Genomic DNA, 57,497 nt, shown 5'->3' with positions numbered 1-57,497 from the left:
CAGGTCATTCATAATAGCAAGTTATGCATTTTATGGGACATTAATCAGGCAATCAGCTGTTGCAGGATATTAAAAAGGGCCTTGCTACAGAAGAAGAGTGAGTGGAAGATTTCTTAGGCAAACTCAATTATAGATACAGCAGTTCATTTGCTTCAGTTCCGATTTTTATCATACTCTTTTGTTGTGTGCCATACTTTATGTTTGTGCACATATATAGTCAAATGCCAAATCTGATTCCCTAAAATACAAGTCAATTATATATTTAAGTAACCATTTTCCTCCGAATTTAATTTGCAAATGGTTTTCAAGAAAATTAAAGTGATCTGTAGTTTGTTAGTGGTGTCCTTGTTCCCATGGTGAAGGCTAACAATATAGCCTATTGGATTTAAAATTCATTTTGATTCAAGCTAGTCTCTTATTTAACTTTTGACTTATTAAAACTCTGTACATTCCTTAGCTTTTTGTTGTACCTTTAATACCTTTACTCCTTTATTTCATAACAATATGATTTTTCTCATGTTTCATAGCTGTTCACAGCTGTCCAATGTTTATTACAGTTAGGGTGGATATACTGCTAGCATCTAGGCAACGATTGAGGAGAGGAGATGTATGTCACCGTAGGCTGGCCCTTAGTAAGAAAGATGTGTCATCCTTCTCTTTTTCTCCTTTATTAAAAGCTGGAATGTTGGCTTAGTGGCTAGGTATCCTCATCTAAACAGGTAATCCATCCTAGGGATAGTACAGCTAGACACGGGGGAAACCGGGGTCTTCAACACCTCAACATTTTGATGTTTGCCTTTAAAAAAAACTATTTAGATTATTACAGAAGGAAAACATGAAGTCTGATTTTGGAGTTCCTTGCTAAAGTCACCTATTATTTATTATATCCAAGAGAAATATTGGTACAAACATGTGTTAACATACTACAAAAACAAAACCAAAAAACAATAAACAATCCAAAATCTAAATGACATCCCCACTAGTAGATTAAAGATTAGGTAGGAAAAAGGACTTGGATACTACTCAGATCCTTGTTAAGTTATGGTAAGAATGTTCCTTGGGATATATATATATATATATATATATATATATATATATATATATATATATATTTTTTTTTTTTTTTTTTTTTTTTTTTTTTTTGAGACGGAGTTTCGCTCTGTCGCCCAGGCAGGTGTGCAGTGGCGCGATCTCGGCTCACTGTAAGCTCCACCTCCCGGGTTCACGCCATTCTCCTGCCTCAGCCTCCCTAGTAGCTGGGACTACAGGCGCCCGCTACCACACTCGGCTAATTTTTTTGTGTGTTTTTAGTAGATACAGGGTTTCACCATGTTAGCCAGGATGGTCTCGATCTTCTGACCTCGTGATCCGCCCACCTCGGCCTCCCAAAGTGCTGCCCTGGGATATTTTGAAAGACAAAGCATGTGCAAATTGAGCTTGAAAATTTACTAGAACTGGATGGAAAAAGCAGCAACACGAGAAAAAATATTGTGTGATTGTGTTTATTGCTTCTGTAATCAAAGTTCTACCATAGATGAACTAACACCAGTTGTAAAAATGACCCTGCTCTATAGAGGACTTGGAGACAAAGCTGGCTCTCTAATCCTTTCCACAACACCTTGTATGAAGATTTCTGGGTCAGGTGTGGGAGCTAACCAATAGCAAATATTAAGTCATGCAAATTATTTTCTTCTCAGCCTAGTACTTCAGATGACCTCAAGGTGGCATGATGCGACTAAGTTTGGGCCAATGAAATATAAGCAGAATATTTGCAGAATAATTTACTTCAAAGAATATGAGGAGTTTTCCCTCTCTTTCCTTTTTTTTTTTTTTTTTTTTTTTATTTTAACCTGATGGCTGGATGTCACCAAGCAATAGCATGTGGGAATGTGGGAATGGCAAAACTCAAAAATGGATGGAGACTTCGTTTCTGACACCATCAAGCCCACCAGATCAGCCATATTGTTAAGTGAGAGATAAAACTAGATTAAAATATTGTGTTTGGGGAGTCTCTTTTATAGCTGCTTCACCCATACCCAATTATGTATTTTACCAGATTAACAAATACTAAACTATCGGGCAATGAATCTAAAACCTTGTAAATAAGAAGTACATTTTATTAATTATGGTTTTCCTACATTCGTCTAATAAATTCTTTTCTTTTTTTTTTTTTTTTTGAGACAGAGTCATACTCTGTGACCCAGGTTGCAGTGCAGTGGCATGATCCTGGCTCACTGCAACTTCCGCCTCCTGGGTTCAAGCGATTCTCCTGCCTCAGCCTCCCGAGTAGCTGGGACTACAGGCACATGCCACCACATCTGGCTATTTTTTTTTTTATTTTTAGTAGAGACAAGGGTTTTACCATGTTAGCCAAGATGGTCGCGGTCTCCTGACCTCACGATCTGCCCACCTTAGCCTCCCAAAGTGCTGGGATTACAAGTGTGAGCCACCGAGCCTGGCATCTGTTAATGATTTCTATACTCCAATTTACCTTTTATTATTCTGTCTACATATCTATCATAACCATGCTTACATAAATATATTTATAGTGGTCACTGAATCACCATATTTGTGTCTTTTGTATGTGAGTTAAAAGTTTTGCATGCCTTATGTGTCTGTAAATAATTTTACATAGAGCATGTTTTATGATCTAGATATATATATTGTTTTTATTACTATTCCAAACCCAACTATATGAGAAAAATAGAATATATGGAAAAAAATAGAAATTGGCTCTCTGCAGTGATGTGGTTTGGCTGTGTCCCCAACCCAAATCCCATCTTGAATTGTAGCTCCTATAATTCCCACGTGTCATGTAGGGACCCCATGGGAGGTAACTGAATCATGGTGATGGGTCTTTCCTGTGCTGTTCTCGTGATAGTGAATAAGCCTTACGAAATCTGATGGTTTCATAAAGGAGAGTTCCCCTCCACAAGCTCTCTTGCCTGCCACCATGTAAGACGTGACTTTGCTCCTCAATCACCTTCTGTCTTAATTGTAAGGCCTCCCCAGCTTTGTGGAACTGTTAGTCAATTAAACCTTTTTCCTTTGTAAATTACTCAGTGTCAGGATATGTCTTTATTAAGAGCATGAGAACAAACTAATACATGCAGAAACAAATTACACAAAAGAAGACAATTTCTCTCCTCTTGAAATTCAAAGTTCTGATGTAGTGCTAATAGGTCTCTGTGTATTAAATAATAAAATCCATGTTTTCTGCTTTTCCAGTACTTGTGTCTCCCACTAAGTTTGGGGTTTGATTTTGGTTTTATGCTCCTTTTAACAGCTTTTGCAAAGATGTACTTATTATGTAGCACTTAACTATCTCAGTTTAGGGGATGTGATGCTTAGCAGAGATAAACAGTGTATGTGGGGTGAATGGTCTAAATATCCAGGTTGACAGTGTTATACATAACGGTCATTAAATGAATATTTTGTAAGATTGTAAAACCTTAAGTACTTGTCTCTTATCATCTAGCTCCCTCCTATAATAATATCAGATGGCTTTATAGAAATCATGTATTTCATTTAATACAATGCAAATGTATTAGGGAGTTGAAAGAAAACAAATAGTAAATATACGCTGTGCTTGTTTTGTTTTGTCCTTTTTTTAACTTTTCTCTTAAATAGTAAAACAAAATATGTGTTTAAAAATATATTATGAAAATCCTACTTTAAATTATTTATTAATATATTGTAGAGCAAAAAAGACACTAAAACGGTGTTGCAACTAAAACTATAAAATATTAATTGTAAAATATTAAATGTAATAAAATTAATTCTCATGTTTATGCAATTGATATGTTCTGAACAGGCTTGCAAAATTTTAATGTTGCATTGTCAAAATAGTATTTTGCTATCACTGTAGATTTTAGAAGTGCATAGTAAAAAATTACATATTACCACTGAAACTATTTTACAGCTGGATTAGTCTAACTGAACTCTTAAATATTTACTAGGACCACAAATTTACAAATTGGTGTTGAAGGTAAATTGGTGAACAAAACAAAATTATTTCCTCTTGGAACTTGTATTCTAGCTGTAGGTTGCAATTGTTAAATATATATGTCATCTTGGATGGGTGCTTTAAAGCAGGAAACAGAGCTGCTGGGGTGAGAATGTACTTTAAGCAGAGTAATCAAGGAAAGATTATCTGATGCGGTGACATTTGAACAGTGGCCATAAGGAAATAAGAGAGCATATGGTACAGGATCTAAGGGGAGAATGTTGGAGCCAGACAGATGAGGAGGTGGAAGCACCTAAAACTAATGACCCTTATTGTGGAAAAACCATAAGGATGAGGCCAGCATGGGAGGTGTGGAGAGAGCAGGGGGTGGCAGTGATGGGAAATGAAGTCAGAAAGGGAACCAGGGGGTAATTTTGCTCTGAGTTACGTATAACATTTTTGGAACAACAACACAAGAAAAAATATTCTGTGATTTTGTTTATTGCTTCTCTAATCAAAATTCTACCATAGATTAACTAACACTGGTTGTAAAAATGACCCTGCTCTATAGAGGACTTGGAGACAAGGCTGGCTCTCTAATCCTTTCCCCAACACCTTGTATGAAGATTTCTGGGTCAGAAATCTTAGACTGGCCACATGATGTAGTTTGACAATAACCCGTCTTGCTGGCAGGGACTAAGAGAGGGTGTTCTCACTTGGTCACAAAAGCCAAGCTCTCAAGTCATACAAAAGGACAAAGGAGAACTTCATCCACTATTGTTTCTCAGGGACTCACAGCACAGTTTGTCTAAACCAACACCTATGTGATGTGAATCCAAAACTCAACAGTCTCTGGGCCCAGCTTGAGCAACGTGCTTCTAAGGGTTTTAAGTCTGTGTTTTATAGTTCCCTTCTTTATGACAAATAAGATAGACAGAGACAAAGAAAAACAGAGACCATTTTCAGGAGGAGAAGCTTGAACAAATTCAAAAATTAAATAGCACATACAATTGCACTACAAAACTCATAAAATACTTTTAGGTGTAAATCTTCCAACATATGTGCAATGTCTATGTTGTAAACTATAAAACAAAATATTTCATGTTTGTTGATTAGCAGACATCATTATTATTAAGATGTCAATTCTCAATGTCATCTACAAAATCACCACAACTAAAAAACCAACAAAAGAAGTACTAGAAGGATATTTTTAGTGTTGGAGAAGCTGATTTTAAATTTCAGGTAGAAACACAGATGAAGATGAAGAACAAAGTTGGGTTTCTTACATTTTCTGACTTCAAGACAAATCATTATCAGATTGCAAAACTACAGTAACCAAGATAGCATGATATTGAAGAATTTATGGACATGCAAATTTGTAGAAGAGAAGAGCGAGTCAAGCAATAGAAATGCTAAATATAGTCAGTGATTTTCAACAAATATGCAAAAATAATTAAGTATAAAAAACAAAATGTTTCAACAAATTGTGCTGAAACTAATGGATAACCATATATATAAAGGGATATTTTTATTATAGAATATATGTTATATGTGAAATATTGTATATGTTGTATATTCACATATAGCTACATATTTAACATTTATATAATTATATATAACTATAAGTCAATATATAACATATAATTATATAAAAGTTATTTAAATATATAACATTATAATTATATAAAAGTTATATAAATATATTAACTATATATACAACATATACAATATGTCATTTATAACATATTCTATAATAAATACATGTTGATTATACATATTTGTATATATAGTTATATATTTATATGCAACTTATATACACACAAATGTTTTTATATTTGTATATATAAAGATATGTTTTAATCTATATATACATATATACAACAGCCTCTTTTTGTACCCCATATATACCTCATTTATACCTCACTTCCTATAAAAAACTTGAAACCAATTTTAGACCTAATGTAAGACAATATTTTTAAGCTTAAAATCTTGTAGAATTAAGCATACAAGAAAGTCTTTGGGACCTTGGCATAAGCAATGATTCCTTAGACATGATACCAAAAGCATATATTATAAGAGAAAGAAATTGATAAATTGGTCTTTATAAAAATTTAAAACTTCTGTTATCTGAAATATAGTGTTAGGAGAAAGGAGGGGGAAACTACATTTTGGGAAGAAATATTTGCAAATTATATAAAGGATCTGTATCCAGAATAAAAAACAAAAACTAAAACCTGCAAGCAGTATGAAAACAAACAACCCATTTAAACAATGGATAAAAATCTGGGCCGAGCATGGTGGCTCACGCCTGTAATCCCAGCACTTTGTGAGGCTGAGGTGTGTGGATCAGGAGGTCAGGAGTTCGAGACCAGTCTGGCCAACATAGTGAAACCCCGTCTCTACTAAAAATACAAAAAAATAGCTGGGCGTGGTGGCACATGCCTGTAGTCCCAGCTACTCAGGAGGCTGAGGCAGGAGGATTGCTTGAACCTGGGAGATGGAGGTTACAGTGAGCCAAGATTGCAGCATTGCACTCCAGCCTCGGGGACGGTGTGAGACTCCATCTCAAAAAAAAAAAAAAATCTGAACAAGTACTTCATCAGATAAGATATGCAGATGGCAAATAAGTACAAGAATAGATGTTCAACATCATTTGTCATAAGGTATCCCAAAGAAAAACTGGACAAATGTATCAAAAGACCCCTATTAAAACGTCTAAACAAACAAATTGACAATGAGAAGTGTTGATAGGAACACAAAGTTCAGAAATTCTCATGCACTATTACTGAATATGCAGAATGTTACAGTTATTTTGGAAAGTAATTTGGAAGTCTTCTTAAAGCATCAAGCATACACTTGCGATATGACTCTATAATCCCACTCCTAGCTACCTCTCCAAGTGAAACAAAATACTAAGCTTACTAGGAAACCTATATCAGAATATTTATACCAGATTTATTTTTAATATACCAATACTGGAAGCAAAACAAATGCACCTCAACTGAGAAATAAAAACAAACAAACAAACAAAAAATGGTATTTGCTTACAATAGAATACTACTAAATGACAAAAAGTACAAACTATTGATATACACAACATCATAATGCATAAATAAGTGATACCCAAATCCTTTGTATCATGTGATTTTATTTATATGGTCTCTGTAAAATTATTGGGGCCTGAAACAATGAATGCTGGGTTAATGAAGAGGCTGGCTACAGCCACAAAGGACATTTAGAGAAATCTCTCCAATGATGGAATTGGTGTATATTGTTGATTATTGTGGTGATTATCTGACTGTACGCATTTGCCACAACTCATGAAAATGTAAACTAAAACTGGTGAAATTTATTGGATATACATTAAGCCATAATAACACCAATGGAAAAATTCCTACATGATGTAGTTACAATTGGTACTTAAACAGTCACCTGTTAAAATTTTCCTTTCTGATGCACATCCTTCTTGCTGTAATATGTTTCAATTTGGATCATTTTCCTTCCTTAGTATTTCCTGTAGAGTAAATCTTCTGAGTGTTTCTTTTTATTTTTCTTCTTGTCTTTGAGATGAGGTCTTACTCTGTTACCTAGTCTGGAGTGCAGTAGTGCAATCATGGCTCACCGCAGCCTCAAACTCCCTGGCTCAGGTGATTCTCCTGCCTCAGCATCTCCAATAGTGAGACCACAGGTGTGCATTACCATGCCAAGCTATTTTTAAAAATTATTTATAGAGATTAGGTCTCCCAGTGTTGCCCGGGCTGGTCTTGAGCTCCTGACCTCAAATGATCCTCTTGCCTTGACCTCCCAAAGTGCTTGTATTACAGGTGTGAGCCACCATGTCTTTCAAAAATGTCTCAAATTCACTTTCTTTTTTAAAAGAAGGTTTTTGCCGGTATAGAATTCTGGATTGATGCTTTCATTGCTTTTTGTTGTTGTTTAACATATTCGGGATGTCATTCAATTATTTTCTTGTATCTATGGCTTTATTATGAATGGGTCCAGGCAGGTAACCAGATCTCTGAAAGCCAGATTCACTTTACATATAATCACTTGCTTCTGGTAGACTAAAATATGAGGCAAAATGAAGCCCAGAGCAATACTGCAAGTTGGAGAATTGCTGAAAGAATATCTTCTTGGCAGAAGGATTTTGGACTTTTTTTTCCACTTTCGTTTCTTACAGCAAGTTTTGTATAAAACTGAGCATGTAAATTCTCAGTATGGTTGCATAAATTACATATATGCAGATTGCTTTATTTAATTTTTTAGCTGAATACCATTTATATACAACACCCATAGTTTCTACTCAGGATTCAAACATCCGACACTTAGTATGACCCTACACTCACACCATATATAGAGGATATAAAACTTTGTAGAAAGGGTAGAAATTCTGATAAATGGAAGCTATGTCCTAAAAGATAATAAATATAATCAATGTAATGTAAAAAATATGTGCTGTATATAACCTAATACATTCTGAAGTGTAACTTTAGCCTATCAAATTTGTGATATTTCAGCTATATAAAATGACTTAAAGGCATAGATCCTGATTCTATTGCACATTAATTTTATGTGTAATGGACTTGTGTTGGAAGCGATAGATGGCAGTATTGGTTCATTATTAAAGATAATTTATAATTATCTCATTTACCGATTATCCATCTAACCCTATTATTTTTCTATAGTTTTATAGGTGTGTGAAGATATTTAAAAAAATTAAAGACAGCTTCAATACAAAAACCCTAGGTAACTTTGATTTGAATTTTCTCTCTGTAAAAAACATTAACCGAGGAATGACAAAAGTAGGGAACAAAATGCTTTATTCTTTTCTTTTATGTGTGGTTCAGAATAGGTTACTCACAAAGTCAGTTAAAAATGATCACAGTGTGCTGGTATGGGATCATCCATCCTCTTCATCTTTGGTTCATTGAGAACATTTGTTCCTAGTAAGCTTTCCAGAGCACTTTCCATAATAACTCCTTAGCCTTCCAAATCACTTTGATTATAACATATTATTTAATTCTGAAGCTAAATCAAATGCAATAAGAAATATCTATTTTCCCAAAATAGGTTTTCTGTTGTTCTGGAGAAAAAAATTTAAATTTTAAGTGAACAATGAAAAACTGAATATTCTATAGACAAGAATGAAAAGTATTAATTTTAAACAGTATCAGGAATATGACTAAGGGGCATGCATAAAAAATTATTGCCATGATAAGATAACGTTACAATGAATTAGTCATATATTGCAGAAGAAACCAAAAAAGACAGTATATTTTGGGTCACCTAGTTAATATTCTTTACTAAATGTTTCTAATATTATAAAGGTAACTGCAATGACCTATTAAGCTTATCTTGAGGTGACTGTTGGTGATTGTTTGATAGCTGAATAATGTATGTCACTCATGAATCCATTTCTGTTGTGTGAGTGTGTTAGATTTCAAGGAGTGTGTTAGATTTCAAAACAAAATACGATTTTAAAGTTATACTTTATTTTCTTCTTTATAAAGAGATCAAATATCAATTCAAGTCAATAGCTAGAGTAAGAAGGTAACAATTTAACATCATCAAATTGTCATGAAGGCTGTCGGCAATAAGAATACAATGTCATGGAGCCACACTAAAGTGCTCCTTCCTTCACCTGCAAAATAACATTTCACACTTTTGTTTTGCACCATAAATAGCAACTGATATGGGAGCAATTTGAACTTGTTTGTAAAATTCACAAAATAATCAAGATACCATTGTAATTCTTCCTTTTGAATTAACCCAATTTGAAAAGATAACTCAAAATTATTGGTATTAATTTTTTCTTTGTATTTTGACACCCACTTTTTATCTCCTGCTGTTTCAATATCAGACAAATGACAGCAAACCTTCCCTTGATTTAACCTGTGCTAATTATTACTCTTTTTAAACTTTTCAATGTGTCTTTTTATTGTGGAAAAGAACTCTCTTTAAGATAATTAGGTATAATTTCCAAATGCCAGTTATTGATTTAGAAAAATGATAACTCCGTGTAAATAAGTAAATTGCCTGAGGTCAAATAGCAAATCACTGAAGGAGGCTTGGAATGAAGAATTCTGATCATCTCTGCTCCTCAATCTTTCTGCTGCCTCATGTGCCTTCCAATTTGAAAATTGTTCTTTTACAGATTCAAAGGTTTTTGAAAATATTTTAAATTAATTCTCAAAACCACAGATTCATGGTCTAAAGGGAGATATTCCAGAATATTCTAGGTACAAAGTAACCATATTTAATGAGCATAAGAATTGTATTAATAATTTATTTGCATTTGCACCCATAAACATTTTGACAAATTATATTTGAAAATGGACCATGACATGTTTATGATACAAAAAGGTAGCTAAAATTTTACCTGTAAAATTATAGAAGCTAACATGAAATTGAGTCTTAAAATATACTGAACTCTTAATTATTTCATAAAGCCAGAAGAGACTTCTTTAAAACAGTTATTTCACAATTAGAGCCCAGACAACAAAAGCACAAACAATAACAAAAAAAGATAATTTATACTTTATCAAATTTTAAACTGTGTGCATTTAAGGAAACAATGAAGAAAGTACAAAGCCAAGTTCTATTATGGAAAAAACTTTAGAAAAACTTACATCTGATAAGGTATTCAGCATATATATTGAGTTTATAACAACTCAAATACAGTCCATTTAAAAAAAATAGGCAAAGAATTTGAACAAGTGTTCTCCAAAGAAGCTGTACAAATGACCAACAAGCACATAAAAAGATGCTCAGCATCATTAGACATTAGGGAAATGTAAATCAGAACTAAAATAAGGTGCCACTTCAACCCACTGAGATAGCTATCAAAAAACAAAGAGACAGACAAAAAAAATACTCAGAATAATAGTCTGGGGAGGATGTGGAACAATTGGACATCTTATGTGTTGCTGATGGGAATGTAAAATGGTGCAACCCTTATCGGATGAAGTTGGTCCTCAAAAAGTTAAACACAGCTGGGAGCGGTGGCTTACACCTGTAATTACAACACTTTGGGAGTCCCAGGCAGAAGGATCATTTGAGCCCAGGAGTTCGAGACCAGCCTGGGCCACAAAGCAAGAGCCTCATCTCTACAAAACATAATTAAAAACAAAAATTAGTTGGCCATGGTGGCACATGCTATTTGGAAGGCTGAAATGGGAGGATCCCTTGAGCCCAGAAGTTTGAGGGTACAGTGAGCTATGATTACACTATGGAGCTTGCTCCGGCCTGGGTGACAGAACACGACCTCGCTCTCTAAAATCAAACAAAACAAAACAAAAAGTTGAACACAGAATTACCAAATAACCCCAAAATTCCACACCTTCATATATATCCCCACAAAATTAAAATCAGATATTCAAACAAATACATTTACAGATATGTTTACAACAGCACAAAATGCAGATTGGTGCTTTCCAGGAGCTGGAGGAGGTGGGGAAGCAACTATTTAATGAATACGAAGGTTTATTTTGTAACGATGAAGATTTTTTGAAACTAGATAGAAGAGGTAGTTTTACAACAGAGCAAATGCCGTTTAATTGTTTAATTTGATTGGTGCTAAATGCCATTGAATTGTTCACTTTGACATGGTTAATTTTTATATTGTCAGTTTCACCTAAATAAAAAATTGCAAAGAAAATATGCATCTCAGGATGTTTTTAGCCAGACTGTACCTTTAGCTAAATCTTTCCATGTAGATAGACTAGATTCCAAAGGTAAAAACTGGCATGGATGATGAAGACATATTTCAAGGTTACTCTCATTTGGTTTATAGCTTAATTAGCCAAAAAGCAGTGCAAAGGAGGACATAAAACAGAAAAGACAACACGTGACTTTATCTGGATTTCTGTTGCCATTCTTATACAAACCTGCCCACATTTGAATAGAATTAGTTCAGACAGTGAAGAATGCGCAATCAGTGAAGGAGCTACTGCCTTAAGTTACATTAGACTTGTGGAAGACCATGTCAGCAATCAACAGCCTACCTCCTACCAGGTAAGGAGGTTCTTCATATTTCATAGTTGTATACTTCACCTTATTTTTTTTTTTACTAGGCCTTTGGTCCAATAGCAGTGGTAACTATAGAATTGTAAAAGTAGTAACCTAAATTATTTTTCTATAAATTATATCCACAATGTTTATTTGACCATGTTGTTGCTTGGAAGGCAAACAAAATAATGTATAGATGGCATATCAAGTATACAAAAATAAAATCAACAATGACTATCAGCGAACATTGGTACAATGTATGAGTGTAGCTCTACATGGTGCAATCACACGTGTAGGCTGGTGTAAACATCACCACAGTCAAGCCATAGAACTCTCCCATTATCATAAATATCCCCCCTGTGCTATTTCTTTACAGTCCCGTTCACCATCTTCTCATAGGCCCTAACTCTACCTTTCAGCAACCACTAATTTGTTTTTTCTTTTCTATGATTTGGCCACTTTTTATTGTTATGTAAGAAGTTTTACATACTATGTGACCTTTTTAAGATTAGCTGTTTTCAGTCAGCGTGATGGCCTCAAGATTCATTCAAGCTGTTGATTGCATCAGCAGTCGGTTACTATTTGTTGCTAAATCATACTCTATTATATGGATGTACCAAGTTTATTTAACCACTTGTCCATAAGGGAGCACTTTGGTTGTTTCCAGTTTGGTGCTGTTATAAATAAAGGTACTATAAATATTTGTGTAGAGATATTTGCATAGACACACATTTTCAGCTCCCTGGCTTAAATGGCTAGGAGTGCAATTGCTGGATCATATGATAAGCATATGTTTAGTTTTTTTACAAAATTTCCAAACCACTTTTTAAGCTACTGCTAAAAGTGGCTGTTCCATTTTACATTTCTACCAACAGTATATGAGAGATTCAGTTTCTTTGTATCCTCACCAACATTTGGTATTGTCACGTCAATTTTTTAAAATTTTTGCTGTTCTAATAGGTGTGTAGTAATATCACTTTGTAGTCTTAATTTGCATTTCCCTAATGGCTAGTGATGTTGGATATCTTTTGATGTGCTTATTTACCATAAGAATGTTGTTTTCAGTGAATTGCCTCTATGTATCTTTGGACGTTTTGTAATTGGATTTTTTGTTGTTGTATTTTGAGAGTTCTTTACATATTCCAGATATAAGTCCTTTTTCGGATATGTGCTTTTACAATACTTTCTCCGTCTGTAGCTTGTCTTTTCATTCTCTTTACAAAATAATGCACGCACAAAAATATTTTAATTTTGATGAAGTCAATTTATCTTTTTTTATTAACTGATCTTGTTCCTGGTGTTATATATAAAAACTTTTTTAAAAACTGTAGATTGTAAAGGTTTTTCCCTATGTTGTATCCTAAAAGTCTAATAGTAAATTTTTTCTCATTAAACTTTTTTAATGGGTCTCAAAATTCTGTGATAAATTTTTGGTCAAATTGTTTCCATTAAAAAGTACTGATTTTAAAAACTAATACTTTAAACCTGCCACACCCAAAAAAGAAAACCAAAGTGGTCCACAAAACATTCTCCTTTCCTTCTGAAGGTTTCACGATGCATCGTTATCATTAACCAGTCTTTTACTACTAAACTTAAATGGCCAATTGAAACAAACAGTTCTGAGGCTGTTCTTCCACCACTGATTAAGACTGGGGTGGCAAGTATTATGCATAATATTCATTTATCCTTCTCAGCTTTCTGTGCAGACTTGGTGACCTTGCCAGCTCCAGCAGCCTTCTTGTCCAATGCTTTGATGACACCCATGGCAACTGTCTGTCTCATATCATGAGCAGCAAAGTGACCCAGAGGTGGATAGTCTGAGAAGCTCTCAACACACATGTGCTCGCCAGGAACCATATCAACGATGGCAGCATCACCAGACTTCAAGAATTTAGGGTCATCTTCCAGCTTTTTACCAGAACAGATATCAATCTTTTCCTTCAGCTCAGCAAAGTTGCATGCAATGTGAGCTGTGTGGCAATCCAGCACAGGGGCATAGCCAGTGCTGAACTGGCCCGGATGGTTCAGGATAAGGACCTGAGCGGTGAAACCAGCTGCTTCCACTGGTGGGTCGTTTTTGCTGTCACCAGCAACGTTGCCAGGACGAGCATCCTTGACAGACACTTTCTTGATATTGAGGCCCACATTGTCCCTAGGAAGAGCTTCACTCAAAGCTTCATGGTGCATTTCGACAGATTTTACTTCAGTTGTAACACTGACCGGAGCAAAGGTGACCAGCATACCAGGTTTGAGAACACCAGTCTCCACTTGGCCAACAGGAAAAGTACCAATACCACCAAGGGCTTGTCAGTTGGACAAGTTTGTGGTAGGATGCAGTCCAGAGCCTCAAGCAGCTTGGTTCCACTGGCATTGCCATCCTTACTGTGACTTTCTATCCCTTGAACCAAGGCATATTTAATATTTAAGTCTATGATTGATTTTTATGTAATATTAATGTAGGGTGTGGTTTTTTATTTCCCTTATAAATTGCCAGTGGCTTCAGCACCTTCGTTAAAAGTACCATCCTTACTCCAGGAATTGTTTTGTACCTTTATGAAAACTCGGGTGGCTGTCCTTGTTTGGAAGTTATTTCTGGGTACTCCATTCTGTTTTGTTTATCTTTGTTGTATCTCTACCTCTCAAAACCATACCGTCATGAGTATAGTAGCTACATATTTAAGTTTTCATATTGACTAGAGTGAGTCTACTCATTTTATTATCTATAGTGTTGCTTTAGCTATTTTCATTTCCTCTTATTTCTATATAACTTTTACAATAAAACTTTTACAATACTAACTTTTGTCTGGAAAAGTATTACAGGCATTTTCAGAGGAATTGCAATGAACTTTTCTCTCAATTTGGGTAGAATTTACATCTTCACCATAATTCTTCCAATGTATAAACTTTGTGGTGCTATTTATTTAGATTTTTTTTAATATTGCAATATTCAGTATACAAGTACACTTACATATATTTTTATTTTGTCTACTGAATTTTTCAGTTTTAAAGTTTCCACATTTTTAATCTTCTATTTTTTTATGTGTCTTTCTATTTCTGTGCCATACTTTCTTTTTCTTTCCATTTGCTTCAAATGTATTTGTAATTGCTTGCTGAAACAGTTAATAATGGCTGTGTTAAATTTCTTTTGTGATCATTTAAATATTTCTGTCATCTTAGTTTTAGTATCTGTTGATTTTCTCATTTTATTTAACATGAGATCTTATAGATTCTTGCTATAATGAGTAACTTTCAATTAAAATCTTGACATTTTGATAGTATGTGGTGAAACATTTGACCTTATTTAAATTTGAATTTTAGCAGGCATCCACTGACATTGTTCCAGCAGCTGAAAGGTGGCATCAACTCCTTACTGCTGCATTGGAATATGAATTTATTATGCCAACGTTAGAATTAGGCTTTTGAAACACACTCTACTTCTCACATAACCTAAGTAATATTGAATTTCTGGGTTCACTAATAACTATCTTAGATCTTTTTTAAAATGATGATGTTCATGACACAGTATTTTAATCACTGCAGTTTTTATAATAGATTGATAACTAGAATGACAGGCCACCCTGCTTACTCTTCCTCAGGCGTGTCTTGGTAGCATTATTATTTTGCTTTTCTATAACCTTCAGGTTCAGCTTGTCAATGTTCTTTATAAGTAAACACCATGTAAAAATTTTTAAATTGCATTCAATTTATCAATTAACAGAGAATTGATACCTTTACAGTAATGGGTCTTTCACACCCATAAGCAAATTATCTTTACGTAACTAGATCTTTTCTAATAATCTTCATTGAGAATTAAAATTTTCTCTGGGTAAATTTTTTATCATTGTTATATTCATATCTAAATATCCTTGTTTCTGTTTACATGTTTAACTTTAATATATTTTAATTATGTTTTTTAATTTTACTGACAGATATAAAAATGTAATTGAGGTTCTTTTTTCAGGCCTAAACTAAGCAAATTGAGTTTAGATACTTTGTTTATTTGTATTGCTGTTCTTCAGGAAACCTTTTGTGTTCTATGCAGGTAATCAAATTATTTTGAAAAATAAAAGTTTATTTTTTTCCATCAAAATTCGAATATTTCCTCCTTATATAATACTACTTAACCTTATATTTTCTTGATATAATGCAATGGTTTTGAGTTTCAGTACCATAATAAATGAAAGTGTTATAGCAGTCATCTTTGTTTAATCTATGATCCCAAGTGATAAGCATTCAATATTTTTTATTTTATTGAATGCTTTATTTTATTTAGGAGTAAATAAATGTGTTTTATTTACTCCTCACATTGTTTGTGTTTCTGTCTGTAAATAGCCTTTGAGAGAGTATCCCTGCTCTTTTCTTGTTTGAGAAGCTTTATATTAATGGACAGATGCTACATTTTTTATTTTAGATTTTAGATTTTTTTCTGCATCTATTAAGATCATGCTATTTTTTTTTTACCTTTTTGTTTTGATAATGCGGTTGAAAGTTTATCTACCACTGCACTCCTACATAAATCCTGGTCAATATAATATATTTTTGTTTGGTTTCTCTATTGGTTTTTTATGTTGTAGGAGTTGATTTTCTAAAAATTTTTGTTTAGGATTTTGTTTTTATGTTCACTGAAAAAAATAGATTATCACTTTACTTTCTGTTCCTTATTAAATTTTGGTATTAAGGCCTTATACAATAATAAGTTGGGAAGAGCTTTCTTTTTCCCAGTTTTTGGGAGAAGTTTCTGTAATATTTATTGCTTTTTCAAATTTGGGCAGAATTTATTGGTGAAAGCATATGGAAATAGAAATGTATTTGGAGAGAGTTTAAATTGTAGATTAAAGTTTTTAATGGTAGAGAATTAAATATGCATCTTTTATTAGGGGAGTATATAATGATGTAACTAGTGGCCACAGCACTCCATGAGGAGTACTTGTGAGATTTTGGAGAGAGTTTTTTCCAACACTTTAAACCATGGAGAAACAGAGACATTTCCTTGTTATTTCTTTTAAGAAGTGAATTTTATTTTTCTAGTTCTTTATCTCAGTGAATATGTAAATCTTTTTGGACAGAATAGATGTAGAAGTTTTAGACTCTACTCCTCATTGTGTGTTTATCCAAGGCTCTCCCTTATCTTCTCAAGCCTGCCTTCAACATATTAAGGTCTTTGGATTCTCAGGGTATTTATTAGTATCGGAGACCATTAGTTTCCTTGATTTTGCCTGTTTTATTTTTAGCTTTGAATATTCCCTTTAGTTTGCTTCCATCAAGGACATATATTTAAAATGATGTCAATCATTTTTTAATAGCCAATCTGTAGTGTTTCATAACAGAAGGATTTTTCAGAATATCTTCTCAGCTGATTATTGAAAATAGCTTTTCCTGGCAACACTCTGCTTAGACTACCTCCTGTTATACAATTAGGGTCATAAACTAAAAGTTCAAAGCATCATTGATGTATAAAGAAGTTTTCCAAAATAAAATCGCTGACATCCAATTGACTAAGAGCAATTCATTGAAAACCTATAGAGAATGTTATTGCCAAATGACCCACAAATGCTGCCCAGAAATAAGTGCTGCTGAAATAGTTGCTAAAATTTGCTTAGACAAATTTTTATTCTCCTGTTTAATTTCAGATTCTTTTCAATGTCAGACAAAAGTTCCCATGGCTCAAATTCAATTTACAGCACCCACACAGTTCTCATTACAAGTTATGGAGCAGTTTCCATCTCTCTTTGTGAGAATGTGCTTTACTTCCATTGTTCCATCAGCATATTTAGTAGAAAATTTTCATTTGAAATAAACTTTTTTTAACCAGCTTTCATTTGAGAAGTCGCATCACCAAACTCATGAATGTAGTTTGTCCCATGACCAAGGGGAAAAAAATTGAAAATTTTCAACAGTACTAGCAGGTTTTAATTGTTTATTTACAAATAAATGACAGGCAGGATCTCAACAGCCTAGTTGTGTCCATGTTAATACCACAGCTTCTATTCACTAATTATCAATACTTAATATTCTATTAGGAATATACATGAAATAAAGTTTAGGCATTGTTTGATTTTTCAATTGGAATTTACCTACTATTGATTGAAAATTTGAATTTTTAAAAATAAAAGTTAAAACCATTGTTTCTAACTGGGAAAAATATTATAATACAAAAGGAAAATATCCAACATAGAAACAAAAATATAAAACATAAAAAATGACTATCATTTGAATCATTCAGTATGTAATATTGCCTACTGTTTTAATTGATGCATGATATGGTCAGATGAAACAATGCCAACATATATTACCTATGTGATGAATCATAAGAAGTCTTCTGTTCTGAAGTCATTGAGAGTAAAAAAAAATACCCAATTTGATGTAGAAATAACTGGAAACTGTGGCTGGCATATAAGTTCAGAATTGGAGTAGGTGAAATTTTAGACTCAGCAGTAACTTTCACTTTCTAAAAAAATTTTATGTCATCTCAGTTTCCTGGTACTTGGTTTGAGAATCATTCCAATTTGTCAGTACAAAGTTTAGAATGAATTGATCCTTTTTTTTTTTTTTTTTTTTTTTTGAGATGGAGTCTCGCTCTGTGGCCCAGGCTGGAGTGCAGTGGTGTGATCTCGGCTCACTGCAAGCTCCGCCTCCCGGGTTCACACCATTCTCCTGCCTCAGCCTCCCGAGTAACGGGGACTACAGGCACCCGCCACCATACCCGGCTAATTTTTTGTATTTTTAGTAGAGACGGAGTTTCACCGTGTTAGCCAGGATGGTCTTGATCTCCTTACCTCATGGTCCGCCCACGTCAGCCTCCCGAAGTGCTGGGATTACAGGCGTGAGCCACGGCGCTCGGCCGAATGAACTGATTCTTAAATCCTTATAAATAAATTATCAAATAAAACTATCTAGATTCTAGCTGCTAGTGATGACTCTTGCCATTTTATAAGTGTTTAAGTAGGTACTCTAACAGAACATTTGTACAAAATCGTGATAAACTAAGCCAGATACTGGGATGAACAAAGGATAGTAGATATCCTTGTAGCTTCTGATGCCATCTTCTATATTTCTGTGATCAAACATGGTCCTTGTTGCTCCTATCACTTAATGATTATCAAGAAGGTTTTCACTACATTCAGCCAGGAATCTAATCAGCCATCAGACTTGTTCTTGCCTTGAATTAATCATCTTAATTTCTCTTTGGATCATCTCCATTGAAAAGCACATTTTGTTTTAGATTAACATGATTTTCTTGTCTAGAAGCAATAGATCAATTCATTTCCAATAATTTCCTAGAAAAATGATGCTTTATAGCTTTTTATCCATTCCGGTAAGGGAACAAAGCAATGGATGATCCGGTTAGTCAATAAAACTCCTCAGAAAAATTAGTTCCGAAACAGAACCTTCCCAATATTCCATTTGGGTCAGGATGATATCACAATGATTTTGATTTAATGGATAATGTAGAGTGTTCTGTAATATTATACATGTTAATTCCAAGACCAAACATGTTTCTTCCTCTGGCAAACTCTTCAGCCCATATTGTCCATCACATTCAATGTATGAAGAAAACTGGACTCTTCTGTACTTGAGAAATGAAAAGTTTATTTGTTTTATTTCTAAAGGCATCAACATGCAAGTTGGATCTGAGATTAGGATTGCTAAAATGAATTCAAACACTAAAGTTCTGTTCTTGAAGATCCAGAGATGTATGCACGTGAAGCCTCCTTATAACTGAGAGGAAAAAGATCTAGTCTGGTAAAGAATCAAATTACAAACAAACAAAAGTAGACAACATTAGCTATGTTTAGATAATAAAATAAAGATGTATACTCATGTAATGGTTTCCTGATTCACGAAACTGAAAAACTTGCCCTCTGTATTTTATCCCATCCTAAATTCTTCATATGAAAGTACTTTATGCTACTACATGTTTTCAAACATTTTCGAAGCTGATAAAGGACAGATGTTCTCATTTGAGTGTAGGTAGAAAACCCAGAATATTTCCTGGTCATAGTCTCCCCTTTTACCATCTGATCATTGAGGACATTCCCTAAGGAGTTACTTGGGAGTCAGGAGGAATCCCAGAACAACTATTTGAAAGTCAGGTATCTCACTGATAAAGAAGGATTAAAAAATAAAAATGATTAAAGGAGTCATCCTAAGATGTTTCCTAAAACAAGACAATCCATGTTCTTCAGTAGAATAAAAACTGATAAAAAATAAAAATTAATAATACTTACAAGATGAATATTTTTCTTTATTTCAATTTCTATTTAATTTAGACCTATAAAATAGTTTTTGTTTACATTAAATAGACTAATCTTTTGCTGAAGATTCCATTGTTTTTGATTGTGGAAGTGTTTACCATGTTTCTTCATAGGCAAAATTTTAAATATCTTGATATACTAACCTGGGATTTAAAAAAAAAATCCTTCTCAAAATGGTGCAGAAGTTAAATGTGGAATGTGAAGTAATTTGTTCATATTTTAAGAGAAATTGAATTATGTTTAATAAATATATAAGCGTATTTTATTTTTAGACAAAAGTCAGGTTCATCTGTTTTCTATTTTGCTGCGTACACCTTTTATGTCTCATCTAAGTAGCAATTGCCTAACTAAAGATGTAAACACTTACTGCTACATGTCTTGTAAAAGATTTAGTGTTTTCACCCTTAGATTTAATTCTTTGAAATATTGAGAGTTAAATTTATATATGATTTGAGATAGGATTGCAACTTTATTCTTTTCCATGTGATACCCAGTTTTCACAGCACAATTTTTTGAAAAGATACTTTTTTCCCTACCAAAATGTTTTGATACCCTTGTTAAAAATTAACTGACCTTAAATGGAAGGTTTTATATCATTACACATTAAGTGTAATTAATATTAAGTGTTAACTTGTTTGGATTGAAGGATGCAAAATATTGTTTCTGGGTGTTGCCAGAAGGGATTAACATTTGAGTCAGTGGACTCGGAGAGGAAAACCCACACTCAGAAAGACGCATTCACAATGTGGGTGGGCACCATCCAATAGGCCACCAGCTGGCTAGAAAAAGCAGGCAGAAGGTGGAAGAAGCAGACTTGGGGGGGTCTTCCTGCTTTTGTGTTTCTCCTGTGCTGGATGCTTCCTGCCTTTAAACATCAGACCCCAGGTTCTTTGGCCTTTGCACTCTTTGAACTTACACCAGCGGTTTGCAAGGGGCTCTCGGGCCTTTGGCCACAGACTGAAGGCTGCACTGACCATTTTCCTACTTTTAAGGTTTTGGGACTTGGACTGAGCCGCTACTGGCTTCCTTGCTCTTCAACTTGCAGACAAACTGTAGTGGGACTTCACCTTGTGATCATGTGAGTCAATTCTCCTTAATAAAATCCCTTTCACATGTACATATTTCCTATTCTGTCCCTCTAGAGAACCCTGGCTAATACAAACACACACACACACATTTATGCAACAACAACAAAAAAAGATACTGGAATTTTGGTAAGAATTTTGGCATATTAATTTGGGAACTACTGCCATTTTAACAAATTTTTTTCTGATACATAAACACGGATTACTTTTCATATATTTAAGTCTGCTTTAATATTTTCAGTAATATTTTGTGGTTCTCAGTTTACAAGTCTTACACCCACGAGACTTGTAAAATTTACTCCCAAGTGTTTTATTTTTTTTCAACTGTGAAACGTCCAAAATACCCACAGTGATCTTCAGAGTCAATGCAATTCCTTTCAAAATTCTAATGACATTTTTCACAGAAATGAAATTGTATTCTTAATTTTATTTTGGATTGTTAATTGCTAGAATATAGTAATGCAATTTATTTTTGTATATAGATCATGTGGCTACAGCCTTATTGAACTCATTTGTCATTTCTAATAAATACTGTGCAAATATTGTTGGTTTTTGTCCAATATTGTTTTTAAATATAGAGATGATCATATGATTTTTCTCCTTTATTCTATTAACATAAGGTATTACACTCATTGATTTTTAAATGTTAAATTAACATTGCATTCTTAGCATAATTTGTGGTCACAGGGCACGACTCTTTTCATATATTGCTGAGTTTGATTTGCTAGTTTTTTCTTGATAATTTGGGAGTGTGTTTCCATAAATATGTTGTGTAATTTTCATTTCTTGTGAAGCCTGTCTGGTTTAGGCAACAGAGTAATTTTGGCCTCATAAAATGAGTTACAAAGTGGTCAATTCTCTTCTATATTCAGTTAAGTTTGTGAAGAATTGATGTTTATTTATGTTTAAAAGTTCGATGGAATTCATCTTTGAAGCTGGCTAGGCATGGGATTCCATTGGTTGAAAACTGATTACTAATTCAGTATCCTTACTTATTGCATATTTATTTGAATTTTCTATTCCTTCTTAAATGACTGTAGATAGCTTATGTTTTCTTAGGAATTTGTCTACTTTAATGGGATATAGTTTTTTATAGTATTTTCTTATAATTTTCTTATTGCTTATTTAAATGTTTTGCGTACTTTCTCCATCATGCTCTTTATCTGATCAGTCCAGATAAAGTCTTGTCATCCTGGTTGACTTTTTCAGGAAAAAAACTTTTGATAATTGCTAATTTCCCCTATCCTTTATTAATAATCTACTTCCGCTGTAAGCTTTATTATTTTCTTCTTCTGCCTACTTTGGGTTACATTTTTTGTGCTTTTTCTAGTTTATTAAGGTGGTAATTCAGGTTACTGATTTGAGATCTTTTCTTTTTTCATTTAATATGGTTATTTACAGCTATATATTTTTCCATTGGTACTCCTATAGCTGCATGCCTTCACTTTTGGTATATTGTGATTTTTGTATTTATTCATCTGATAATCTCCCTTGTGATTTTTTTCTTTTTTAAATTGGTTATTTAGGAGAGCACCACACTATTTGTACATATTGTTAAATTTTCCAAATGTACTTTTGTTATTAATTGTTAATTTTATTCTATTATGTGTAGATAATATATTTTGTATGATTTAAGCCATTCAAATATTTTGAGGTTTATTTTATATCTGAACATATAGTCTCTCCAAGAAAATATTTTATGGACAATGGAAAAAAATGTGTATTCTGCTGTTGTTGCACAGTACATTCCATAGATATTGGTTAGAATTGGTTGATTTTTTTTGTGTCGTTCGAGCCTCCAATTTGTGTTGATTTTTTGTCTCCTTGTTCTATGTATTGTCAATAGTAGAATATTTAAGTCTAAATATTATGGTTGAGATTGTATATTTCTCTCATTAATTCTGTAGGCTTTTAAATGTAATTTAGAACATTGTTGTTAGGTGCATATATATTTATAATTGTTACATTCTCCTAATAGTTTTACACTTTCATCAGTAAAAAATGTCCAATTTTTTCTCTAAGAACAATTTTTGTCTGAAAGTCTTTTTCTCATTGTTATAACTAATCAATCACTCTTCTGATTACTGGTTATATGACATGTTTTTTTTCCATTAGAAAGTACATAAGTACTTTCTACTTATTATGTCTTTAAGTCTTGCAGACAATATGTACATTCACTTTGTTTACATGTAACGTAATTACCAATAATGTAGAATTTATGCCTGACATTTTGCTATTAGATTCTTACATGACTGAGGTATTTTACATTCCTGTATTTCACTATCTTCTTTGCATTAAATAGTTATTTTCTAAGGTATCACTTAAATTTTATTAGGATGTCATTTACTATATTTGTTTTAGTAATTTTCTTAGATGTGATACTGGGGATTAACATCTTAATTTAAAGCAATTTAGCTTGGATAAATATCAACTTAATTTTAATAGTGTACTAAACTGTATTCCAATATAACATCATTATCACCCTCTCCTTTGTGATTTATTATCAACAAAATTTCATTTGTATACATTACAACCCCATAAAAATGATATCTTTATCAGTTCTTACTGTTTTTTGTACAAATTTGAGTTGCTCTCTAGTACCTTTTATTTCATACTTAATGACTTCTTTTAGTATCCCCTGTAGGTCAGGCGTGCTAATGATAGATCCTCTGTTTTTTATTATCTATTCACTTATGAAGGGTTGTTTCATATAGAACTCTTGATTGGCAGTCTTGTTTTTTATCACTTTGAATATAATGTTTTGGCCTTCTTGATTTCTTTTGCGAGGTCTGCTATTAATATTGTCAAGGGACAATTGTATGTGATAAGTCACTACCCTCTTAATACTTTCAAGATTCTCTGTTTTTTTGGCTTTCATTTGTTTAATAGGTGTGGAGAATAGGTGTTATATATCTTTAAGTTTATACTACTTAAAATTTCTTAAGCTTCATGTACTTATAAATTAACATTTTCATCAAGATTAGAAAGTTTTCAATCAATATTTCTTCAAATGTTCATTCTTCCTCTTTCGCTGTGTAGTTGGCTGAATAACATACACCCAAAATTAGGTCATCCTCCCTGAAACTTTTAAATGTTATCTTGTAAGGAAAAGAGAGCACTTGTGGATATAATTAAGGACCTTGATATGGAATGTTATCCTAGATTATACAGATGGGTATTAAATGCAAGGATGAGTATCCTTATAAGAGAGAGGCAGAGGGAGAGTTGATAGAACCAGAAGAGGAGGAAGAAATAGAATAATGGAGGCAGAGATTAAAGTGATGTAGTTAGAACTCAAAGAATGCCAGAAACCACGAGAAGCAGCAAGAGGGAGGAACTGATTATCTTCTGGAGCCTCCATAGGGAGTGTTTTCCTGCTGACATGTTGATTTCACTTTAGTGAAATTATTTCAGACCTTTGATCTTTAAAAGTGGGAGAGAACAAATTTCTGTTGTTTTTAAGCCACCAAGTCTGTATAAATAATAGCCATGAAAAACCACATATTCTGTATTTCTTCTCCTTCTGGAACTCCCTTTATGCTTATGTTGGCATGCTTAATGGTGTCTCATAGGTCTATAAATCTCTGGTTATTTTTATTCATTCATTTTTTCTATTTTTCAGGATGAATAATCTCAGTTGACCTATCTTTAAGCTCACTGATTCTTTCTTTTGCCATGTGTAGTATTTTGTTATTCCACTATAGTGAATTTTTAGATTTTAGTTATTGTATGTTTCCATGCCAGAATTTCAGTTTTGTGTGCATTTACAATTTTTATGTCTAAGTATTTTCTTTTTAGTGAGATATTGTTTTTATATTTTAATTTTTTGGGTATGGTTTTTCTTTATTCTGTTAATATAGTTATGATAGCTGACTTAAAAGCATTTTCTAGTAATTCCAATGTCTGGGTTTCATTGAAAACAATTTTAGTTTTTTTTTTTCTTTTTGATTTTATTTATTATTTTTGTCCAAGCCCAAGGGAACAGTTTCTATTAAATATTTTTTTTAGTTTATTTCCTGCATGTGGGCATTACTTTCATATTTTTTTTCTTTTTTACGTGTCTTGTAGCTTTTGTTGAAAACTGAACATCTATAAAATATTTGTGCTTATATGGAAAGCAGATTACCATTTTCCCCCCTAGGATTTGTTGCTATGTGTTGTTTCTGCTGCTGTTTGTTTGGTGATTTTTCCTGGACCATAAACTCTGTATGCTTTGTTGTGTGTGGCCACTGAAGTCTTTTCTTGATTAACTTAGTGGTTAGGTAATGAGTGAGCAGAGGTTTTCTCAAATGTCTTGAACTAGTAAATCCACCAGATTTTGCCAGGGTACTCTGTGTGTGTGTGTTAAGGCATACCTTCAACTCTATGTCAGCGTTTGTCTTTGTTTTAGCCCTCAGTTCTTACTTACCCAGACATAAAGGTTAGTTAGCCAGAAGTCAGATATTTAGCACTCCTTTGGTCTTCTCTTGGATTGGCACAGCCCTACAAATGGGTGTGAACTTCTAGATTCCCTGGAATATGTCAGAACTTTTTAAAGCCCTCTATGGACATCTTATTGTCCACGCTGCTTTTAGTCATTTGATTAACCTTTAGCTTGTATTGCATGTGTTGGTGCCTCAGGAAGCTTCAAATTTAAACAATTGCTACTTAATTATTTTTGACAAAAGCCTGCTTTTAGTCTGTTCACAATCTGCTATGAGGAAATACCCAAGACTTGGTAATTTATAAAGAATAGAGATTTAATTGACTCACAGTTCTTCATGGCTGGGGAAGCCTCAGGAAACCTAAAATCAGAGAATGAGTGCCAAGTGAAGGGGAAAGCCACTTATAAAACCATCAGATCCCATGGAAATTCACTCACTATCATGATAAGAACAGCATGGGGGAAATTGCCCCAATTATTCAATTATCTTCACCTGATCCCACCTTGACCATGGGGATTATTACAATTCAACGTGAGATTTGGGTTCTGGAGGACTGTGACCCTCTTCTCACAGAGCCCAACCATGCTATTCTGCACCTGGCCCATCCCAAATCTCATGTCTTCACATTTCAAAACACAATCATGTGCTTCTAAAAGTTCCCCAAAGTATTAATCATTGCAGCATTAACCCAAAAGTCCAAGTTCAAAGTCTCATCTGAGACAAGGCAAGTCCCTTCTGCCTATAAGCCTGTAAAATCAAAAGCAAGTTAGTTACTTCCTAGATACAATGGTGCTACAGACATTGAGTAAATACACCCATTTCAAATGGGAGAAATTGGACAAAACAAAAGGGCTACAGACTGCATGCAAGTCCGAAATCCAGTAGGGCAGCCAAATCTTAAAGCTTCAAAATGGTCTCCTTTGGCTCTATATCTCACATCCAGGCTGCACCAATGCAAGAGGTGGGCTCCCATGGCCTTGGGGAGCTCTGTCCCTGTGGCTTTACAGTATATAGCACCACTCCAGGCTGCTTTCACAGGCTGTCATTGAGTATCTGTGGCTTTTCTAGGTACACAGTGCAAGCTGTCAGTTTATCTACCATTCTGGCTCTGGAGGACTGTGACCCTCCTCTCACAACTCCACTAGGCAGTGTCCCAGTGAGGACTTTATAGTGGGTCTCCAACCCCACACTTCCCTTCCACATTGCCCTAGCAGAGGTTATCTATGAGAGCCCTATCCTGCAGTAAACTTCTGCCTGGACATCCAGGTGTTTCCATACATCCTCTGAAATCTAGGAGGAGATTCCTAAGCCTCAATTCTTGACTTCTGTGCACCCCCATGCTCAATACCACATGGAAGCTGACAAGGCTTGGGGCTTGCACCTTCTGAAGCAATGGGCTGAGCTGTACCTTGGCCCCTTTTAGCCATGCTGAAGTCGCTGGGACACAGGGCACCAAGTCCTGTGGCTGCACACAGCAGGGGGCTCTGGACCTTGCCCAGGAAACCATTTTTCCCTCCTGGGCCTCTTGGCCTGTGATGGGAGGCACTACCACGGAGGTCTCTGACATGCCCTGGGACATTTTCCCCACTGTTTTGGCAATGGGCATTTTGCTCCTCATTACTTATGAAATTTCTGTAGTTAGCTTGAATTTCTCCCCAGAAAATGAGATTTTCTTTTCTACCACATTGTCAAGGTGCAAATTTTCCAAACTTTTATGCTCTGTCACCTCTTGAATGCTTTGCTGCTTCAAAATTTCTTCTCCCAGATACCCTAAATCATCTCTCTCTCAAGTTCAGAGCTCCATAGATCTCAAGGGCAGGGGCAAAAAGCCATGAGTCACTTTGCTTAAGCACAGCAAAAGTGACCTTTACTCTAGTTCCCAACAAGTTCCTCATCTCCATGTAAGACCACCTCAGCCTAGACTTCATTGTCCATATCATTATCAGCATTTTAGTGAAAGCCATTCAATAAGTCTCTAGGAAGTTCCAAACTTTTCTATATCTTCCTGTCTTTGGAGCCCTCCAAGTCTCTATGAAGTTCCAAATCTTCCCACATTTTTTTATCTTCTTCTGAGCCTTCCAACCTGTTCCAACCTCTGCCCACTTTGTAGTTGCAAAGTTGCTTCCTGATTTTCAGGTATCCTTATAGCAGTGCCCCACTCCCTTGGTACAATTTACTGTATTAATCTGTGCTCACACTGCTATAAAGAATTGCCCAAGACTGGGTAATGTATAAAGAAATGAGGTTTAATTGACTCACAGTTCTGTATGGCTGGGAAGGTCTCAGGAAACTTATAATCACAGCAGAAGGCGCCTCTTGACAGGGCGGCGGGAGAGAGAATGAGTGTTGAATGACGGGGCTTGCCCCTTATAAAACCATCAGATCTCATGGGAACTCATTCACTATCATGAGATCAGCATGGGGGAAACTGCCCCAATGATTCAGTTATCTCAACCTGGTCCTGCCCTAGCCACATGGGGATTATTACAATTCAAGATGAGATTTGGGTGGGGACACAGAGACAAACCATATCAGCCTGGGTTTATGGCTATTTGTATTGATAGGACTGTGAGTCTAGTCAGATAAAGAGAATTTTCTGGACGTGGGGCTTTTAGGAGCTCCAAACTTTTCGGACCTCTCTAAGTGGTACTACAGTGGCGGTTTTTACAAGTACATTGGTTTTGAGGGAATTATTATTATTATTATTTTTGATATGGGGTCTCACTCTGTGCCCAGGCTGGATTGCAGAGGCATGATCTCGGCTCACTGCAACCTCTGCATCCCAGGTTCAATCGATCTCCTGTTGCAGCCTGAGTAGCTGAGATTACAGGTGTGCACCAGCACACCCAGCTAATTGCTGTATTTTTAATAGAGACAGGGTTTCACCATGTTAGCCAAGATTGTCTCCATCTCCTCACCTTGTGATTCTCCCGCCTCTGCCTCCCAAAGTCCTGGGATTACAGGTGTAAGCCTCTGTGCCAGGCTGAGGTTATTGATTTTTGAGGGTACCACTATGAAGAGTGGGATAAAAATGAGGTGATGTGAGATACCAAAAAGCTCACTGTTCTCATCGAGATTCACTATTTTTCTTGAATAAGTGCTCCTGAAATTTTGCAAATTTTTAGTTAATTTTAGAGTCTTGAAAACAGTTTGTTTTAAATTTGTTTTCAATGTTTTGCTAATGTTCTCATTACATTATTTTTATGGAGGAGCCGATCTTGGAAACACTTAGTCTGCTGTTTCCAAAGTATCCTCTTCTCTTGCTTTTATTCATTTATTTAACAAACATTCACTGAGTAACTAATATTTTAAGATTTTTTTTTTTTAGACAAGGTCTTAGTCTATCACCTGTGCTGGAGTGCAGTGGCATGATTATGGCTTGGCTCACCTCAGTCTTGAGCTCCCAGGCTTGGGTGATCCTCCCACCTCAGCTTCTCAAGTAACTGGGACTACAGGTGCACGCCAACATGCCTGGCTAATTTCTTTTGTATTTTTGCAGAGATGGGGTTTTATTACATTGCCCAGGCTGGTCTGGGGCTCCTGAGCTCAAACGATCCACCTGCCTTGACCTCCCATTTTTAGAATTTTTATGTATGTGGAATATAATGTGAACAAAAAGACTTAATCCTTATGTTCATAGAAATTAAAAGCTAGGGAAGATATAGACATTAAACATTTATTTGAATATAATATTATAAAGGAAGTGAGAACTATGAGGTTCCTGGAAGTTTGGGGGAAAGAAACAAAATGTCTCAAAATGTCTCTGAATAATTGACATTTATATTACAATATACAATCTGTACAGATTATATCTGGAATGAAAATATTAAGATACGAATGGAAAAAGTACATGTAGATGTTCTGTTAGTAATCAGCTGTGCAAAGACACTGAGGTTAATGGGAGTAACTTAAAATGGCAGGTTAAAGAGAAGTGTACAAAGGCAGAGGGAATGCCTGATGAAGGGTAGGCAGATGAAGTTCATTTTTATTGTTTTACGAAAAGTAAAAACTATGTTTTATATTAGAAAGCAACATAATCAGATATTTATTTAAAAATATGTTCTGGCTGCAAAGTTGATTACTGACATATATATGTGGATCTCATAAAGTTTTGCGGTGGTCAAATTGAGAGATGACGGAAGCATTTAACTAAAGTCATTAAAAATTCAAAACTTTATGATTAAAAGTTATATTAGTATATTATCCTAAATATAGTCATATTAACTATGTCTTATGATTAGAACATATTGTTGTAAAATAAATAAGTAAAAATATGTGTAAGAATTAGTAATATGATTAGATCAGTATAGTTAATGTTAATAATGCAAGGATACCAGTCATTTCACCTTTAATACACACCTGTCGTGGTAACATCTTATTTTCACATCAATTTTCAACTAAACAAGCCAATTATAGGGTATAATAAGAAGGGTTCAACACTAAAACTTTATAGGCCTACCTTTCCACAGAGTAATTAAACATATTCTCTCAGTTTAAAATTAAAGAACAAAGAAATATACATAATAATAATAGAGAGAATAAATACTCAAGATTCAGCAATTACTTATGAATGATGTTTACATTTTGTTTTCATTTTAAAAGCCTGTCCTAGATACAGTGTTTAATCCTAGATGAATGACTAATATTAAATATTGTCTGAACCATTACATTTTTAATAAGATTTGTTCTGATAAATCACATGGAGTCCAAAGGAATTCACCCATCCACTTAAATGCTCATTGTTATTAAAAGAAGAGAGAATTTATGTCAGGGTGATTTTTAGATTTACTAGTTCCCAGAGCAGAACAAATTATTTTCTGTAGGCTAAAAATGAAAACTATTTATCTTCGTCCTTGTATCCAAACTATATTTCACAGCTCATGAGACTCAAATGGGAGGCACTTTTCAATAAAATTCATGCTTGATTTTTTTTACAGTAAAAAAACAAAAATGTTCATAGTGAGTGGGGGAGTACTGTCAGAAAGAGGGACTACAAAATAATCCATCATATAATAAAGGCATGATATTAATGGTTTTGAATCTTATAAAAGGCAGATATTATGTTGAGGAGAGTTAAAAAAAGCTGGCACTGCATTTTGAAATGACAGTAGAATGAAGTCCATCTACAGAATGGTTACTCATAATACAGTAAAAAGATTTTGGAGGAATAGTAATAATCAGGCATTTTATGCAAATTTTTGACCATCTCTCATTTCATGAATACAAAAATATATGTTTATAGTCAAATAAACATATAAAGTACCCATTTCATATGCATATTTTGTGGATTCAATTGTGCTGACTCCCAAATTCATAAGTTGAAGCCCTAACCTAAAGTGACTATATTTAGATATATGGCCTTTAACAAGGTAACTAAACTTAAATGAGGTCCTAAGAGTGAGGCCCTGATTCAATATTACCAGTGTTTTTGTAAGAAGAGAAAGAGACACCGGAGATGCGCACACAAACAAAAGACCCTCTGAGGACAGACACATCTGGCAGATGCTTTCTGCAATTCAAGAATAGAGACCTCAGGAGAAAATAAACCTGCCAATACCTTAACTTTGACTTCCAGCCTCAAGAACTGTAAAAAAAATAAATTTCTGTTATTTACCTCACCTAGTCTCAGGTATTTTGTTATGGCAGTCCTAGCAGACAACTACACATATTAATAGAAAAGTTGATTATGTGAAGGAGAAAAAAAAATTAGGAAAAGTTACTGTGTTTGTTTGCTCTAAATGTCATAATAAAATACCCCAGGTTGTGTGGCTTAAACAACAGAAATTGATTTTCTCATTGTTCTGCAGGCTGGAAGTCTAAGATCAAGATGGTGACAAATTTGGTTTCACCTGAGACCTCTCTCCTTGGCTTGCAGAGGACAGACTTCACTGTGTAATCAGATAATCTGTGTGTGCACTTCTAATGTTTCGCTGTCTCTGTCCTAATCTCCTCCTCTTGTATGGAAACCAGACTTATTATATTAGCGCCCACCCTAATGACCCTATTATAACTTAATTACCTCTTTAAAGGCCGTATCTTCAAATACAGTCACATTCTAATATACGAGAGGTGAGGAGTTCAACATACAAATGCTGGGGACACAGTTTAGCCATTCCAGTTACCTTTACATAACTCATTTTCAAAACAGGGTTACAAAGGTGAAAACAAAAGAGTATTTTAATTTTGAACATATATTCTACTAAGAAGATACATTTTAGTGACAAATTGCTACATGGAGAGCATATATATTTATGTACTTGCTTATATTGCCTTTTCTAAGATTTTTAACAAAAAGTTTGCTACTAATAAAATGGAAAAATAGATGTATAAAATTTTATTATTTAATGTCAATATCTTGTAGTTTGAGACATTAGCTGAGAAATAATGTTTCTTTACTGGATGGTAAACTAACCACATCATTTTTGTTTTGTTTGTTTTTGCTTTTATTATGAAGTGATGGCAAAATATCTATAAAATAGATAAATTATATGTGAACCTCTTTAACCCTTTCAGAAAGTATCAATTTATTGAAATTGTGCTTTATGTCACTTCAATGCCCCAATGATTATTTCAAATCAAATTTCAAATATTATATTGTGGCATCCATGAATAATTCTTCAAAATATGGAATTAGCAAAACTTTTTTTTTCCTTTACAGAAACACATAATCACAGAACCATGATTCTATTGACCACATTTAGGGTAAACTTTTCATTTGAATAAATGAGATATTAGAAGTAATTACATAATTTATTATAACATATGATGTGTCAACATTTTCTTATTAAGGATTTTGAGAAATTGTTAAATTTATATTGTGTATGTGAAATGAAAATTAGAAAGAATATTTAAAATCATACTCAAATTTTAGATATGTTATTTAAGTCTACAATAAGATTTATCTAACCAGAATTCTGTGAGGTAACACTGAGGGTTATAAAAGGTAAGATGATAAAATAAATCAGTTATTGATTTCTACATTAGTGCACAATGACAGCGATTGAGAAATCCCATTAGCAATTTCATTCATGGCTTTCCAGCCCTGTATATCAGTATTCAATATGACCATGTTTACTTGGTTGAGTCAGTTCTACATTAGATAGTAATGACCATTGATAATTACTGAATGTGGGATTGCCAGGAACTGATGTTACTCCCTCCTTCTGGAATAACTTACCCCAACCTCTTTTTATAGGCTGCTGACTAACTTAATGAACCGAACAGATTAAAATGGTGCAAGAGAAAAGGGCATTTTTACACAAAAGGAAGCATTTTCTGTGTTCCAGTTCAGCTGTTCCAATGACATTTGGTGGTGTTATCAGTGTGAATTATGTAAGTCAGAGGTAAAATGTATGGTAAAGTTTCTGTGTTGTTATGAGATTTGACTATTGAATTATTCTGAATATTTATTGTATTGTTTAGTGAAGTTTGTCCTACAATTATATTTGGGATTTTTACATGGAAATTGTCATACAGAAAAGGATAATTTGAGGTCTAGGCTTATAAGTAATTCTTATAAAGTTGATGACACATTGTAATAATATTTTTAATCACTTCAGCACATTAAAGGGACAAAGAAAAAAGAAATACACAAAAGAAGTGCTAGTTATTAATATATTATATTAACTATATATAGTATAAAATATTATTTTATTTTATATGAGCTGATAATCCAATCAGGCCTATGACATTTTGTATTGTGTGTGAAACAATGTATAAATGCAGAAGGGTTCCTGCAAAGGAACAGGCAATGTTATCACAAGGTGACATTTATAACCTGACAGAAGATGCTGAGGTTTTTATTTATTTATTTATATTTGGTAATAACAGACAAGCAAGTTTCTTTATCCAGACTGACGCATCAACCATGATCTAGCATTTGCAAGATGTGTAATTACTTTGACTTTCAAGAAAACATCTTCTGATCTAAGGAACTTCCCAAGATATCAAAGGTAAAGGTATATTTAAAGATTTTTTATTTATATTTGAACATAACATGCCTTGAAAGAAGTCTTTTGGCATCCATAATATATTAGCATATATTAGGGTTCTCCAAAGAAATATAACTAGTAGGATATAAATATATATATATATATATATACACAAACACACACATGCATTTATTTGTGATAAAGCATTGGCTCATATGATTGTGGAGGCTGAGAAGTCCCGGGATCTGCAGTTGACAAGCTAGAGAAACAATGTATAGTTCTAGCCTGTTCTGAAGACCTGAGAGTCAGGAGAGCTGATGGTATAAGTTCCATTCCAAAGGCTGGCAAGCGATTTTAAAATGAGAAGTATCTCCAAGGCTAGCCATGTCTGTTACCATCCTGAGTGATGCCTCCAAAGGCTGAGTTATATCAAGACCTGTGGTAATATCAGCGGAGTTGGGAGGCTGAGGCAGGAGAATGGCGTGATTCCAGGAGGCGGAGCTTGCAGTTAGCTAAGACCGCGCCACAGCACTCCAGCCTGGGCAACAGAGGGAGACTCCGTCTCAAACAAACAAACAAAAAAAGTAATTTCGATCACTTTTTTGATCTTGAGGTTTACTTCATGATGTAGTTCAGCTTGGAAAACTGACCATTCTCAGATGGGATTTTGTACGTTTCTTTGGTAAGCCTAATACATTTACCAGGAGAATGATTGTGCAGCTAGGAGAGTGATTTGTTGCCCCTCTGGATACATCAAAATAATGGACAATAGACAAGGTCATTTAGGCAACAGGTGACAAGGTGATCAACATCCATTGGAAGGAGACATTCTGTCATATGGAACTGATACATGGTCACTGCAGGTCAGAGTCAGCCTTTCCAAGATGTCTCACTTTCTTGGGGAAGCCAACTGCCTTCAGCTAGGACTCTGCAACACTCAGCCTAGGTAACAAAAAGGAGATAAGAAGACGTTTACAATATTCCAACTCCCCATTTCATGCTTCCTTACAGAGGCATCAATACTTTTCAGATTGTTCTTTCTAATTTTTTTTCCATTATGACATACCCATATTTTCTTCATTAATATTTTTATTGTCATTGCTGTATTTTACTTCCCTTTTCATTTCTTCCTTCATGATCTGTGCTTTCATTTCCTTCATGCTTTATTTCTCTTATTCTTTAATTTCTCTTACTGCTCTCCACATTTCTTTCACTGTCTTCAATCAACTTAGTCTTAATTTGAAACTATTATGCATGCTATTGTATTTTGACTTTTTTGCTATATTAACTCTATTTGAGAATTCGAGTTATATTTCAACGAGTTATATTCATCATATTTCATTCTTTGTTTTTTATTATTTATTTATTTATTTATTTTTGAGGCAGAGTCTCGCTCTGTCGCCCAGGCTGGAGGGCACTGGTGCGATCTCGGTTCACTGCAAGCTCCGCCTCCTGGGTTCACGCCATTCTCCTGCCTCAGCCTCCCGAGTAGCTGGGACTACAGGTGCCTGCCACCACGCCCGGCTAATTTTTTTTTGTATTTTTAATAGAGACTGGGTTTCATCATGTTAGCCAGGATGGTCTCGATCTCCTGACCCTGTGATCCGCCCGCCTCAGCCTCCCAAGGTGCTGGGATTACAGGCATGAACCACCGTGCCTGGCCCATATTTTATTCTTTTTAATGCTCCTTTCGTCATTCACCTCATTCTTCATTCACTACACCCTAATTATTATTTATTTACATTTAAATAATTTTTATCTCAGTCACATTTCAGTAGTCCTTTCTACTCTTCTGTTATAGTGACTTTTGATTAGGATAATAAGATATCCAACATAAGCTGATATAGAGAAAGGCAGCATTTGCTTTTCAAATAAACACCAAAAATTATTATTATGTTATTGTATCTATAATTCACTCATCTCACTAGAGTACAATGAGCTGTATACTTGTGTAGGATACTTGTGTTTTTTCTTTCTTTTGTTATCTCTTTTTTCCCTTTTGTTTTCCTTAATTTCTTCCTTCCTTCTTTTCTTCCTTTGTACTTCCTCACCTTTTTCCTGTTATGAGAAATTCTCTCTGATATTATCAGTTCCACAGAGAAAACTACAGATAATTTTTTTAAAGAACAAAATGGTCTATTTAAAGCATGGGTTTACATACTGACGTATAACATCACATCCAAACTGGAATTTTTATTCTCTATACATGTAGTGGTTACTAAATGTATTTTTGCCTGTTGACATATTTGAGTAATTTAAATGAATGTTTCATGATATCAGTTATATTTTGGCAGTGTTAGAAAAAATTGCAATATTTATAAGATATTAAATTTGTACAAATTTTAAAAGATCAATCCTGAAAAGTAAATGATGCTGCGAATGTAAATTCATATTTTTATAAGCTTAATTGAAGATCTCTTAAGAATGTGCAAATATATATTGAATAGAGTAGATGCAGCTAGAAAGCCTTGATTAAAGAAAAAATACGTGTTTGAACATCTGAAATTTCCAGCCTAACTTTAATATAATAGCTTTAATCAAACTCTCCTGAAATATATTAGTTCAAATTCTTTTGTTTTCTCATATTTATTAAACCAAAAATGTCTGAAATTCTACTTACAGCAATATTTATTTTCATTAGTACTAAGTTTATTAAGAAGAAGAGTCTCAATAGCTTATTTTTTGATATTCTAATTATTTCCTGTCACTGTATTTTATTCTGTAATCTGTTTAATTTTTTTTCCCCCAGACTGAGTCTACCTCTGTCACCCAGGCTGGAGTGCAGTGGCGTGATCTTGGCCCACTACAACTTCCGCCTCCTGGGTTGAAGTGATTCTTCTGCCTCAGCCTCCCAAGTAGCTGGGACTACAGGCACCGGCCACCATGCCTGGCTAATTTTTGTATTTTTAGTAGAGACAGGGTTTCATCATATTGGCCAGGCTGGTCTTGAACTCCTGACCTTGTGATCTGCCGTCCTTGGCCTCCCAAACTGCTGGGATTACAGGCGTAAGCCACTGTGCCCAGCCTGTTTTAATTTTAATTTGCTAAAGATTAATTAAGCTTTTGTTACATACTAGATATATTTCTGGATAATAGTGACTGTTTGAATACCTCCTGTCATGGAACTGCAGTTAAGGCTAGAATACAAATATTAATCAACTAATTATATGTATAATGGACATATCAAAAAGAAGAACTAGAAAGTATAGAAAAGCTAGGGGATCAAGTGATACAAGATACAATATTTAGGAAGTGACATATAAATGGAGATTCAAATTCATGAGTTAAAATCAACCCTATTTTATTTCTGATATACTTCTATTTTTCTAACAACCAGTTCAGTCTCACAGTGTGTAGCCCGCTTCATGATTCCCCCCCCCCTTTTTTTATGCCTTTTGTGTTTAATGCTATTTTACTAACACAATATCAGAACACATTTTTCTTCTTTTATTTAAATACTATTTCTTTGTCAATCCTCAGAAAATTTTATAGTAGTGGATTGTTTAACCCAATCCAAGGGTATTTATTTACTAGGCATATTGGATAGAACTTAGAGTTGTCCCCATATTCAAGGTCTGTGTAAGTCCTTGCCCTTCAATGTGGAAGGAGTCTGTGACTTGTTTCTAGTAATAGAATACTGTGAAGGAGACTGGTGTCTCTCCTGTGCTTAGGTTACAGTATCTATGCACAGAGTTACCTCTTGTACCAGAGACATTCTTCCTTTTTACCTTTGGGGAAGTAAGCTCACCATGCTGTAAAAGAGTCTATTTAGAGGATTGCAAAGAGGACCTCTTGTTTTTGATCGTGAAATGGAAATGGAAGTTTAAAAAACTATGCATTGTTTTAAGCCATTAGCTTTGTGACAATCTGTTATGAAACACTAGAAGACTAATACAACACAAAAGTGTTCTTTATTTACTTTTGTTTCCATGAATTAAAGCACAAACATTTTTTTCTTTTTTAGATTTTGTAGAATTTCTTCTTTTCACTTTTCTATTGTGTAAATTTAGGGTATGTGCATCTTGTATTTTTTTTCTCTGTAATGCTCTGTATTTTTTCCCAGTAACTATTCTTAATTTTTTGATAATTACATATTACAAACGCTTTCAGTGAGATGGTAATAATCTTAATTACATATTATACTTGAATTTCCTCATTCATTTTAAATAATTTCTGTGCTTACAGAACTTTCATTCTCATCACTGACACTTTCATCCTCAAACTACATTGTTAATTTTTTTATTATTTTGACACATCCCTGAATTACAATTTTAAGTAATTTTCCAAGAGTTTGCATGATTAGAAAAAGGAAAAAATTAGGACAAAAGGAAAGAATAAACATGGAGACACACACACACACACAAAGGAGAAAAACAAAAAGGAAATGGTAGTGATACAGACAGGATGCAGGGAAATACTGGGTAGAAAAGGGTGGTGCCCAGGAAAAACCCCACCATCAAGCTTGGAAACCCATGGCCTTAAATGGGAACAGACATTCCTGTTTTCACGCTCAAATATTGCCTTTTCCAAGACAGTTCTGGCCCGCCACACCCTTATCCTGTGCCCATATAAACCCCAAGCTCCACAAACAGAGGAGTAGAGGAGCAGCAGAGTGGCAGAGCAGCACACCAGAGAAGGAGAGAAGAGGAGGAGTGTCTGAACGTAGGGAGGAGTTCGGCTGGGGACGGTTGGAGAGGAGCTCAGCTGTGGGATGACTGAACTCCAGGCAAGATCATCTTCCCACTCCATCTCCTCTCCAGCTCCCCATCCATCCCACTGAGAGCCACTTCCACCACTCAATAAAATCCTCACATTCACCATCCTTCAAGTCCGAGTGACTTGATTCTTCCTGGATGCCAGACAAGGATCCCGGTACCAAGAGGGCAGGATGTTAAGGCTGTCACCCGGACTCTCCACTGAGCAGGTTTAATTCCTAGCCATCCTCAGACAGCAACTGCTAAAAGGGCATTAATTGTAACACACCCCTAGATGCTATAGTGGGGCCAGAGCCCAGAAGCTTGCTCCCTGTCTCCTGCACCTGCCCCTCTGCATGCTCCCCCTTCTGTAAGGGGTTTGAGTAAATGACAGACAAGCAAAGGAGCCACACCTTTGTCACAAGTCCTGCAAGGGGGTCAGGGAACTCTCTTATTTCATTAGGAACCAGAAACAATTACTGGGTGCTCAAAATATGGCAAATATGGCATTCATATATATTTTAACCTTCATTTCTCTAATCTATTAATTTTACTTTAAATATTCACTTAAATTTTCTAAATTACTTTTAGCTAATTGGGATTTTTTTTCTCTAACATCTTAATTTGAATATAAAACTGCTTTAATTTTTCTGTTTGATTATGAAGACACTTTAGTTTATAAACTGAGTGAAACTTGGCTTTTACCAATAGTTTTATCATAAACCATCATGGTTTTCATTACTTTTGAGAGTTGTAAATTTCATCTTGAATTTCTTTTGATGCACATGTTATCTAGGTATGTGTCTTATGACTTTAAAATAAAAAGGAATTGTGTTAACTTTTAATATTCATTTTATAATATTCAGTTTATAATGATATGATAGCCTTTGTTGCTATATTTATATATTTAAATAACTTATTTAATTCCTTTAATCCTTTCTAATTTTTTAAAAATCTGGCAATGTGTATGTGTTATGTATATTGTAGAGGCCAAAGGAAGAAATTCGAAGAAATTTGCCTTTGGTTAAGGAATCATTACATACAATGGTCTATTGTGGAGGTTTCTTCAAAAGGATGTGAACATGTTTTATTTTTGCTCCTTTACTCACTTTACAATTAGATTCAGATCTCTTGAGTGTAAAATTACTTTTTAAAAACTATACTGAACTTATAAAATTGCTTTATATTTTCAAAGCTACATCATAGTTTCATCTCATAAATGATCTCATTTTTCAACATTAATTTTTGCAACGCATGGCTCAAGTAATCATAATGGCTTAGATCAGGTCATGAAATCATCAAATTCCTATTGTCCCTTGTGCTTATGACACAAAAAGTAAGAAGAAAACGGACAATGTACATACAGATGCATACACTACACTATGGAAGGAATGTAATCAAGATTATCCCATTTTTTAGTGCTAAGCTAACTCAGTATTTGTGGCTGACTCATTATAACAAAATAGACTTACTTTTCAAATTACTCTGTCTATGGAGTATTTTGAAGTGATAGTAAATTATTTTGACATGTGATTTTCACAATAGCACCAATAATGGTTACATGTTGGTAACCATTTGGTTACCTATATATGCAATTTGGTTACATATATTTTCATTATTAAAACTATGATTAGAGTCTGAGGGGTTGAACCAGAAGACAGCTGTATTTCCCATTACAATCACAGAAATGTGGAGTCCAACAAAAAAGACTTTTAAATAGTGAAGAAATAGAACATCCCTGTGGGTCTGGAGAAACAGAGGAGCAAAATCAATCAAATTATGGACATAGGCCAGTAGACTAGTGTCCCTTGAATAAAGGGGTTTATCTGCAAGGCACATTCCAAGATAGTTGTTCACAGTTGTTCAAGGTACATTCCCAGATTAAATTTAAAATTTGGCAATCTGTATTCTATGACCAGAGAATGTGAAGGCTGAGCTAACACACTTGCTACCTTGCAATTATACTGTTTCCCTAGCTAAGCTACAATCTTCTATTTTGTATTTAAAAAATGAGGTCAAGGGACTGCTATTTTACATTATCTTTTGTCCAGTATTTTTTTGTTTTGTTTTTTGAGACGGAGTCTTGCACTGTTGTCGAGGCTGGAGTGCAGTAGCGCGATCTCGGCTCACTGCAACTTCTGCCTCTCGGTTCAAGCTATTCTCCTGCCTCAGCCTCCTGAGTAGCTGGGATTACAGGTACCTGCTACCATACCCGGCTAATTTTTTGTATTTTTAGTAGAGATAGGGTTTCACTGTGTTGGCCAGGCTGGTCTTGAACTCCTGACCTCGCGCCTTGGCCTCCAAAAGTGCTGGGATTGCAGACGTGAGCCACTGCGCCCGGCCTGTCCAATATTAAAGAAGGAAGTTGCACAGACTTCAAATGCATAGACAACTAAGAGCAAGACCTTATTTCTCATAATAGAAAAGTTACAAAATAATAGGTGATTAATATGGAAACATCACATATTTAACCTTTGTACATGTTTCAACAAAAATAAACCATAGTTCATTCAAAGAAACTTAGTTTACTAAACAATGATTGAAAAACAGTTTGTCTTTTATTTGAATTAAAGGTACATTTAATTATCTTATTCTTTGGAATTCAGAAATAGATACTGTTGATTCCAAGATAATGACCTCACAGGAAAAGTGCTACCACCCAGGAGAAGATGACAGAATCAGCTGATTGATCCTGTCATCTTGTGATTGTGATTGTAACTAAGTTGTAAATCACTTTCTCTGTTTTCTACTTTCCTTAAGTGAAGAATTTGAATTGACCAATTAATGGCATGCCATTTTTCAAAGATTGAAGCAAAAACAGTTGAATATTCGAATCTAAGATATGATACAGAATTTTTCAGTAATGACAATATGGGAGAAAATATTGGACATAAATATACAAATTGTCTTTAACTAAGAATCTCTATTGGGACAAAATTCTTGTTTACCTTTTTAGATTCCCTCAGTTTCCATGTTTCTTATCTCTCTTTGCACAATTCCCTTTTCTCAAGACTTCTCCACTTTCAGACTTAGATGAAATAGCATTAAAGATGATACAAGATGGCCACACGTATATGACTGGTGCGACTCAGCCCTGCTCCTCCTGTTTTTCCCTCCAGCTGGCTGGCTCAGGAATACTCTCACAGTGATGGCAGAAGAGCAAATCTGGAAGTTCAAACACTCAAATGTGTTGTTGGATTTCTGCATGCATCACATGGGCTAACAACTGGTCAAAGCAAATCACATGGCCAAACTAAAAATCAAAGGCCTGGAAGGTAGACCCTACTTTTCTATTAAGATGAACTGCCTAGTAACATAGGAAAAGGTGGTGAAACCATGAAAGATGAAAAATACAGGGCTGCAATGTTATCTACCTCGTTTATTTTGATACTTTAGACCGAAGGGGAGTAGTGGATTAACACTGGTACTAGTCTCTGGGTGTTGTGCCATCTGTTGTTGGTTTCCTTAACGATGACAAACTTATAAGTATATTCTTTCAACTAAATTCATTTGAGTATAATGTTTTCAAGACAATGGATTGATATACAGTATACATAGCTTATGTAAACAACCTGTGTATCAATCCTGTTGACTTAGGCTTTTAGCAATAGTTGTTTTCTATCGAACCTTCATTAAAGCTACACATGGTTAATAATCCAGGGTCTCTTTCATGTAGCTTCATCTCCGTTGTTTTAAGTTCTCTGATTTTAGGAAGTCCATGGTTTTATATTAAGCTGATATGGTTATGCTTAAAACCAGCATGGGACCTGGAGAATGACACACAAGATATCCAACCAATGTAGTTTTTTATGTAATTTCTCTTGTTTGAATAGATGTACCATTCATACTTCTACTACTGTAGAGATGGGTTCACAGGTAGGTAGTGACTAGGAGACATCTACTTTGAAAACTAATAAAAATATTTGGCTATCTAAAAAATATGCACTACCCAAATCAGTGCAGTATAGGGTAAATAATTTTAAAAAGAATGTTAGGGAGCAAATTCTTGGTGGTTTCTTACATTTATGCATTATCTTACAAATGAGGACACATTTGTACCTTTTTCCAAACTATGTTTTTAAAGGTGTTTGTGTAAGAGCCTTAGAAAATATAGAGTATCTACTTCTGAAGAGCAAAAAATAAACATTCTAACTGCACAGTTAAAAATAATGGGCATACATAAACTTGGGAATTTTCTGCAGTAAGGAAGCTTACTGCTTATGCAGGTTGTTAACTATCCCTCTTCACATTACCCTATGAAAACTGGGTCTCAGGAACTGGTGCAGAAATGCCAGTACTCCAGCTATGCTGATTGTTGATAATAAAAAACTCTTCTTTGTATCTGATTCAGGAGTCTTTTATCTTCTACTGTAATTCATACAGTTTTGAAAAGATACCTACTTAGATTTCTCATAGGGTAAAAACTTTCTAATCTTTCACAGTCCTTAAACACAGCTATACATTTTCTACTTGAATTCTTTAAATTATCAACCACTTACTTTGAGCACAAACCATGATCAAGACAATATTATGTACATTGTAATTTATTAGAACTTGCTTTCCACGAATTTTAAAATGTCATGTAAAATATAGATATATTGAAAAGTTTTGTTAAACACACATATTCTATGCAAATGGAGAAATTGAAATTTTATGATGTTATAGCTTATGTTTAAAGTCACTCAGTATCTCAGCTTTTTCATCTGTAAAATTACATTAATAGTAATAACTATTTTGTAGGGTGTTAATTGGTATAAATTTTGAAAGTACATAGGGTTTGATAAATGCAGTACTAAGTGAAGGTTTTCAGTGAGGATACATTTTATAATTGTTAAGTGTATGGACACAGGCAGGAGTCAAATTGCCTAGTAGTCCATCTTTAAAGCATATACTATGTTTCTTCTTAAAAAATTATGATATTTATTTTATTTACATATTATATTTGTTTTAAACATCCTTGACATTTTATTTTTTATATATAGTTATGCACATATTACATTATGTTTAAATAGCTATATAAAGTCAAGTAATGATAAGATTAAGACATCTTTATCCTGAACTATCTAACTGTTATTTACAGACAGACAAAGTGCTATTGAAGGTTACAGAAGAATAAAGAAGTTCTGAATAGAACAGAATCTTTCATAAGCCAGGGGTTATAACGACCAACAGAGACTCCACAAAACCATTTACTCACAGGAGGAAATATGGCATGGATTGGATTAGAAGTGGAAAGACTAATGCATTTTTTGTCCATAAGGATTAGAAGAAAAATGGTTCTCTCAGCTCTGCAAGTGAGCACAACAAGCAATCCAAAAGCATTATTTGTGTGAAGCAGTTTGTAGAATTTGTCCCATTTGTCACTAGAACTAGTGTTTGAAGCTCAGCAAAAGTTGAGTTATGGTTAAGCCCCAGGGTCAGTGGCCACATGTTCAGAGCAGTACCTTAGGTTTAAAGCTGATTCACAACCTGAAAATCACTCAGTGGTGTTCTCTCCCAAATTACCAATCATTAACTTGTGGTGTCTTAAAAAGAGGGTAGAAGATTGCTTGACCAGAAAATAATGACAATAAAAAGGAAATTATATATAGTATGTGTGTTTATGTATTACACGTGTAATACATAATGTGAATTTTCCCCCATGATAACTATTAAACATGTTTAGTTAATAGTTAAATGTCCATCTTTGAGGGCTTTTAAAATTTATATTTCTTTGTTAACTTTGAAGTTGAGACTGCATGCAAAGGCTGTTCCATTTCAGGTAAATAGTGCCTCAGTAGCTGTTTGATTTACCTTAAAAAGGAAAACAAAATGACACACCTTCCAACCCATAGACTTTCTGAGGTCTTTGAAATACAACAATAACTAGAAGAGGAGAATTTGCATAGTATAGTGATATGGTTTGGCTGTGTCCCCACCCAAATCTCATCTTGAGTTATGGTTCCTATTATCCCCATGTGTTATGGGAGGGACTAGGTGAAAATAATTAAATAATCAGAGCAGTTTTCCCCATCCTGTTCTCATGATAGTGAGTTAGTTCTCATGAGACCTGATGGTTTTATAAGGGGCTTCCTGCTTCACTGGGTACTCATTCTTCTCTATCCTGCCACCATGTGAAGGAGGACATGTTTGCTTCCCCATCCACCATAATTGTAAGTTTTCTGTGGCTTCCCTAACCATGTGGAAGTGTGAGTCAATTAAACTTCGACCCTTTATAAATTGCCCAGTCTCAAGTATGTTTTTAAGCACCAAGAGAATGGCCTAATACAGTAAATTGTTACCAAGAATGGGGTGCTACTATAAAGATACTCAAAAATGTGGAAGTAAATTTGGAACTGGGTAACAGGCAGAGGTTGGAACAGTTTGGAGGCCTCAGAAAAAGACAGGAAAATGTGGGGAAGTATGGAAATTCCCAGAGACTTGGAGGGCTCAGAAGACAGGAAGATGTGGGAAACTTTGGAATTTCCTAGAAACTTGTTGAATGGCTTTGGTCAAAATGCTGATAGTGATACGGCAATGAAGTCCAGGCTAAGGCAGTCTCAGATGGAGATGGGGAACTTGTGGGGAACTGGAGTAAAAGTCACTCTTGCTATGCAAAGGGACTGACAGCATTTTTCCCTTGCCCCAGAGATCTGTGGAACTTTGAACTTGAGAGAGATGATTTGGGGTATCTGGTGGAATAAGTTAGCAGCAAAGTGTTCAAGAGAAAGCAGAGCATAAGAGTTTGAAAAAGTTGCAGCCTGACAATGTAATAGAAAAGAAAAACCCATTTTTTCTTGACAGAAATTCAAGTCTGCTGCAGAAATCTGCATAAATACTTAGGAGTCAAATATTAATCACCAAGACAATGGGGAAAATGTTTCCAGGGCATGTAAGAGAACTTCATGGCAGTCCCTCCATCACAGGCCCAAAGGCCTAGGAGAGAAAACTGTTTTGGAGGGCTGTCTTCTTTATGCTGCCTCAGGATATGGTGCCCTGCACCCCCACTGCTTCAGCTCCAGTCATGGCTAAAAGGGGCCAAGGTACAGCTCAGGCTGTTACTTCAGAGGGTGCAAGCTCCAATCCTTGGCAGCTTCCACATGTTATTGAGCCTGTGGGTGTGCAGAATACAAGAATTGAGATTTGGGAACCTCTGCCTAGATTTCAGAGGATATATGGAAATGCCTGGATGTTCAGGCAGAGATTCACTGCAGGTGCAGGGCCCCCATGGAGCACCTCTGCCAGGGCAGTGTGGAAGGGAAATGTTAGATTGGAGTCCCCATAAAGTTTCCCCAGTGAGGAACGCCTAGTGGAGCTGTGAGAAGAGGGCCACCATCTTTTAGACCCCAGAATGGTAGATCAACTGATAGCTCTCACCATGCACCTCAAAAAGCTGCTGACACTCAATGTCAGCTATGAAAGCAGCCTGGAGTAGTGCTGGACCCTGCAAAGCCACAGAAGCAGAACAGCCCAAGGCTGTGGGAGCCCACCTCTTGCATCAGCATGCCCTGGATGTGAGACATTGTGTCAAAGGAGATCATTTTGACCTTTAATGTTTAATGACTGCCCTATTGGATTTTGGAACTTTATGGGGCCTGTAGCCCCTTTGTTTTGACCAACTTCTCCCATTTGGGATGGGTGTATTTACCCAATGCCTGTACCCTCATTTTATCTAGAAAGTAACTAACTTGCTTTTGATTTTGCAAACTCATAGGCAGAAGGGACTTGCTCTGTCTCAGACGAAATTTTGGATTTGGACTTCTGAGTTAATGCTGGAATGAGTTAAGATGTGGGGGAGTGTTGGAAGGGTGTAATTATGTTTTGAAATGTGAGGACATGAGATTTGGGCATGTCCAGGGCAGAATTATAAGGTTTGGCTTTGTCCCCACCCAAATCTCACCTGGAACTGTAGTTCCCATTATCTCCACATTTTGTAGGAGGGACCAGATTGAAATAATTGAATCATGGGGGCAGTTTCTCCCATTCTGTTCTCATGATAGTAAGTTCTCACGAGATCTGATGGTTTTATAAGGGGCTTCCCCCTTCACTGGGCACTCATTCTTCTCTCTCCTGCCACCATGTGAAGAAGGACGTGTTTGCTTCCCTTTCTGCCATGACTGTAAGTTTCCTGAGGCTTCCTTAGCCATGCTGAACTCTGAGTCAATTAAACCTTTCCTTTATAAATTATCCAGTCTCTGGTATGTCTTTATTGAAAGTGTGAGAACAAACTAATACATACAGAAAATAGGCATTTGAAATTTATACATGATATTTTCTGGTCCTTATATTTACAAGTTGACAGCTTATAGAAACAAAGCATTTCTCAACTATAAAATTCCAAAATGATTTCATAAACAGCTAGATGATTCTTTTATCACCTTTATAGAACCAACATCTAAAATGTGACATAGAGGAAGGACTTTATCAATCTAAACATGGACATTGGCCAGGCATGGTGGCTCATGCTTATAATCCCAGAACTTTGGGAGACCGAGGTGGGTGGATCACTTGAGGTCAGGAATTCGAGAACAGCCTGGCCAGCGTGGTGAAACTGCATCTCTACTAAAAATACAAAAATTACCCAGGTGTGGTGATGGGCACTATAAAACGTAAAGTAGGGGTTCCTCTTCAAAGACTTTCCTCCCCATCTCATTAGGAATAATTAGTAACTTCTCTTAGAAGCAAAATTTATTCAAAGACCTGTGCTAATATTCTTAAATATCTGCTAGCCATAATAAAGAAATCAATGTGCTTTATGTTCTTAGCTCCCACAATTTCACGTAAATATCTGCCCTGGCATGCTTATACTGGTCCAAGCAAGTATTAGGTCATAGCCTGTTCCTCTTCCTTATGTGAAGGTGTTTTTACCTTTCTCAGCATTCCACAAGCTACTTCCTCCTTCCTTTGTTCTCCTCTGCCTTTGCCTCTTCTAAAAGTTCTAAGTTGCTAGCCAGTCGGGACAAATACAGAATGTGAGGTCGCGTTCCAGCCAATGGAAACTGGATACAGCAGTAGGGTTGACGTGTCAGGTTATAAACGACCCTGTCTCCTTTGTTTGGTGTACTCTCGTGGCAAAACTGCTGGCAAGTGTACCCTGTCTGCAGAAAGTAAAAAAAAAAAAAAAAAAAAAAGGGCTTTGCTGAGGAAATTAAATGTATGTTCAAGTGTTATTTCTTTACGGCACTGGCAACAAGCATTCCTAGTAGCACCTCTCATCCCAGCTATTCTGGTGGCTGAGGCAGGAGAATAGCTTGAACCTAGGAGGTGGAGGTTGCAGTGAGCTGTGATCACACCACTGCACTCCAGCCTGAATGACAGAGTGAGACTTCGTCTGAAAAAAAGAAAAAATGGATATTGCCTACTTCTGTTATTTAACATCAAAATGACTTCAATATTTTAAATCTTTTGAAATAAGTTTTTCGCTTGTATACACAGTAAACCCAATGAAAAAACTTAACTGTCAAGAAGCAAATCAATACTGGACATATGTCAAGTATTATTTTAGACACTAGGTACCTGACATCATTGCTGTGGTTGGAAGAACTCTAAGGTAGTTTTTATGCTACCCCTCAATCTGTTGTATAAGCTCGGTAAAATCAAATTCCCATAAGCTGTGGGTGAGACCCATAGACATGAAAGAATATTCACCCCTTTAATTTGGTTACTTTATATAGCAAAAGTGATGAGATTGTGCTTGGTTTTCTCATATAACATCCACTTTTCCAAATGTTGACATAAATCGAGTATACTACAATGGAATTCAATTCTGCCACTAACTACCCAGTGTTAGCATAGACCCTACTAGTTAAAAGCTCAGTTCCACAAGACTTCCAACATCTTAGATGCCTGCTGCAAGTTGGAATTCCAAGGAACCCATACTTCTTCCAGGCCTACTGCAAATTTGGGTGTTTTCAAAACCTGACCTCAGATTTGACAATTTGTTTGATTAACACACAAAACTTAGAAAGGCACTATAATAATTACAGCTTTACTCTAAAAGATGCAAATAAACAAACTAATAATGTGGTACATAAGGTGACATCCAGAAGGGTCCTGAGCACACAGAAGCTTCAGTCCCCAGGGTAGCTGGAGTGTGTCAGACTCCCAGCAGGTAAATGTGTTCACCAACCTGCACGCTTACCCAAATCTTTCTATTTAGAGTTTTTGTTTTTTTTTTTTTTTCATGGTTTCATGACAAGTTTCATAGTTTCAAGTAGGTATAATCTAACCCTTGAGCTTGGTGCCCTGGCTCATGCTTATAATCCCAGAGACTCAGGAAGCTGAGGTGGAAGTATCACTTGTGGTTACTAGGAGTTCAAGTCCAGTCTGACAACGTAGTGAAACCTCATCTCAAAAAAAAAAAAAAAAGAAAGAAAGAAAAAGAAGAATACAGAAATTAGCTGAGTGTGCTCTTGTAGTCTCAGCTACTTAGGGGGCTGAGGTAGGAGGATCACTTGAGCTGAGAAGTTTGAAGCTACAGTGAGCTATGATTGCAGCATTGTACTCCTGCCTGGAAAACAGAGAGAGACTCCATTTGACTAAAAAATAAAAAAATATATATATATATAAAAAAAAGACAGAGCGAGAAGAGAACAAAACAGAACAAAAAGAAAATAATTTCTAACCCTCTAATCTCTGGGTTGGTTTTTCAGATTGATGAACTGATGACTCCAGCCCCCATCCTGAAGTTATCTAGCCCTTATTCCAAAGAGTCATCTCATTAACATGCAAAACATACTGTTCTCACTCAGGAAATTCCAAGGGTTTTAGGATCTCTTTGCCAGGAATCAGAGACAAAGCAAATATATTTTAATTATATTACAGATGGTCAATTCAATGATTACATTACCTTGTACAGTCATGCACAGCATAACAACATTTTGGTCAACCATTGACCACATATACAATGGTGGTCCTTTAAGATTATAATACCATATTTTTATTGTACCTTTTCTGTGTTTAGATATACAAATACTTACCATGGTGTTACAATTGTCTGCAGTATTCAATACAGTAACAGTATTTAATACAGTAACTTACAAGCAATAAGCTCTACCATATAGCCTAGGTGCATAGTATGTTAGCCCATCTAAATTTGTTTGAGTATACTCTACAATGTTTGCATCATAAAATCACCTAACAATGCATTTCTCAGACTATATCCTCACCATTAAGTTAAGGAATGCATGACTGTATAAGATTCCATATTAGCAGACTACAGAGAGTATCCACCTGGCCTTGAAGCAAAGTCCCACCTCTGGAGAGCGCCTAGCTGCATAGAATGGTGAGTGGGCTCCAGGATCTGAGTATGGCTCCAGTTGACAACTAATGAGAAACCAGGAACCACTGTCCTTTAACTGCAAGTGATATGGAACAAAAACCTCTCTTAGGGGGCTGCAGTCCCCCCAGCATGAAAATAAAGAAAAATCTTTAGTTCCATCAAGGGAAATTCCAGGCATCCAGCTAGCTCTGCAAAGTAAATGAGCAACTTGATAAACATAGAGGAATAGTAGCTTAAAAAATAGCAAAGCATGCCAGGCGCAGTGGCTCACGCCTGTAATCCCAGCACTTTGAGAGGCTGAGGCAGGTGAATCACCTGAGATCAGGAGTTTGAGACCAGCCTAGCCAACATGGTGAAACCCCGTCTCTACTAAAAATTCAAAAATTAGCTGAGAGTGGTGGTGGGCACTTGTAATCCCAGCTACTCGGAAGGCTGAGGCAGAAGAATTGCTTGAACCCAAGAGGTGGAGGTTGCAGTGAGCCGAGATGGTGCCATTGCACTCCAGCCTGGGCAAGAAGAGCAAGACTCTGTCTCAAAAAAAAAAAAAAAAAAAAAAGCAAAGGAAGTTAGAATCATGGGAGGCTATTTCCTTATAGAAACTAAAGATAATATCTTAACATATGCCCTTGAATTGTTTTTCAGAAACCTGGACCCCCAACAAAAAGACCTGTTGGCATGTAGACCTCAGATAAGGGAGAACTGAGGATTGAGCTCTGATCACAATTCTTTTTTCTACTATTCTTCCTGAGGGGCCTGGAGGAAGTCACATCCACAAGCCAGAGCTAACCCTTTTTCTGCTGACCCCAAATTTTTAAACAAAGCTTCTTTTCCTTAACCAATTGCAAATCAGAAAATCTTCAAATTTGCCTAAGACCTGTAAGCTTCTGCTTCAATATATCACACCTTTTCTTAGGCCAAACCAATGTATAAACTCCGTGTATTAATTTAGACTGTAACTTCTGCACTCCTGAAAATTTCCCCCGGCTTTGAAAACCCTTGCTTGTAAGCCAGCCGGGAGTCTGGGTCTTAAACATGAGCTGCCTGATTGTCCTTGCTTGGTGCCCTGCAATAAATGCCTGATTGTTGTGGTGCAGTTTGGATGTCAGTATTTCACTTTGCTGGACCACGAAGGCCGACCTATGTTTGGTTCATTCACTAACACAAGGAAGTGGATTCTGCTAAAACACAGTGAGCTTACAACTGAATGCTGAGACTCTCTGATGAGATCATAGCTCGGCTGACATTCTTATTTTAGCTTGATTGAGACTATAAGCAGAGAACCCCACCCAGAATCCTTACTCAAGGAAACTGAGATAATAAATTTTCATTGTTTTAAGCCACTGTTTGTAATAGTTCCTTACACAACAACAATAATAATAATAATAAAAACTAATTCACTTGCTTTCATGGAACTTACGATTATTAAGTGAGACACATTATGAATATCTGCCCAAAAAGTAAATAATACAATTTCAGAAAAATAAGTGCTTTGGAGTACATTAATATAGGTGAGGTGTAAGAGAAGGTGAATAGTGTCTCAATGATAGGAGTGTGGATACCAAAACACTATTAAACCCACCCAGTTTTTTCATACACATTTCTGTTGGATGAACATAGAAATTGACCCTTCTGGGCTTTAAGCTTGAAACTTATGTTTGTTTTATCTGAGTTCCTTCCCCAGGAAAGGATCCCAAAGGCCTCTAAAAAAGTATACAAAAACCTGAAACTAACCAGATTATTGCATTCAGATGATGAGATGCCAGGACCCTCATTCATCATGATTTTTCCTTATCCTCCCTGCGTTCCCCACACAGTTACATTTCTTCCCTGCTATATAAACCCCTAATTGTATTCAGTCAGGAAGATGGGTTCGAGACTGATCTCTCATCTCCTCAGCTGCATCACCTGATTAAAGCCTTCTTTTTTGGCAATGCTCATCCTCTCAGTCATTGGTTTTCTGTGCAGTGAACAGCAGGACCTAGACTGAACTCCTGGTATTTTGGTAACAACTGCGAGAAGGCTCAAATTGCTGAAATTCAAAGGAAGTCAACACATTGTAAGAAGAGCCAAGAGGGTACATGGCAGAGCAGAATTTGACACATTATAAGATGAGCCAGGAGGGTATATGGCAGAGCCAAGAGGGTACATGGCTAGAGGTGTCGTAAGGGAGTCTGCTAGGGGAGAGTCTGGACAGGAAGGAAAGGGTCAGATAATGAAAGATCATGGCAGTCATTCATTTCTACACTTTGAAACTTAATAATCTATTTTTTATAATTTTAAAAGCATTGACCATTTTTGAGAGAGAATTTCTGTAGCTTGTTCAGTGTTTTCAAACTCTGCTAATATACTTATTTTTCTAACTAATCTTCAGTTAATTTTGATGATGTATTTTATTTTTACACAGCGGACTATTTAATTGTTGTACCCAACTTTACATATAATTGTACACTGAGCTCCAATTATCTGTATATAATTGGGAATCAAAGCCTGTGAGTGACACTTTGTTTTCTGAGTGATCTTTGGAATTAATTAACATTGATACTGTGTTTCTGATTTTCTATGTATTAGCGTTATGCTTGGGTCATCAGAGATTTATTCTTATTCTACTTTGTGGTTATCTTGTATTTAACAACTCTATGTAGCTAATCCCTAATTGAATCAATTGTTATCATTTCATCATAATAAAATAATCATCAGTAACAGGGCGTGCTGGAGCTACTGGCGTGCATTGGCTTACAAGAGACCACCATGGACATTCTTTCCCAACTCCCTTATCAGTGGTGCCATCTTGAGATTTTGAAATTGTCAACAGTGGAAATAGTTGTATCACAAAATCAGCAAATATTACAATAATAGGTTTTGTTTCCTCAGAAAGACAGTTAAATTTTACTAGCATACCAGTGATGAGACACAACATTTCTGTATGACAATTTATAAAAATTTCAACATGAGACTTTCTTTAAATCCTACTGGCTTGTCTTGACTTTCTGTGACTCATAAAAGAAATTTTTGAAAAAAAAATTTTGTTTTGATTGCAATTTATTCCTATGTAGTTATTTACATGCATATTTTTGTAATTACAATTAATGAAATAAAATTTAATTTATATGTATAAGAAGTTAATTAAACAATAGCTTATTCTGGATGCTGAAATTAATATAGATTAATCACATTCAATTACATTCACTAATTAGAATTTCTCTTCATACCAACATCTTCCTATTCCTCAAATAAATTATAATTTAGGGACACAGTATAGCTTTCTGTTGGTAGGTAATTTTTGGTCACAAAATAAAAAGTTGTCACTGCCATAACATTTTCTCATCCTATTAACTGGAAAGAAATATATGCCCAGCACCATATCTAAGCACAAGGGAAAAATGGAGAATAACTGCTTCTTTCCCCACAGTGTTTAATTTTGTCAGAGGAGGAAACTAAAAAGCAAAACAAAAAACACATTTTAAATATCTTGATAACAAAAATAGGATTATATTTGTATCTTATTGAAAAACAATATGTAATTAAATAAAAAGTAATGTAATAATTATTTCTGCATCTTAAAACATTTTATGTATGGAGCGTAAGAATAAAGAACCAAAAATATAAGGCTGTGATATGTATAATATGGATTTATTTAATTGTAATTTTTATAATAGTTTATTTTCCTCTCTAAATAATCATGAGTTGCACTCATTTATATATTTTCACTCCAAATATCCAAACTTTTCTAGAAATTTCTAGTATGCCAGTGACCTGTACCAATTTCTTTCTAGGAAAACAATAAGAAGAATCAGATTGTAACTTTCATTCTGCAGCTGACTCAGTCATCTGGTGTTTCATTTTCCTCCCTGGCTACACCAACTTCTATTATTTCTGATAGGAATGAAACTCTTCAATGCCTTTGGAATGAGCAGTGCAAGCAATTGGGTGCCATTTAATGTACAAGACCAATTCATAAGCCATTTGCACAGGTTCCGTTCCTTTATCTCAGATTCTTAAAATACATTTGGTTGTTTACCTCACAAAACAGGATAAACATTTTGTCAGATTTTTGATGTCCATTGAAATTCTCGTACTAATACCACTGATTATTTTATATGCTCCAAATAAATAAGCATTACTTATTAAAGTATATGAATGTTCTTCATAGTGTTTATCAAGTCAAATTAAATATTCTGTATAATACTTTTTGTTTTTCTTTAAACATTTAATCATTTTACTTCTCAGATTAAGATTATTTTGAGGGCAATTCAAGATATAAATTGTCCTTTTTGTTTTATCCTAAGGGAAAAAAAAGAAGCAAATCAAAATGATAGTTATTTCTTAGAACTGTTTAATGCGACGCTATGTATTTTGTTTTTACTCTATACTTAGAGTAATGAGATGAAATAAACAATAATTTCAAAATTGGATAACTAGAAAATTTAAGTATATTCTTACTAGGTATTTGTTGACACATGTTCAACAATAAAAGTGTAAGCTAAAACTAGAGCACCTGAAAATATAAGACATATTACTTATGAATTTGAAAGCAATATATATTTTTTCCAAGCACACCTGTGGCTTGATATACAATATTAATTGCCAATAAGTGTGCATAACTTCAGTCTTAATTATTAAGTTAGGTAATAATACAATTTAACATTAATGAGAGGGTATAATTGAAAATGAAAAGGAGTGCTACAAAAAAATAAGCATACATTTGTCATATTAAGTCACTAAATGACAATGTGGTTTTTTAAATTTTTTATTTTATTTTATTTTATTTTTTTAGAGACGGGGTCTCACTATGTTGCCCAGGATGGTCTCTTAACTCCTGGCCTCAAGCAGCCTTCCTGCCTGGTTCTCTCTCCCAAAGTGCATATATGAGTCTAATATGATTTACAAATATTTTCTTCTATTGTATAGGTTGTCTTTTCACCTTCTTCATAGTGTTTTTTGAAACATGAAAGTCTGATAAAGTCCAGTTCATCTATGTTTTACCTTTTGTTGCCTATGCTTTTAGTGTTATTTCTAACACAGAACTCCCCATTTGTATGAAGGCTCATGTCCTCAGTCCACATGGCCATCACCAGTGTTGTGTTCACATAATGGGACAGCTAACTGGTCAAAATATGTAAACCAGCCAGGCGCGGTGTCTCACACCTGTAATCCCAGCACTTTGGGAGGCCAAGGCGGGTGGATCACGAGGTCAAGAGATAGAGACCATCCTGGCCAACATGGTGAAACCCCATCTGTAGTAAAAATACAAAAATTAGCTGGGCATGGTGGCGTGAGGCTGTAGTCCCAGCTATTCAGGAGGCTGAGGCAGGAGAATCACTTGAACCTGGGAGGCAGAGGTTGCCGTGAGCCGAGATCACCACTACACTCCAGCCTAGTGACAGAGTGAGACTCTGTCTCAAAAAATATATATATTATATATATTTATATAATTATATGTATTATATATTTAAATTATATGTATATTAGATATATTTATATAATTATAAATATATATTAGATATATTCATATAATTATAAACATATATTAGATATATTCATATAATTATAAACATATATTAGATATATTCATATAATTATAAACATATATTAGATATATTCATATAATTATAAACATATATTAGATATATTCATATAATTATAAACATATATTAGATATATTCATATAATTATAAACATATATTAGATATATTCATATAATTATAAACATATATTAGATATGTTTATATAATTATAAATATATATTAGATATGTTTATATAATTATAAATATATATTAGATATGTTTATATAATTATAAATATATAAGATATATAATTATATAAATATATAATATATTTATAAAATTATAAATATATAATATATATAATTATAAATATATAATATATTTATATAATTATAAATATATTATCTATTTATACAATTATAAATATATTATCTATTTATACAATTATAAATATATTATCTATTTATACAATTATAAATATATTATCTATTTATACAATTATAAATAGATAATATATTAATATAATTATAAATAGATAATATATTATATAATTATAAATAGATAATATATTTATATAATTATAAATAGATAATATATTTATATAATTATAAATAGATAATATATTTATATAATTATAAATAGATAATATATTTATATAATTATAAATAGATAATATATTTATATAATTATAAATAGATAATATATTTATATAATTATAAATAGATAATATATTTATATAATTATAAATAGATAATATATTTATATAATTATAAATAGATAATATATTTATATAATTATAAATAGATAATATATTTATATAATTATAAATAGATAATATATTTATATAATTATAAATAGATAATATATTTATATAATTATAAATAGATAATATATTTATATAATTATAAATAGATAATATATTTATATAATTATAAATAGATAATATATTTATATAATTATAAATAGATAATATATTTATATAATTATAAATAGATAATATATTTATATAATTATAAATAGATAATATATTTATATAATTATAAATAGATAATATATTTATATAATTATAAATAGATAATATATTTATATAATTATATAAATAGATAATATATTTATATAATTATATAAATAGATAATATATTTATATAATTATATAAATAGATAATATATTTATATAATTATATAAATAGATAATATATTTATATAATTATATAAATAGATAATATATTTATATAATTATATAAATAGATAATATATTTATATAATTATATAAATAGATAATATATTTATATAATTATATAAATAGATAATATATTTATATAATTATATAAATAGATAATATATTTATATAATTATAAATATATTATCTATTTATATAATTATAAATATATAATATATTTATATAATTATAAATATATTATATATTTATATAATTATAAATATATTATATATTTATATAATTATAAATATATTATATATTTATATTATATATATGTGTGTGTATATATATATATATATATACACACACCTCAGTCTGGGTCAATATGTGTCTGTCATGGCATTTTGACTTGAGTTTGAGTACATAATATTCTTACTAGCAATGTCAGAAGGTATGGGATACAAAATTATAATCTTGTTGTTAGATGCATTTCCTGCCCCGTGGAGAACGTCTGCAGTTAAAATCAAACTAATATGAGAAGAAACTCAGAGAGACGATGCCTGAGATATGGTTCTGATTACTCAAGCCTCGAGTTACAGTGTCCCTGATGCCCACTTCTGTCTCTCAGCTTCATTTTAGTAAAATTGTTTGATACTAAGTTCAATGTCTTAGAAAGTTCTTGTTCCTTTATTTTTAAGCTAAGTCATTTTGAGATTTCTTCCCATTCATGCAAATGAGTCTAACTAATACATAGATAATTTGAGATACATAGAACATTAAAATGGAAAATGATGCTTAATCAACCAAATTACCACTGCATTGATTTTATTTATCCTGTAAGTTAAATAATTACACTCACTTCCTTGTCTCCTCACCAAGAACCACTCCCTCGTCACTCTAAATTTCATGTGTTCACTATCATGCTTCTTTTTTCCCCTTAAATACATCTTCTGCTTCTGAATTTCTCCAAACTTATATCTTAACCGTCAAGGATCACACATCCTAAGTACCCACGTTTTATATTCTTTCCCTTAATTAGTTACTTAAACATTGCCTTTTTTTTCAATTGTATAATCATGCCCGTTGTTTTAGTAATTTTTAAATTTGATTTTAATAAATAATAACCTAGCAAGACTAGCTCAAGAAAGCAGAAATTTATGTGTCACAGACTAGAAAATGTTATTGATCTTTAAGTTCAAGAAATATAAAGCTGCATGACATAGGGAATGGA

General features: G+C 34.3%; 1 long non-coding RNA gene and 1 pseudogene across 2 annotated transcripts; one reads left to right on the top strand and one right to left on the bottom strand.

Moving 5' to 3' along the window:
- Nucleotides 1–13,338: 13,338 nt before the first annotated feature.
- LOC458482 (elongation factor 1-alpha 1-like) lies at nt 13,339–14,602 on the bottom strand (annotated as a pseudogene).
- A 4,789-nt stretch (nt 14,603–19,391) lies between these two features.
- Nucleotides 19,392–44,557, top strand: LOC101059233 (uncharacterized). 2 transcript variants are annotated; one of them, XR_168970.6, is made up of 6 exons: nt 19,392–19,696; nt 21,201–21,286; nt 32,913–33,049; nt 33,548–33,669; nt 41,462–41,617; nt 43,423–44,557. It is a non-coding gene; the product is annotated as an uncharacterized LOC101059233 (long non-coding RNA). The 2 variants fall into 2 exon arrangements; XR_010154435.1 differs by lacking the exon at nt 19,392–19,696 and adding an exon at nt 20,956–21,093.
- The last annotated feature ends 12,940 nt before the right edge of the window (nt 44,558–57,497 follow it).

This window comes from Pan troglodytes, chromosome 22, assembly GCF_028858775.2.
Source record: "Pan troglodytes isolate AG18354 chromosome 22, NHGRI_mPanTro3-v2.0_pri, whole genome shotgun sequence".
Lineage (NCBI taxonomy): Eukaryota > Metazoa > Chordata > Mammalia > Primates > Hominidae > Pan > Pan troglodytes.
This window is presented reverse-complemented; position numbering and strand designations above follow the sequence as displayed.